The sequence below is a fragment of the Capra hircus genome, chromosome 14 (assembly GCF_001704415.2).
Source record: "Capra hircus breed San Clemente chromosome 14, ASM170441v1, whole genome shotgun sequence".
Taxonomy (NCBI): domain Eukaryota; kingdom Metazoa; phylum Chordata; class Mammalia; order Artiodactyla; family Bovidae; genus Capra; species Capra hircus.
Window position 1 is genome coordinate 20,549,656 of NC_030821.1, and position 72,089 is coordinate 20,621,744.

Here is a 72,089-nt window from a genome sequence, read left to right on the forward strand (position 1 = left end):
TCTTCCCCACCCAGGGATGGAACCCGTGCCCCTTATGACTCCTGCACTGGTAGGCAGGTTCTTTACCACTAGTCACCTCAGTAACCTCAGATAATTGAGGGGCCAGCTGATGCGATGTGAGTGAACCTGGGGTGCTATGTGAAAGGGTAAAATCTGGTTGGGTTAGACCTTTGGGTATGGTCACACCTGCTTCTCCAAGCTGCCACCTTCAAACCAACGGAGGTCACCACTTGTGTGGGTGCCTTGGTTTCTTCCTGGATTCACTTTTAGGGCTACACTGGTCCCAGTGGACCCTGCCTGGGGATTCTGGAAGAGAGCCAAATTCCCCCCAAACTCCCCCACCCCCCTAAAGTACTACTATGACCAAAAGGTCACAACAGTGATGTCCCCAGAAGGGCATGGGAACCGAGACATTCATCAGTTAACAGTTGCCGGTTGTGCTGTTATCACGTACGCAGACCGTATGTGGCCTCTGGGCTGGGCCTCTCTCTGAGCTCCAGACTGAAGACCCAGCCTCCTACTGTTATCCCCACCCCAGAGTCGCCTCAAATGCCACATGTCCAAGACCACACTCACAATCCTCCCCTCAAAACCTGGTCCTCTTCTCTGGGGACCCACGTGTCAGTGACCAAGCCCATCATGCCGTCACACAAGCTGGAGGCGTAGTGCGTCTTCCATCCCCTCGTCCTTATCCAGCTCTGTGCCCATCTACCTCTGAAACAGCCCTCCACTGCACCACCCCCATCTGGTCCCAATGCCAGAGTCTCATCAAGCTGCCACTGTCAATTCTTGCCCTCCCTCAGGTCCCTTCTCCAGAATGAAGCCAGACAAATCCCTTTGAAACACAAAGTCAGTTACTTTATGCACACCCCCAGGAGCAGCTCCAGGATTCATGGCTGCTTCACTTAGGATTTCTGCCAAATCATTTGATGTCTCTAAAACACACCCCACCCCTAGCTATAAAAACAGTAATGCCACCTCCCTATTTCTTAGGATAAAAATAGAAATCCATAAAAAGGCCGGCAGAGCCCTGCTTGGGCTGGCCCTGTCCTGCACCATGCTTGTGCTCTGAGGCTCTGCCCTCCAGGGAAACTGGCCTTCTTCCTTAGCCTGTGAATTGCCATCTCCTGGACTTTTGTACTTGCTGTTCCCCTTGTCTGGAACATTCTCCCTCCATCTCTTTACCTATGTAAAGAGGTAGGTTCACTCTTCGTTCACATCTCACTGCAACTATCATTTCCCCAGGAAATCTGACCAAGCCATGCTCCCCATCATATGCTCTTTAGCATCAATGCTGCTCCCTCAAAGCTGAGGCTCTTTTGTGTAGCCTTATGTTGATTCCGTCAGGACACAGTCCTGTTTGGTTTGCCCATCACGGTGTTCCCAGTACCTAGCCCAGTGCCTGGCATAAAGTAAGTGCCTCAGTGAATTCGTGTGTTCCATGAATCCACTTCCCTGTCTGCTCACCCATCGTGGGACAAGCCCAGGAGGAAGAACCGGAAGCACAAAAAGGAAGGGGGTGTTTGTGAGTTCCTTCTCCTACCCTTCAAAGAGCTTCTGGTATGTGCCACACTCTGGGAATATGAAAAAGATACACCCATGTCTTTAAGCGCTATTGGAAGATGGCAGACTGAGAAACCAGCTAACTGACTGCCTTCAAGATCTTAACTTTAAGTCCTAACAACTGACCCATGGATCTAGAGAAGCCATAGCCACACAGGGAAGGTTCACCAAAGTAAAGTAGATTCCTTCTTTGAACCTGAACCAATCAACAGTCCCTTATCTCCTAACCCACCAGCCAGCCCGAATCATTCCCTGTTTTTCCAGCTGACCTCAACCACTTGGTCCTACAAAAACCTACCCTGACCTCAAAGACCGAGAGGCTCCAATGGCTTGCCTGGTGTGTGGGTTTCTTGTATGCATCAGACTAAGTTAACTTGGCTTTGTGTGACATAGGCATGTCATTGGTGGGCCTGACACCCCAACTTGAAGGAAAAAGCCGCATTCTAAATGTTAAGAACCACATTTCTTGAGCATCCAGATGTTCCAGCCTTTGGTTGTATTGTCTCAGCCCAAGAACAAGGGTTCCCGCTTGGTCTAAGAGTTGTCATGGTAACTTGTTAGTGGGCGCAGCTCCAGCAGTTGTCATGGTAACTGCAAACCTGTACTTTGTTTGGGATTTGCGGTGGCAAAAGCTCATGCTAATGAGGGTGGGTGGATGGAGGAGGGGAGGGAAAGTGAGGAAGAATCCTCTCTTCCTCCTGGCTCCCACCCCTCCAACCTCAAAACCCACTGTGACAGTACAAAGGACAGAGAGGCGGAGGTTTGTGTGACTTCAGAAACATGATAGAACAGACGAATTTAATAACCACGTGAAATCGGCTAAGAAAACGGAAAAACTGCTTGCTACAACGTCGAGGCGCTGCGAGCAATAATGATCCACGAGCGCCATCTAGTGGGAAGAGCAGCCATTGCCGCCCAACCCCTGAGCCCTCCTTGAGTGGCAGCTGAGTAAGAAGCCTGCTCGGTTCCCACCAACACGGAAGGCCAGCCACCTGCATCTGGGCCCTTGCTAGAAAAAAAAAACATTTTGGGCTTAATGGGCCCTGGCGTTGTGCTCTACACTGTGGAAAGAAAGCCTCACTCATATCCTATGGATGCTTTGAATTTTGTTAAACAGTTCTAAAATTTGAATTTAAAGTGTTTCCCTTTTAACGCTGGCTGCTAGGAACCTAGGAGAAGGCAATGGCACCCCACTCCAGTACTCTTGCCTGGAAAATCCCGTAGACAGAGGAGCCTGGTGGGCTGCCGTCTATGGGGTCGCACAGAGTCGGGCATGACTGAAGCGACTTGGCAGCAGCAGCAGCAGCAGCAGCAGCTAGGAACCTAAGAGACAAAGTGGGGTCAAACCTTAGCAGGACCAAAAGCGGTGATCACTTCTGGATTAACCTTACCTCTGCTTTATCTAAAGTTGTTTATTTATTTAAAGTGGTTTCACAGGTTTTGCCATATGATAGCTTGTTTTTTTGGCTGCGCAGGGTCTTCATTGCTGTGCATGGGCTTTATCTAGTTGCAGCAAGAGGGAGCTACTCTCTAGCTGTAGTGCACAGGCTTCTGGTTGCAGAGACAGGCTCTAGAGCGTGGGCTCAGTAATTGTGGCACATAGACCCAGTTGCCCCCTGGCCTGTGGAATCTTCCCCGATCAGGGATTGAACATGTGTCCCCTGCATTGACAGGTGGATTCTTAACCACTGGACGGCCAGGGAAGTCCCTCTAGTTTCTATTTTATATGAAGGATATTTCAAATAATTTTTGGAAGAAGGTAGAGTCATCAGTAATTCCAGGCAGTCTCCATTACCAAAACATCTTATCCAGGAGTCATCAGGAGTGAGAGGTTTCTGAGCCCCAGGGATATCAACAAGCAGGAACCCAGGAGACACAATGGCAAACACATGCTTAAACTTTGCCACATGCTGAGCACTTTTCTAAGTACTTTAAAGGTAAAAGTTCAGTTCAGTCCAGTCGCTCAGTCGTGTCTGACTCTTTGTGACACCATGGACAGCAGCAGCACTCCAGGCCTCCCTGTCCATCACCAACTTCCAGAGTTTACTCAAACTCATGTCCATTGAGTCGGTGATGCCCTCCAACCATCTCATCCTCTGTCATCCCCTTCTCCTCCTGCCCTCAATCTTCCCAGCATCAGGGTCTTTTCAAATGAGTCAGCTCTTCATATCAGGTGGCCAAAGTATTGGAGTTTCAGCTTCAGCATCAGTCCTTCCAATGAATATTCAAGACTGATTTCCTTTAGGAAGGACTGGTTGGATCTCCCTGCAGTCCAAGGGACTCTCAGAGTCTTCTCCAACACCACAGTTCAAAAGCATCAATTCTTCGGCGCTCAGCTTTCTTTATAGTCCAACTCTCACATCCATACATGACCACTGGAAAAACCATAGCCTTGGCTAGACAGACCTTTGTTGGCAAAGTAATGTCTCTGGTTTTTAATATGCTGTCTAAGTTGGTCATAACTTTTCTTCCAAGGAGCAAGTGTCTTTTACCTTAAAGGTAAAAGCTCACTGAATCTTATAATCTGTTTTTTATAGGTGAAGACATGAAGCTCAGAGTTTGAGTGCAGTTTGTTTTACATCAAAGTATGGAAGAGGTAACTGAGAATCAGAGAGGTTAAATAACTCGTCCAGGGTCACACAGCTGGTAAGTGGTAGAAACGGAGTTAGGACACCTCAAGTCCGTGTTCTTAACCACTAGGCTTGACTGCAGCCTCATGAACTCTGAGTCTGGCAGTAGGCAAGACCAGCAAGCAGAAACAAAGCTCTGTTTCATGGTCACAGGCTGGAGGAGGAAGCAGCAGAGAGTTGGGGAGCTGTGCAGCGCTGAGCCACCTGCGGTTGCTTGGTGTGTAGTTGTGTGAATATTACACAGTTGTGGGCTCCTGCCCAGCCCCGCATGCTGGATGAGGGATATGGGGTGCCCTGGAGGGTCAGACCACTTACTGCAGCAGGCCTGAAGATCACGTGGGGGCTGGCCTTGCTCTCAGAATTCAGACCTGAGTTGAAAGGCTCTAGGACACCTCCTGGATCTTAAGTCCCCATTGAAAGACACTTTCAATCCGGGCTAGGGCTTGGGGGTATTTTGTTTACTGCCACCCCGATGCTGGAATAGTTCCTGGCCTCGAAAGATCAAAAATTTGTTGGAGAATGAACAAGCAAATGAACGAATGAATGATAAAGTTATACTCACCCCTGGGCACGGCATGAAGGAGCCACGCTGAGAAGCGCTGTGGGATCTCACGGGATGTGTAGCAAGATAGCACTGTCTGTTTGAAGGCTGACCAGGGCCTAGAAAGCACAGGTCCCAGACGGGACTGTGGAGATGACTGACTGTAAAGCAGATGAGTGATTGAATCAGACCAGTTTCAGAAGCTCACCCTGCAGCCATAAGGATGGTGGCTCAAGGAGGAGACGCTGGTAGCAGATCAACTAGTAGAAACCACGTAATAGTTCAGGTCAAAGAGAGGAGGCAAGGCTCCAGATCTCGGTCTCAGGCTGCCTCTGGGCCCTGCCGCAACCTTGAGGCAGTTTGGCGCTGCGGATTTTCTGGGTCATGTTGTGTGGGGCATGGGTTTGATCCCTGGTCAGGGAACTAAGATCCCACATGCCACTTGATGGGGCCATTAAAAAAAAGGAGGTGGAGGAGGCTCATTTGGGTTGAAGAAGCTACTTCTTGGACATGCTCTCACACCTCCAGGTGTCCTCTGAGCCAGGCCTGACCTCAGACTCACGTCCCCGAGAGAACCATCTGGAGGGTGGCAAAGTCTTCATATCCCTTTGAATCTACCCTTTCTAGGCATTGCAAGTGCCCCCGAAGTCTCACTGGAGGGGTGAACTGACCTCAAGACAGTCTCCCCGGATGTTCCCCTCCAGAGTCGTGGTGCCCTGCCCCTGCAGGACCTGAGGCCTGTTCTCTGTACTGTTAGAGATAAAAAGTTCAAGATGATTGGAAGTGGCAGAAGTAAAATGCTGGACAGTGTGTCCAAGATGGTCAAACTTTTCGCACAAGGAGAAGAGGGGTGGGAATTAGAAATGAACGCAGGTATCTAGAAGGCAGTGCCGCAGGAAAGTAAAAGCAGTGGTTTCTGCTGGAGAGTTTTCAGGTGGTTTTTTTGGTCAGAATTTTTTTTTTTTTTTTTTTTAGTTTATAAGAATTTTTAAATAATAGGAAAAAACAAACCCCACCAAATCCCTTAACCTTGTAGGGAAAAGGGAAGATAAAGAAAGCGGGAAAGTTTGAAAATGTGCTAAGTGAGGAAAGGGAAGGGGCAGAAGGAAGCAGCAGCTACTGTAGGGGAATGAGGTGGGCGGGACGGAGGGGGGCTGCCCACAGGGCAGTCAAGCCAGGGGTCAAGGGTCAAGCTAGTGCCTGGTTCTAAATAGCTACAATACATATCAGTTGTTATAGGTTGTGTTCCTCTAAATTCACATGGTGAAGGCCTAATCCCCAGGACCAAGGGATGTGAAACTCTCTGGAAATAGGATCATTACAGACATGATGAAATTTCATCTGAAGTCATTAGGGAATACCCTAATCCAGTATGCCTTGTGTCCCCATAAAAAAGGGAAGTGTGGAGACAGACTCATACATACAGGGAGAAGGCCATGTCCACATGAAGACAGCGGTCTACACGCCAAGGAGAGAGGCTTAGAAGAGGCCCTTTCTTTCCTCACAGCCGTCAGAAGGAACTACCTTGATCTGGGTCTTCCAGAACTGTGAGACAATAAATTTCTGTTGCTTAAGCCCCCCTAGTTTGTGGTACTTTGTTACAGCAGCCCTAGTAAACGGATACACTTTTTTTTTGGCTGCGCCACACAGCAATGTGGCATCTCAGTCCCCTGACCAGGGATCGAACCCAGCCCCCTGCAATGGAAGCCTGGAGTCTTAACCACGGGCCCACGAGGGAAGTCCCTAATACACAACTTAGCAGAATTTGTGGTTCTGATCATCTTAAATAAATACTGAACATGATATAGTTGTTTTATTCTAATGACCGAGTACAGTAGAAACTCTGCCAAGAAGCTCTGAGGGCCGGTGTACCCATCCCCGCTACCAGCCTGCTGAAGGCTCAGGGCTGCATTCCTCACTGGGAACTGGCTCACAACATTGTTCACCTCTGAGGGGAACTGCTTGCCCAAGGTTCCTCTCTTCCCAAGGTGCAGCTTGTAGCCAATGACTGCCTAATCCTGGGATACCAGGTCCCAGCCCCCAGTTCTCCATTTGGTCCAGTTCTGAAGGGCCATCCCAGCTCCTGAGCCCCACATAAGATCAGCTAAGGCCTCCGCTGGAACTACAGCAGTTTGCCCTCTTTGCCCACTCCTGCTTCCCATGTCCTAGGAGCACGTCCAATCAACCTGCACACAGCTGTTTCCATCTGTGTCCAGGGAACCCAACCTAAGATAATGACACAGGTTTGCCCAGTCTTAGGTTCAAATCCCTGCTCTGATACATCCTCGTTGTAAAACTGGGGGGCAAATTCCTTAACCTGTCTGGGTCTCCATTTCTGCAAATGTGAAATGAAGAAATTGGAGGAAAATGCTTCTAGGACCCTTTGAACCCCTTATTTGTGTGTCACATAGAAGTATCATGAGGCTGCAGAGATGCTGGCCCTTGAATAAATGGCTTAGGTAGGCTTTTAATTCCACTGTGTCCTGTGTTTTTGCTTAATTGCCATCAAACCGCTGTCATTCAAGTGGGCTTGCAATAGTGAAGACGCTAGCATGATCCTTTATTATTGATACAGTCTTCAAACCTATTCCCAACAGCGTGCAGGAAGTCAGTTTTGAAACTGCTTGTTCCAGGGTGACTGGTTCACTGGGGATCAACGTTAAGGTAACATGAACTTTGTGGTTTTTAATATACAAATATGCAAAATACACACTCCTCACATATGGACCAGTTACCTCAGTTCACCAAGGGTGCAACAAGCTACACCCACCCATCACCTGGTGGTTCAGTTCAGTTCAGTGTAGTTGCTCAGTTGTGCCCAACTCTTTGTGACCCCACGCCACAACTCTTTGGACTACAGCACACCAGGCTTCCCTGTCCATCACCAACTTCGGAGTCTGCTCAAACTCATGTCATCGAGTCAGTGATGCCATCCATCTCATCCTGTCTCATCCTCTCCTCCTGCCTTCAATCTTTCCCAGCATCAGGGTCTTTTCCAATGAGTCAGTTCTCATCAAGTGGCCAAAGTGTTGGAGCTTCAGCTTCAGCATCAGTCTTCCAATGAACATCCAGGACTGATTTCCTTTGGGATTGACTGGTTTGATCTCCTTGCAGTCCAAGGGACTCTCAAGAGTCTTCTCCAACACCACAAAGTACCAATTCTTCGGGGCTCAGTCTTCTTTATGGTCCAACTCTCACATCCATACATGACCACTGCAAAAACCATAGCTTTGACTACTATGGACCTTTGTTGACAAAGTAATGTCTCTTTTTAATGTGCTATCTAGGTTGATCATAGCTTTTCTTTCAAGAACCAAGCATCTTTTAATTTCATGGCTGCAGTCACCATCTGCAATAATTTTGGAGCCCAAGAAAATAAAGTCTGTCATGGTTTCCATCGTTTCCCCATCTATTTGCCATGAAGTGATGGGAGCGGATGCCATGATCTTAGTGTTTTGAATGTTGAGTTTTAAGCTAACTTTTTCACTCTCCTCTTTCATCAAGAGGCTCTCCAGTTTCTCTTTGCTTCTGGTGGTACAACCTTCCAATTTCAGATTATCTCTCCCACCACTTCCCAGATAGTGCTAGTGGTAAAGAACCCTCCTGCCAATGCAGGAGACATGAGCCGCTGGTTCAATCCCTGGGTCAGGAAGACCCCCTGGAGAAGGGAATGGCAACCCACTCCAGTATTCTTGTCTGGAGAATTCCATCGACAGAGGCTACAATCCATGGGATTGCAAGGAGTTGGACACGACCGAGCAACTAACACATCCCCACCCCTTCATAATCCACAAGCTGCAACCCTTCCATGTCCATAAAACATGCGTGTTTTTCAAGGTAGTGATACAGTGGTTGTAGTATCTGTGTATTTAACATGTGTACAACTGTACAGCCATTTAAAAGTGGTTACCATGAATACTGTACTGCTTCACTGACAGTGTGAGCACTCCCAACCTCATATTACCCATCTTTACTCTGATCTCACAGTGTAAAGGTTTTTAGGCAAGCGCATGCCAAGTTCTAGCAAAACTGACTGTACCTAAAGGGGGGGGGGGGGGGCGGGGACGGTAGCATTGTGCCACTTGGGCAGTATTTTCTACAATGTGAACTTTTCGTATGTTCTCAAATGAAGTTTTACACCCCCTCCCTCGATACCAACCTAAAATACTCTAAACCCAGTTCCAGCTGGGAGAACATGAAGGAAATGTTAGCTAAACCAATTTTTAGGAAACATTTAAATATGATGCTTTTCTTTGGGGCAACACTAAAGTTCTCCTCCCTCTCCCAGCAAGCTCTTTACGTGTATTCTTGTAGAATCAGAGGAGGAAGCCAAACTTCAAAAACGCCCTTGCTTTCTTTATTCCTGTTGAGAACAGTAAGAGAGACCATTAAGAGGGTAAATGTAAGTCATAGAAGTAACTAGAGCTGAGGGGCATTGCTGAGCAGTCATACAAGGTAATTGCCTAAGTGCATTAAGAGTGGTTGGGCAATAAAAGCTGAACGTGTGACTATACGTTGCACAAATTATAAGTTAAAAGCACCTCAGTAAGCTTAAAAGAATTTTAAATAAATGCAGAAATTAGTATGAAACTTTAAGCCACCCCCCAAATTTAGCTCCATGAGCAGATGGATAATCTCCCCAAATTTAAAAGGTCTCCTAATTTGGCTATGTCTATGCATGTAGAATATATTGAGACATGTTTACAATGGTGACATCAAACATGTTTATTCCTGAACTAAGGCAAAAACAAGGATGGAGACATGAGAAGATGAAGTTGGAAAGTACACAGATTAATGATTCAGAACTGCAGGAACTGGAATCCCAAACCAGGGGCAGGGTGGGAGGTGGCAGGGGGTTGAGACACCCCCCCCCCCAAAAAAAACCCTCAAATTCCAAAACACTGCAGAGAAACTAGCAGCAGATCCATCTGGAGGTAGGAGCAAAATGATGGTCTGCAAGTCTAAGCATTCAATTTCCGGATCCCTTTCTCTGCGCTGCACAGCTGGGCAAGAAGAGCCCACTCATTCATCAGGACTGGAGACTCCTTGTCTCAAGAGGGCAAACAGGCCTCTGGAATAACAGACATGGAGCACTGCTAAGGGCAGGGGTAGCCCCCTAACTGTACACTCAATACGGAAACCCAACCCTTTCGACCCCACTTGTCTTCTCGAATGCTGGCAGATGGCCCATTACTCCTCCAGCAGGGGATATGAAAAGTAGTCACTGAAAATGGGCAAAGACTTCAGGGTGACCTAAGAGGTTTCCCAACAGCTTCACTAGGACACAGCACATTGAGTTGACAAGCCACACACGTGCTCAGAGCTTCCTATTAGCTTTTTAGTCCCCACTCAGAAGAGTTACTACACATCTGAAGAATGCCTCTAATGATGAAAACATACAGTCCAATCCAAAAACAGAGACAAAAAGACTACCTAGGACTGGGTTAGAGGGGAACTTATGAAAAACTTTCTTGGAGGCCATTAGCTTGTAAAAATTTCAGAGGTTAAAAATTAGACTTGGAATATGGAGCCGAGAAAATCTCACAGAAAATAATTTAAGAAACAAGAAAATAGATGAGAGGAAATCAGTGAAATCCAGAGAATTAAAAATTTTCTGAATTTCAGCTCAATTTTGTGTCCCCCTTCCTCGGCATACTGTTGCTGAAGACTAAGTGGGACAGGGTTGCAGGCACAGGCGCGGGAAGAAGTCTGGCACCATCATTTAGGAAAAGCTTTACTAGACTCGGGGACTAAACGTAATCAAAGCCAAATCCTGCTAGTTCAGAGGATCTTCTCTTGCACTCTCATGCAACTCCTTTTCTATTGCCAGTGCATTATCCCTTCATCTGTTAGTCAACTGTGGATTAACTTTCTGATTTCTCATAATTGACCCAGGGCTAAATTTCTCACTAAGCCATCACTTGCACAAGGTTTTGACAGGCATGAGCAGTAGTATGGTAGAACTGGGATTTGAAAGATCATTAAAATGGAACTGCTTTTGAAACTGAAGCCATACAGCTCAAGGAATTAAGCAGTCAGATGGTGCTTACCTGCTCCAAGCATCATACAAAAGCTGGGAGCTTATTCCTTTAAGTAGGTAGAGATTAGCCTCCAGCAAAAGCTAGACTACAACTAGTTCTGGTTTGTTAACCGTAAACCAGGTTTGTTCCCACAAAAGCCTGCAAGAGCCAACACTGTACACCATACTTCTATTCCTACTTCAGGATGGGTGAGGCAGGGATTAAAGTAAAGTATTTGCAGGATTTATTCACAACTTGAATATATAAAATTACTAAGAAACTTTTTCTTTCACTCTTCCAAACCAATTAAGCAAGCATTCTTCACTATATTACTGATCAAGTTACCTACCTGTTAATTACCACGAGGAAATTGAGAGTAACTCCCCAGAAAGGGACAAAAAGAGAACTGGTGTGACTTTTTAAATCTAAATTTGCATTCACTGATATCAGTGCCCATCTTACTCAGAAGGAATCCCTAGCTTAATTTATACAGAACTATTTAAGTCTAAAAACTGTTAGGAAGCTGGTGAATTAATGTGTCTAAAAAAAGTGACCCTAGAAACATCTTTGTGACCATATATATATACATTGATTTTATCAAAGTCTTCAGTATTCCATATGTAATACCCAGAATCATTTTACCAGATTCAATTTGTTATTATGTAATAAAGTAAGTAAGATTTTGAAAGAATGCTTGCAAGTCAATGTACACAAAGCTGGTAAGTAAAATTTCAACTCTTTCGCAACAAAAGCCAAAGCAAAACTAAAACGTAAGGAGGAATTAAAAACATTTTATCTGTGTATTCAGAATCACACACAAGTTACCTTTACAGTTCAATTTACTATATAGAAATCATTTGGGTTTTATATTTTCAGTTAAATTCTGAACTTACAATATTGATTTTTTTAAAAAAAGACTGTTACATTAATTCAGTACTTTTTTTAGCATACCAAATTGAAATACATTAAGATCAAACTTTAGATTTATGGCAAACAGTCTTCAAATACAACACAAACATTTTTTAAAGTTACCGTATCGTTCACATGTGGTACTTTGCAACTCTGAGCTGTTATACACAGAATAGCTCTCCTTGAAATACGGCAAAACTGACATGCCACGAAGCTCAAAGTTGTATAGTCAAGCCAAGGGCTCAAAGTTGTACCATCTCTTAAAAGATTTGGCATTTCTGAACCAAAAAGCACAACATGTAAAGAAGGTTAGGAGCAATTCCTCCTCCTCATTACAGTTAAAAAAAGTTGCATGGTAGCTTGGAATTTTGCATAAAACCCCACATTATACCTTGGAAAATTCCAAGGGTAATTAGATGACAGTGGACTGGAGTCCTTTTTCAATTAATAGAACCCATAAAATTCAAATGGGAATTAATCAAATCAAAAATATTAAGCACCTACTGGTTTAAGAGATTGAAATTTATTAGATTCATGATCAATTTCTTTTCACCTTGAAATCAAGGTGTAAAAACCAGCTATTAAGTGCATCCCAAACTTCTCCTATGTAGCACACGCAGAATTTTCTGTCCATTGGCACCAAAGTGAAGTCACATTTCCTCTTGGGAGACAGAAATTCCACATTTGAACATAGAATAAGTTAGGAAAAAATGACCCCTGTTGTTTACTTTATTACTATTGTGATTCTGAGATCTAGGATTACTAATATACTAGCCATGAACAACGCAAATTCCTGGCAACAACTGTCAGGTTAGTGACTCTAACTCACTTCCCCAATCACCATAAAATTTTAGTATGAAAAGCATGAAAACTAATTACACTAAGCTGCTGAACAAATGGGAAATAACAGGAAACTACGTGAACAACAAAACAAACCCTAATTTGAAATCACTGCAATCGAGAAACTGAAAATAGGTGTGCTTCACCCCATCCCCTCACAGCTCTGAATTTAAATAATATTCCGTGCAAAGGAGCGTCAGGTTTCTGGATATAGATGTAGCCCTTCTTTAAGATTTAGTGCGCAGCAGAGTATTCTGCATTTCCCTCCCCAAAGTTTATTCCAAGTATTTAATAGAATCTTCCATTTCAGCCAAAAGATTTGCGATTCAAAGATTTACTAAGGTACTCTATGCATTCTATCTATACAGAAACACCTATTAATTATTACAATTGGTTTATGCAGGATTAACATTTTTGGTGTTAAAATTGTTAAACATCATGCTTACTGCACATCAACTCTCCATAATGAATCTGAACATCACAACAATGATTTACCATTTTACTTAAATTACTAATTAAATAACTGAAAAATGTACTAAGCCAAACTAAACTTAAATGGGCTATAAAGGAAAATAACCTTCGAAACAGCCCAGATACACATCTATTTCAAAACTACCTTTGCTAGCTAGCCCCTTTCCCAAAATTTTAGCCTGAAAAAACAGTAAAATCTACACAAAATTTTATTGCAATCATACAAGGTTACATTAGGTCAAATACAACAAATACTATGATGCAATTTTACATTTATTAAACTACAGTTCAAAGCACAAATTTACACATTCTAAATACACTAAACGTATCTAATGAAGTCACACTGGTCTTCCACTGACAGTTGATATATCTGGGTGAAAGACATTAACTTTACAAGACTTTTAAACACGAATCCTTAGTATAAAAACTGTGTACTTGTATGTAAACGGTTTAATGGGGAACCCAATTAATGGGCTTCCATCTCCACTAAGTCATCCATTTTGTTGCATATTTTATTTTAAACGCTTAAGGGGTAGGGCAAACTGGTAGGTTTAAATCTGGATACATTATCTTAATCTCCCAATTACCCCCAGTGAATTATAGAGCTGATTTTGTCTGGTCCCAAATAGTTATTACTAGTAGTTTTTGTTTCCAAGAGAATTAACAGAATAAGATTGTTTAAATTTTTTCCACACTGGAATGTAGACCAGACAAGCTTATTAACCTGCAACTTCAGATCTACAGAAGCGTTAATGCCTGCTTAAGCTTCAGTGGGAAAGTTGTCTTCTTGGCTCAGCTGAATGCAAGAAGGCACAAAGAAGCAGCTCTTCATCGTCGTGTCTGAAGTGATCCCAGCGTCTTGCATCTCATACCTAAGGGAAAAATTAAGACATCTTGAGTTTAAGCACAAAGACCACACAACCACACAACAAACAGACAATGAAAAGAACTATAAAATAACTGGTCTTCCAATTACGCTTAAAAGATCATTCTGTTATTACTTTTAAGTTGTGCATTCATTGTAGAATTAAAACTAGCAAACCCTGTCACCTCAGATATCCAATCTGCTTTAAAAAAACAATCCATCTTACCAATCACTGTAGGACATCATGTAATAAATAGCTGGCCTCTGAAAATCATTGAAAGCAGATGGTTCATGGACAGAATCTGCTCCCATGTTATCGAAGATAAGCCAATCTCCCACATTCAGCTCAGGAAGAAGACAGTTTTCCACAATTTGATCAAGCTCATCACAGGATGGACCCCAAAGGCTGCTTGTAAACAGAGGCTCATCTGCCTTGTATTTCTGTAGGACAAAAAAGTTTTTTTTTTGTTAAGCTTTTAACTCAGGCAGGCAATGAACTTGAAGGTGGATAAGAGCGTTCGTTTTTTCACCATTTCAAATCAAATGTGCCCCTGAAGAAAGGCCTAGAGCCAAGGGCAGTGATACTCCTCCTTAACTCCATCTAAGGAAGCAATTTACAGAACAAAGGACTTAACAGGACTCAGAGAAATACAACCCCCCCCCAAAAGGGGCAACCTTCCCCCATTCTAAAATATTTCTTTGAAATTGGGATGAGGGCTTCCCTAGTGACTCAGTGGCAAGGAATACTGCCTGCCAACGCAGGAGAAATAGGTTCGATCCCTGATCTGGGAAGACCCCATGTGGCACAGAGCAACTAAGTCCATGCACCACAACTACTGAGCCTGTGCTCTAGAGCCTGGGAGCTCCTGGCTGCCACAGCTAGAGAAAAGCCTGTGCAGTAAGAAGACCCAGCACATCCAAAAATAGATACAATTTTTAAACTGGGAGGCATCCTAAAAATAACAGCTCCATTCAGAAACTGCCAAATAAGCAGGTTTTATAATAATTGTAATAAAACTTGCCTTGTGAACCTCTGGAATGGTATTTAAGTCCTCAGACAGTTTACTTGCAAAAGAACCATAAACACCATCATTCATATAATACACGAAGGCTGGTTCATCACTTCCGGTCTTTCCTACTGTAAAAAAAACAAAACACAAAAACAGGAAAGGCAAAGATGAACTTACAGTAAAACAGCTAAAAGGCATATCAAAGTGTGAATTAGTATTTATAGAATTGACTCATAGGTTTCACATTCTTCAAAATATAAAGTGATATATACTGACATAACTTAAAACCGTTAACTTAAAATACTGAACACACTTCACCAAGGAGGATAACCAATGAACACATTTAAAAAAAAAAAAAAAAAAGCTGCTCTACATCATTACTCACCAGGTAAATGCAAATTAAAACTACACTGTGATACCACAACACACACCTACTGAGTGGATAAAATTTAGCAATGACCAAAAAAAGAAATTAGCAAAGGTGGGAGCAATCAGAACTTGCATATATACATTGCCAGCAGAGGAGTAAAACAGCAACACCATTTTGAAATCGTTGTGAACATCTACTCTCTGACCCAGCAATTCTTTTTTTTTTTTTTTTGACCCAGCAATTCTATTCTTACATCATTCACCTAAGAAAAATGTCCACAATACTTGTAGTACTGTATAATAATGTAGTAACAGTAGTTTTATCCTTAATAGCCAGAAACTGGAAACGATCAAATATTCATGGCAGGAGACTGGAGACAAAGTATATGCATTCCAACAGTGGAATATTAATTGGCAATAAATGTAAAACGAAATGCTCTACCAAATATTATACTGAGCTGTCTTAAACAGAAGAATATACATGATCCCACTTACAAGAAGTTCAAGGGCAGTCCAAACTAATCTATGCTGGAAAAATAATCAAAATTGAACAAAACAAATAAATTTTAAGATATGAAAATTATTTTATTTTGATAGGGATGAGATTGTACTGGTTCTTAAAGGGAATCAATCACCTGGGGAAGTTAATCTAACATAAGCCTATCTAAACATCAGCTTCGAGAAGAGTTTGATGGAGTGGAATGTTAGCTATGGCATTTTGAAAAGCTCCCTAGCTCCTCCCTACAGATGGATGAAGAATACCCATAATGTCATAACCCATCAAATGTCCAAAATTATATTTACATGTGATAGTATCTGATGAACTCATCTTCAAACTAATTGGATTTACTAACAGAAAACTATAAACTTTGTAACTTACCTCCAGAGGAAAACTTATCATTTTCAACAACTTTCTTTGCAACGATATTAACTGCAAGTGTAAATGCAGAAGACACAAAGTAGCTTCCAGGTTCAGAAATTATCTTGATGCCAGATCCTTCAGGAAAGTAGACATCCAACAAAGGGCTGATAACATGATTAACCTATGGATTTTAAAACTCATATTATGGTTTCAAAATTGGATTAGATAATTTACAACATTAAGAGATTAACAGCAATTAAATTTTTTAGGAAAATTAACTAGCTGAATTACGACTATGAAGCTTAGAAATAAAGCAGGCTTTCACGTCACTGAAGCTGGTTTTCTAACCATCAGAATGACATTAATTTAAAAAGTTATAATTCCAGTGGCAAATGGCTCCCAGTGATTGAAAAGTCATTGTTTCTATAGTCAATCACTAGTGATGAAGGAGCAAAATTTCCAATCAGTTTCTATACCGGAGGAAGGTGCGAACTGAAGTGTATACGGATAAAACTGTTCAAGCTCTGTAAGTGATGAATGAATTAATCCTTGTCATCAAACACTGAAAACACACTTTCCATGATAAAATTATGCTACAGAGTTTAAACTTTTCCAAGGTCTTCTATTACCTATTCATTTTCTTACAAATTTTACACAATATTACAGCTTTACTTGCTGCTCTAAAAGCTCTAGTCTACAAATCTACCATGTAAGCAGAAAAGAATGAGACATTAGTCCAGTGTGTCCATCCACTGAACAATGTTTACCTCTTCCAATTGAAATTCAGTTCCTGTGAAGCCTCCACCAATGTCTAACACGTTCATCGTGAAGCCAAATTCTCCCTAGAGACGCAAGAGGGGGAAAAAATCTTAAAATGCTGTTCCAAATTGTAATGCATACAGGGACATCACACACACATTATTTACCTCCTCTAAGGGAGGTAAATAATCTGTTCTGACCTTTAGTAAATTTCTTGCTTTCTACTAACAGAGGTGGATTATTTCATTATATTTCCCTGCTATTGTCTGTACTGTCTTTAAACACATAACAAGTAAGTAACTATTGCATCTCTCTGCACCCATGTTTTAAAATGTGCATGTCATAAGTAAGCACAATCAGAATACTTTAGAAGTAGAAAAGCAGCTGAGTATTTGTCTTAAATAACATCTTGGGTTAAAAGGCAAAATAATTTAAGGAAAAAACTTACAGCCATGTCAAACACACATCGCGCATCAGATAGAGCATGTACATATACTTGAGATTCTTTGCAAGCACTTGAAACATGAAATCTGAAAGACAGAGTAATAAATTTGAAGGTACAGCAAATTTTAGAGGCCGTTCCTTTCTAACTCACCATATTCACACAAAAAAGTATTCACATTAACTTTACTCAATATTTAAAGCATTAGAAACATGAACCTCTAATTATCCAAGTTACAATACCAGCCTTTTAGAAAAGGCAGTGTTTGGGTAATAATTGTTTTAATAATAAGTTATCAGTTATATTTCACAGCTATCAGATAGGGACACACTTTTTATACGGTAAAATAACAATAAATTGTTATCACCCAATAAAACTGGGCGACAAAATCTTCAATTTTGAATGCACAATTTTACCTGAAAATATACAAATCTATTGTGGGACTTCCCTGGTGGTCCAATGGTTAAGAATCCACTTGCCAACACAGGGGACACAGGCTTGATCCCTAGTCTGGGAAGATCCCACATGCCACAGAGCAACTAACCCCTTGAGCTGCAACTACTAAAGCCCAAGCATCTCTTGCACTCCACAAGAAAAGCCAGAGTAACCTCTGCTCTCCAGAATTAGAGAAAGCCAGCTTGCAGCAATGAGACCTAGTGTAGCCAAACAAATCTTTTTTTAAAAAAAGTTACCTACTGAGAAATAACTACAAGTGAACATTAATTCAGTTGAGCAATACTGATAATTGTTAGTACTGTTCATTAATAGTGATACTTATCAAAGATTTGGACTTTTAAATTTGAGGGAATTCCCTGGTGGTCCAGTGGTTAGGACTCTGCCCTTCCACTGCAGACCCTGCAGTGGAACCCTGTGTTTAAACTCTGTCAGGAAACTAAGATTTGACAAGCTGTGCTACAAGACCAAAAATTAAATAAAATTAAAGATTTAATTAAAATATGGTCCTTTCTGTATCAATTGTGGCAGTGGTTACAAAAATGTTAAAATTCACAGAATACACCTCCAATCAATTCTCCTGTGTGTTAACAATAAACTGAAATATGAAAACTTTCAAATACTGTCAATATTGTCAGCTAAGGGAGAATTAAGTTTAACAGTGGTGATTCTTTATCCATCTTTATGAATGATTTTAAAATCTGGCGGTCACTGCTCCAAATCTGATTCAGATCATGGTTCAGAAACTATGATCAAACCATTAACTCTCTGGGTCTCAGGTTCCTCATACATAAAAACTGAGAGGAAAAAGTAGTCTACTGATTTTTTGAAGTGCCCCTGAGGGATTAAAAAGGGGAAAATAAAAAGTCTTGGGATGGGAAAAAGAAAAATTGAAATGACATGTCCAACAACCATTTTGGTATTCATCAGAATTCTAGTAAACCCTTCCACTCAATTTAAAAAGAAGTGATCTAAATTACTAACCGAACTGTTATTTACTATTTTCTCCCTTTACTAAGTGAAGGGGAGGAACATACAAGTACAAAATAGTATAAACATTTATTTTCCTAAACTAAGAAAACTATGTATAGTAAACCAGAAATTTAATCTATTAACGTTTATACAAAAGAAAACCTAAACTGGTAAACAGAAAGACTAAGATTATCACCACAAAATGAAGTTTAAAACAACTACTCACTTAACTCCAATAATTTGGACATCAAGTTCCTTAGCACATTCCAAAAGATGCCTACAGTTCTTCAGGGTAGTGCCAAACTTCATGTTACCCTCTTCACCTCCAATACTATCTTCTGTTGCAATATGTAGTAAGACCCTAAGAGAAGGGGAAGATGATTGGGGCAGAGTTGGTTTACATCATCATCAGCACATGTGAAGCCTGAAGATTGTAGGAAGTGTGTTGATAATGTTGTCAGTGCTCCATAATCCAGCGTCGGATGAATCAAGTGAACCTAATGAAAAACAATCCTGTATAGAGAAAAAACTAGCAATTAGGGACTAAAGCATGAAGCTTACAAGGATGGGAATTTGGAAAATGCAGGAAGTTAAGACTCTGTTGTAGCAGCAAGAGTCGGTTGGGCTCTGTAATGAAAGACGACATTACTTTCAAATGAAGTCCATCAGTCCATAAATCCACCTAGAAAGACTAAATTGAATAGCAATGCCATTACTGTCTTTCAGTAAAAACGATCAGGGTTTTAAATGCTTCAATTTCCTTAAAAAGTTCTAGCTAGCTAACTTTCTACCACTTATTCGGAACCATTCTTCCAATTAATCAAATAGATCTAACAAGAAAAAAAATTTTTTTTAATGTATCTTAACAGCAGCCTTTTCAACTACTGATCCAAATCTGTTTGGTGTTTCCTTCCCAACCATGACAACCATGACAAAGTGATCAGCACTGTCAGGCCATCTCTGAGTGACCACAAATCACTTAAAAACAATTATACAAAACTGCTATTTGTAAAAGCAAAGTTATTCTACCTATAGGATACCTTTCAAAGAATACCATTAAAGTCAGTCAGAAAATTATCAATGTAACGAAAATATGGACATGATACACATTTTTGGTAACATATAACACACAGTAACTTATTAAAAAGCAAATTGGGTACTAGTATACTTTTAGCATAGGCTATATAGAATCCTCTTGATATACCAGCTCATGGTAATATTTATTTTGCCTTAAAATTTGTTTTTTGTTTGAAGCATGGCGAACTTACATTTATTTATTTTTTGGCTGCACTGTGTGGTACGTGGGATACTCCCCAGCCAGGGATCAAACCCATGCCCCCTGCACTGGGAGCTCAGTCTTAACCACTGGACCACCAGGGAAGTCCCAAAGTTTTGTTTTTAAACAGTAAAGTTTTTAGTTGGAAAATAAATCTTGGGACCCATGTAGGGTACAAGTAAAAACAAACTTCCTGTTTGAAGAGAAGGAACTTAAGGACTAGGTTCCTAAGACACTGACACAATGGACAACCATCTAAGAAACCGAGGCTAAGGGCAGATTAAACCCTCAGTTAGAAGGAAAAAATCTGAGCAGAACACATTCTGTTCCTAATATGACAAATAACTAGAATGGTTAATATAATTGTGAAAATACAGCCATAGCTTTAATCTGATCATTCTACCAACCAGATTTTCTTCCTTGAATTAAAGATTATACATAATATCCCAAAATATCCTTATCTCATCCTAGTTGCCCATGAAGGATCAGAAATAGCCAATAAAAATACTAGTAGTATTTTCTGTGTAGTAAGTTGCAATAATTACAATATATAACCACTGCTCTATATAAATGCCCCCCTCCCTTTTCCAGACTAAAGACAACCCCAAATCCTAGGTAAAAAAATATTCCCTTGCACCTAACTTTACACTTACTTGGCATTTGGGTGGTTACGTGCAATTTTCTTCAATTCAACTTCATTGTCACATGTCATGATATTAACTCCAACTTTTGCTGCATACTTTATCTGAGACACTTGCTTGCAAGGACTTATGCAAATGATGTTTTCTGGAGATACACCCAATTCTTGCACTAAAGCCATTTCAGTCTAAAAACAGATTTTAAACAGTGTCATCTAAAAGGTAAGCTTTCTATTACTTTTCAATCACTGCCATATACCTTTATTTTCTGGTTAAATTCAAATTATGTAAGGTTAAATTAGGATTACATACATCACAGTTCATATTCTGGTAATGCTTGCTATATTATACTCTGTTAAAAACCTTCTAAAAGGTATACAGGCATCTCATTTTATTGTGGTCTGCAGATAATTCCATTTTTAAAACTGAAGATTTGTGGCAACCCTGTGCTAAACAAGTCTGCAGACACCATTTTTTTCAACAGCATTCTTTTTTGAGGTATGTACATTATATTTTAGACATAATGCTACTGTATAGTTAATAGACCACAACATAGTACAAACATAACTTTTATACAAACTGGGAAATGAAAAAAAATTCATGTGACTCGCTCTACTGCAGTGGTCTGGAACTCAATCCACAGCATCTCTGAGGTATGCCTATCATTACCAACAGAGAAATCTCCCAGTTTAGGATATTATCTTGCTGTCTTCAGAAGTAACTTGATCAAACTAGCTCTAGGCTAAGAATGAGGAACAAATAAAAGTTTCTGATTAAAGATAAAGCTTATAAAGTCTCATCTCACCATAATGTTCCTTTCATTGGTATATTTGAAAGTTAGTAAATTTCCAGTATTAAACGGCAAATTTAAACAACTTAAAAAATGCAATCAGAAGTCAAATTTCCTCACAATTGTTCTACTGCTACTGGTCACCAAATGTTGTTTTCAGTTGCTAAGTCATGTCTCTTTGCAACACACTCCTCTGTCCATGGAATTTCCCTGACAAGAATACTGGAACAGGTTGCCATTTCCTTCTCCAGGGTATCTTTCCAACCTAGGGATTGAACCCGAGTCTCCCGCATTGGCAGGTGGATTTCTTTGCCACCGAGCCAACAGGGAAGTCCCACCAAAACATTAGTCAATTTTAAAATGTGGCAGTTCAATAACAAAGTAATGAAAATGACTTACTTTACTAGAACAAGCAAATCCAGTTCCAAGAGCTGCCAAAATCTCAAGCACAGCTGGAGTGGAGTTGCACTTCACCGTATAGAACGGCTTTATCTGAGCCACTATGTTCTGCCATTGACTGTGCTTCTTCACAATCTTTCCAAGATCTCCCACAAAAAATGCATTTTTCCCTGTCTATTATAGTTATGAAAAAAGAAACAGAAGAACCACAGAAAACAGAGTATTGTTAAGTAGGAAAGAACTCCCCTTTTCCTCCACAAATGAGCCAAGATAAATATTTACATACCACCACATTTAAGGCTGGTTTCTTTTTAAACTTGACTGTTTGCTGTGCTATGCTGACACAGAAATTTTTCTCTTAGATTTAAAAAATTAAAAAAAAAAAAAAAAACAGTGTCAATGAGACTGACTTAATACGTCCGAACTGTTCCAATTTTACTTCTGGTGAGTGGAAGGGAAGGAGATTATTTATAACTTTCCATGCATTCCTTAACTGTTTAAACCTACTTTAACAGTACAGGATCTAATTCCCTAAAAAGGTGAGTAGAATGAGGAATGCTAAACAAAAAGCCGTATCCCCAATGTGAACTGCAGTTAAAGACAGTAAAAGGGAACAAAAGAAATCCATTTTTAAGGAGGTAAGTTAGTAGTATTTGTAGAGGTGACAAAACTAAATTTAAAAACACAGAAGTACATTAAATGCCAGATAAATCCAAGTCCAGTGGTTGGGACTCAGTTTTCACTGCCATGGCCTGGGGTCCAATCCCTAGGTCAGGGAACTCAGATCCCACAAGCCATAGAAAGAAGGAAAGAAAAAGTAAACTGATTTTAATTACGGATCTGGGAAAAGATCATGATTGATTCTGAAGCTGGAGCTACCCTGGCGGTAAGAGAGACGACTACACATATCATCCAGAGAATAAATTACCCTATGTTAGATGGCAGACAAAATAATCTTTATTTAAAACATACAACATTCAGATATTGTTTGAAATGTCATGAAAATATTACTGTTTTCTATAATCCACATTATTTGAAGATATACATTATTAGAATATACTGACCAAAGACAAGCTACCACCTTAATGTTCTGACCCAGGAAATGTTGTAAAATTAACTAAGACTAGTGACATGAGAGAATTAACTGTGGAATGATTTGGCTACAGAATAGACTGAATGGTAGGACAAGTGTCATTCTTCCACAACCCCCAATAAAGAAATCCGATGACAGAAGAGAGCAGCAGGATTTTGCTAGTGTGAGAGAAGACTTAAACGTATCTATAGAGGTCAAGAGAAGCCTTTTGGGTATCCTATTACTGAACATCACTAACCTGAAAACACTTCTTCAAATTTGGGGAATATAGGAAATTAGCTCCAGCAAAAACAAATTATTTCCATAAGGCAATAAAAATTACTGTATCAGTAAGTACAAAACAAAAATGATATTAAGTAGCAGTAATGATGCTTCATATTTCAGAAATTATTATAAACACTGTTTTAAGAAATCCGATATGACACACTTACCAGGGTATGCTCATAAACATAGTTATCAATAACATTTCCAAGGTTTGTTCCTTCATCCAACAGGCCAACGGAGTAGTTTGCATCGTCAATAAATCCTTTCATCTCAGCCGTATTCCACAAAGCCGAAAGTCATAAACCAGGAAAAACAAGAGACGGGCCACCAAGCCTTACGTCTGGGTCCTTAGAATATGCAACAAACTGTCAAAATAGAAGTTATTTCAAAGTCTGTATTATTTTTTCATTAGTTAAACTTAACATATGAGCTGTCAGTTGGAGTGTGCTAATAAGAGGAACCTAATTTAGTGAAGAATCTGCGTAATCACTTACCATTTTCAGAAACACTATATCACCAATATCCTTTCCTTAGTGCCCTTTTAAAGCAAATGTGAATTTATACATAAAAAGACAAGCTTAATATGACAATTTCTTGAGAAGGTAGCTGAACCATATGCAGAATACGTTACAAATCAACATCATCATCTTATTTACATAGAGTTGCAGAGCCAGTCTTTTTTATGCATCTTGTTTTGTGGTTCTCCCATATAACAACTTTACTCATTTTAAGTAAAGAAAGCTAGCGAAATAAATGTCTGCAGCTAAGCAATCAAAATAGTCTGAACTTCAATACACTGCCAGTCACGTACCAGTGTGATACCAGGTAACTGCAGATAAACGTCTTCTAAGTAAAATTCTACAGTAGGTGATGTGTAAACAACAGGAATGGGTGAAAGTGGAGGCTGACTTCAGGAGGACATCTGTAGCTCTGATGGAGACTATCTGGATCCCACACCACAAGCTACAACAGAACTAGTTCAATCAAGTTAACAATTAAGTCTCTTTGAGGTAAGCTTATTTGGTGAAAATGTTTCTGGAACATAAGTCAGAAAACCTAGTCCTGGCTTTGTCATTTAATAGCTGTGCAATACAAGGTCAACTACTTCAAAAAACTGTTGGAAAAAAAAAAAATACAATCACTTGTTTAAGTGCTGACTTGAAAGAGCTAACTGCCAGAAATGCAAGAATGTCCCTGCAATTTGAAACTAGGTATAAGTTAGGGACCTATATATACATCATGAACATTTATTTACTAAGAACTCTGATTTTTAAAAAGGCATCATACTGAATCCAACTCTTCCCCAATCAAATAAAATTTTCCTTTCTCCAAATCATCCACTGTCCTCTGGAGCAGCCCATACCTAAGTTTATCTTCTTTGCTGAATTTACTGGTCCTTATCCCCTGGAGAAGGAAATGGCATCCACTCCAGTACTTTTGCCTGGAGAATTTCATGCACAGAGGAGCCTGGCAGGCTACAGTTCATGGGGTCGCAAAGAGCCAGACACGACTGAGTGACTAACACACACACACATACCAGGTTACTTTAGGCAAAGATTTCTTTTAATATAAAGTCTATAATAAACATAACAAGTTCTCGAGACAGATGCTGTCGTTGCTCCTTGTCTGGGACTGATTTCTGGGTGCCACATTAATTTTAATGGACTGAGACCAGATCCTGGCAACATACACAGCTTTTCCTGTCTTCTTTGATTACCGCCTTTCTCTTACCCTCCCCATGCTCTATGCCAGAGTTCAGCTCAAGTGGAGGCCCTTGTCCTAAAAATGTACTTCATTTCAATGGTTCTCAGAAGTATCAGCTTTTTGGTTGCACCAAAATAATTCGTCAATAAGCCACAGCATTAGTCAATTTCATGAAATACACAAAATAATTTAAAAACAGTAACAGCTGTATTTCCAAGGAGTCAACTACATTCAGCTTACTGAGAAAATCTTAAGATTGTTATACCAGAAATGATTTAAATCTGTGCCCATAAAGTAGACATTTAGGCTTGAGGATACATGCTTATTTTAAGCAAGTAAGACCAATCAGAACATCGATTTTAAGGGGATATTTAACTGCACTAACGCACACACAACGATAAAGGTTACACATTAAAAAAGATCATTTATCCTATTAATAATGAAAAATATTTAATCAAGATCTTTAGCCTAGTGTTTCAGCTCATCAGATTCCTAAGTAGTTTCTACTCTCTACGCAGTATTTACCTGGGAACCTTATCAATTATGGACCATCACAGGCAACTGCTACCAAATGTAAAGTTCTAGTTTTTAAAGTCAGGACAAAAAGAACCTCAATTTCCTTCAGCTAGAGATGGCTGGATGGCATCACCGACTCAATGGACATGAGTTTGAGTAAACTCAGGGAGTTGGTGATGGACAGGGAGGCCTGGCGTGCTGCAGTTCATGGGGTTGCAAAGAGTCAGACACAACTGAGCGACTGAACAGGGTTTACAGGAAGGCTAATTTTCCTCTGATATTATGATCCTAAATAGTCACAAAAACATCAGGTCCATTCATCCTAGTCTTATCTGCTGAATGCCCACATTCTTCACAAATTTTTGTAGATTAAGTAAGGTTATGGTTACGTGAGTGAGAGTTGCCTAGTAGTGTCCAACTCTGTGGCCCCAGGGACTGACTGACTATACAGTCCATGGGATTCCAGGCCAGAACACTGCAGTGGGTACCACTCCCTTCTCCAGGGGATCTTCCCGAACCAGGGTTCTCCTAAGGATTTTTTCAAACTATTTCAAACTATATAATCTACAGATTCAGTCAAATCTCACGCCTGCTAAATTATCTTAATCTAAAGGCAAACATTTTTTAAAGCAGTGTGCCAAAAACTTTGTACAATATTCTCTTAACCCTCAAAAACCACTATGACAGTATTATTCCATTTTATTGAAGCACAGAAAAATCAGGCTAGCTTGGGAGATGCTGATGACAAAATTACAGGCATATCTTGGAGAAACTGCAGGTTTGGTTCCAGACCACTATAATAAAGCGAGCATCCCATTAAAGCGAGTCACATAAATTTTTTGGTTTCCCCAAGTTCCGTTAGTCTATCAAGTGTGCAAAAAAACCAAAACCAACAACAAACCCCACCAAAACCCCAATAAACATATGTAACTAAAAAATAATACTCATGGAAAAATGGCACCAACAGATTGCCAAAAACAAGGTTGCCACAAACCTTTAATCTATAAAAAAAATCCAACCTTTGCCAAGTGTAATAAATCCAACACAACTCTCAGGCTCTTTGATAGAGACAATGACATCCCCAAATCAATTAACTATTTCTCAGACATATGAACTCTCACAGTTGTTAATAAACTCTACACTTCATTCATATATGGTACCAAAACATCTTCTCATGCCTTCTTACAGTCTTCAAACCTTTTTTAAGACTAGTTTCTACATAACAACCTTGTTCCTTCTATATCTCTTGCCTAAATTCTCAGGTAAACCCTAATCTTATCAATAGTTTACATGCAATAATGTACACCCTCATTCTGACTAATGTATATACCAGTATAACCACCACTATCATAAAGATAAATTTCTTCATGTCCTTTTGTCCACCTCAGGCAAACATTTGCTATCACTACAGACTCTTGTAGAAGTGAAATGATTTTAAATATTAATAGTAAAGGTCAAACTAAAACAGCTGACAAATAAATGTACTATCAATATGAATAAAAATATGTTAAAGTACTCCTTGCTCTAAAGGAAAGACTTAAGAGTGCATGCAGATTGGCTGTATTCCCATCACTGAAACAGAACTCTCACTTCTGAAGCAGGGTTAGCTTACCAATCCCCATCTGACTCACAAAAGGACTGTGACAAAAAAATAAAATTTGCTACAGTGGCAGGACTGACAAAAAGGATTTGGGGACTAACACACTTGAAACCACTAAAACAAGGTGTCAACGTAGTATTTTTTACTTCCTTAATTATACTAAGCCTGCAATAAAAGTTGATTAAAACCAATCTAATAGCATCTATCCTTAGAAGATGGTCCATGTGGAGCTCCATCTTGGTTTACCTTCTCAGGTGCTCCCTAGGAAGGTCTTGAGATTCCTGGCGCATGGCAGGTGCTGAGAAACAGAGGGCCCGAGGACAACTGATTCTAACAATGGGAGTTTTGAAACTGAAGGTCTGTGGCGGCAACAGCAAGGAATGCCCTATAGTATGCTGGAAAAAAAGGTCCATCTTTCACATCTTAAAAGGAGCCAAAACCTTGATATATACAAGTGACCCACATGTAAAAGCAAAAGCCAGTTAAAAACTAAAAGACATGTCCAGAAAAAACTGTTTCCTCAAAAGAATCCACCAAACACAAAAACCTTCAGGAAAGCTGGTTTCTAACAAATTTTAAGCCAACAAACCCTGTGCTCAAATGAAACATTCACTTGGAAGCCCAGTATTTCCAACAACTGAAAAGGCTTAAGTAGGTAGATAAGCGTAGGCTGATCTTGCTTGAGTCTTTCCTACGCCCAATCTCACTGAAGCAGTCCTAAAAAGCAGTTCATAATCATACCCTAAGAAGTCTATGCTTGCAATTTTCTTCACATGTAAGCAAAAATAGTTTAAAGTTCACTGCTGCAAAAAGGCTTATGTGCTACATTTCTGCTTTACAAGACACTGAAGTGAAGAAATATTTGACTGAAATATTTTCAAGAGACATATAGTTACTTGGTGATAACATTAAACCAAAAATCTGACACAGCATGTTCTAGGGAGTTAGAATGAAAATAAGTGTGTATGTGTCGGGAGCAGAGTTTATTCTATGCCATATCTGCCAAGTTAATCCACAAAACAGGGAATTTCTAGGAATCTCTGTTAAGAATGCAGACTTAAGGACTTTTCCTGGCGACCCAGTGGTTAGGACTCAGTGCTTCCACTGCAGGATGCCTAGGTTTGATCCTGCAAGCTAGGTGCAAGGTCCAAAAAAAAAAAAAAGCAGTAGACTCAAACCCAACCTTGATCCAACCCAACACACTGTGCCATTTTTAAAAATGGTGTATAAATCAGAAATAGGACTGATTTACTCGTTTCAGCATGTTATAGACCACTATATACTACAGCCTAGTGTTGCTGGACATTGATTTATTTTCACATTAAACTTTACTAAATTTACTCCATTTAAATCTTAGGTTCTCCTTAAAATGCTTTGTAACTTGAGAGCAAATCCATTTTTTATAGACGCTTCCAAATTTATTATCAACAGACCCTAGAACGTGCTCTCTACTCACAAGAGCCTTTAAGCTATTTTCACAAACATCTTAATATATGGTGAAAGAAAGCTCAGCTTATTTTACGCTAATACAATTGCTGCAATCACAATACTACATTTATAAGTAATTTCCTCTTGGACATCATAGCTGGGAAGAAAAAAGGGTTTAACAGTCCTTATTTACACCTTCATACTGGTGTTTTTTGACAATACATTTTTTAGGAAGAGCTGCCAAGCAAAGGCTCCCAAGAACCACACTGTTCCCTAGAGCCTTCATAAGGTCATAAGTCCTCCTGTCATCAAGAGGGAAGCTCCAAGAGGAGTGGCTGCAGCAGCTGGGCACTTGCTTTGTTACACACCTGCTACAAAGGCTTCTACAGTTGATTGTACTTCAGAAGAAACTGATACATCTCTCAAATAATCACAAGATAATTCTGGCAGCAACAGCCCACTTGACACCAAGCTGGATGAATATGAGTCTCGGATTTCTGAAGTGAAGACCTCCCTGGAAGGAGAACAGGGAGAGCTGAAAAGTTGAGAGTACTGTTTCAGAGACATCTAAGCAGGAACCCAATCTTAACACATCACCAGTTTTCTAAAAGGAGTTTTACTCATTAAAAATGAGAATGTAAGATATTTTGAAATTTATACTACTACTATTACCCTGGAGAAACCTAAGGCTATTTCTACCTTTTTGATTATTTTTGCATAGGCATTTGATGACTCAGTACTCAGCTCACAGCTTTAAAACTAGACACAATGCAGGACTTCCCTGGTGGTCCACTGGTTGAGACTCCACGCTTTCACTGCAGGGAGTGTAGGTTCCAACCCTAGTCAGGAAACTAAGACCTCTCTTGCAAAAAAAAAAAAAAGCTGTCAAAAATCACCTTTGCCTTCTACATCTCACACAAAAATGTTACTTACCACACAGCGTACCTTTAGAAATAAATAACTGGTCACAAGAGCAGAAGGATGACACTGGCACTAAAAACATGAGGTCTGGAGCAGGCCTCCAGGAAGCCACATACCAGAACTGGCAGGTAAGACGTGCCAATAAATCTGTGTGATCATACGCCCATATAAAGATTTTCCATGCTGGATCAAAAATAAGTGATGGATTAAAAAAAAAAGTGATGGATAGTAACAGCCTATTTTGAATACTTAGGATATCAAGACAGGGGTTGCTTTCACTGACAGTAAGAGGAAAGCCTAAAATAATGACAATAAATACCCTTTGGTTTCTTTTTCAGGTGATAAGGTTGAAAAAAACTTTAGAGTAAGAACACTAAGATGACTGCTGAAGAATTACTTAAAAAAAAAAAACCACCCATAAGACAAGAACAAAAATGAACAGGAAATAGATAAAGGGGGAGGTGACACACAAATCCTAAAGGAAATTAGCCCAACAGGCTAAGTTTGAAATGCTCAGGTAAAGGCTGCTCAATGCAAAATGCTTCCCATTAAATTCTATAATACATCTTAATGAGAAAGGAATTTCACAGCAATATACTATTGCAAGTGATTGACAAGATTAGGCTCCCTTAACAAAAAAGTGTCTTGACTATTTGATGTGAAGACTAAGTTTTTTTCTAGAGCAAGTGTGTACCTGCATGGAAGTAAACTATGTAAATCCTTATGGTAATTAAAATGTAGTAACACTGCAGATAACTATTGTAATGCAACATGAACACCACCAAATACATAATCATGTTCCGAGCTTTCTAGTTTTCCTGGTGCAGCACAGGGAAATTCCCTTTAAACAAATGCACTGAACTACTGTTTTGAGTACCCAAGGGCAGATCTCACTGCCACCTCACCAAGAGGAAAATTTATTTTTACTATACAAATCACATGTACATTATAATTACTGCACTACACACCAGGTAAAGAGGACTGAATACCTTAGAAGCCCCTGCACACCATTACTGGGTAGTTGTGGTTGAATCCCCTCATCCCCTACAGAATAAACATGTTCAGACTTTTCTAATCATCATTCCCCTGTTATTTAATCTTTTTATTCCCCTATATGCCCATAAAACATTGGCTTTATTGGTTTTGAACCATGAATGGAATCACTGTTGTTTCCCTACCATAACTTCTTTTGCTCAACTTGAAGTTTCAATTCCTTCACACAGACAGACAGGACTGGAGTCTGTTAATTTTCACTGCTGTGCACTATTCTTTATAGATGCACAACAGGACCTATGCACTATATTGTTTATAAACACCATATGTGAAGTAGCTCAGTCGTGTCTGTTTGCGACTCCATGGACTGTAGCCTCCCAGGCCCCTCTGTCCACGGGATTTTCCAGGCAAGAATACTGGAGTGGGTTGCCATTTCCTTCTCCAGGAGATCTTCCCATCCCAGGGATTAAACCCGGGTCTCCCGCATTGTAGGCAGACGCTTTACCGTCTGAGCCACCAGGGAAGCCCTAACCACCATATAATCTCTTGCTATTATTTATGTACCCAAGAGGGACATTACTCAAATTATGGTCCACAGGACTTCTCTGGTGATCCAGTAGTTGAGACTCTGTGCTCCCAATGCAGAGCGCCCAAGTTCAATCCTTGGTCAGGGAACTAGACGCATGCTGCAACTGAAAGATCCGGCCTGCCACAATTAAGACTTGGCACAACAAAATAAATATTAAAAAAAAAGTGATCTGCAAACTAGCTGGTCCACAAATTAACAGCCAAGTAGTGTGCTACCTGACATTCTGCCACAAGAGTCCATCTTACTGACTGGGAGTTTAGGGAGCATCGGTCTAGGTGCTGCAGTCTAGGGTCATATACCTGGGAGTGAAACTGCTAGTCTGTAGAGAAAAACTGTTTTTAAGCCTTTTGTTCATTTTCCTGTTGTGTGTGGTGGTGGGGGGGGGTGGTGGGGGTGGGAGGTGGGGGGGTCTTTTTCTTTTCTTCCCTTTTTCTTACTGACCTATAGGAGCTCTTCCAGAACTTAGGATAGCCAATCTCACTTTGAGTTTTAGTTTGCTATCAGTAGCCATGTTGAACATACTAGGACATCCCATCCTGCTTTTGGTCATGTCAAATATCACATGGCAATCATACTGAACCCTGATGATTAGCTAAGATACACTAATTTAGCAGCTCTTAAACTGGGCACTGAAGGATCTTTGTAATAAAAAACAAGAGATAGGGAATTTCCTGGCAGTCCAGTGTTTAAGACTCTGTTTCTACTGCAGAGGACATGGGTTCGATACTTGGTTAGGGAACGAAGGTATTGCAAGAAAAGTGTAGCCAAAAAATAACCCACAGTCATATATTTAATGCAAGCCTAATATTAATTTCAGTCTGATGAGCACATAAAGACAGGCAGGCAGCTTGACTTTAAGAATGTGCTAGGCAATGGAAGAATTCTTCAACAAGAATGAGACTGAAAAGCCTCTACAGTTGAGGAACAGCTTTTCACTAGACAAATGTAGGAAGAAAGGTGACAGTGTGTAATTCCTATGATTCTTATTAATAGATACTTTAAGATGAATACAACTGCTACTACTCACATTCATGGCAAAATTATCCTAGAGTGATGTTGTCCAATAGGATTTTCTGTGATGATCTGTCACCATCCAAAACAATGAATAGCCATTAGTCATATATAGTTCCCAAGCACTCAAATGCATCGAGCATCTGAACAACTGAATTCATTCACAAGTTTACAAAACTAGACAATAAAGGGAAAAAAGTCAAAACTTCACACCAAGTAAATCCTAGAGAAATGAAATGCATGCTTACATAAGATAATAAAGGTGGGAAAAGTTTAGAACAGAGCATTCCAAAAGAGTTTATCATCTTGGGTACTGCTGCAAGTCACTCAGATACAGGCATTGAAGACCTCGTGGTGGCTGGGTATGGTTTGGGCAGACTAAACATCATCAGCCTAATCCTTCGCAACTCAGCATGCTGTACAAGTATTTTCTATTCATGCTGCAATGTTCTTCACATTATTCACTGGATTAGAAAAAAAGGATGGCCAAATGGCTGTTTCAGTTAGCTTGTGACAAATTGCTTAATTAAGTGTGCACAGATGACCCTGGAATGGAGGTGAAGGACAAAAGGATCTGTGTTTTCTAGTAGGTGAGAGCATTTCACTTGCAACAGCTCCTTATGCTGGTCTGAACAACTGGCCAGCCTAAAAGCAGCCTACAATTTACCTAGATTTTATAGTTTATAAGACACAGTTTATACAATATCTTATTTACTCCTAATCAAAAGAAGTATCTCAAAATGCTTTTTTTTCAGGGTAAAGAATCCCGAACTCAAAAACTCTGAAATTAAGACTAAAGAGAATGTAATGGAATACACAGATTGGTAGTGACTTTAATTTTCTCAGCTCAACTATCTTCTGTAATAAATGCAAGAACCATTTTATTCCCCTTTAAGAATGGTCTACACTGCCTGCTATTCTATTTGGCCCTCCCAGGAAAGCCTAAATTTGCCTAAAGAAATAGTACCATGTCCCCCAAACCCTGTTTTATCCAGTAACAGGCTATTATTCCCATTGGGCTTATACAGAATGCTTTTTTGGGGGCACTACTTTACACAGGCAATAAGGTACCACTGAATACTGCTCTTTGCATGCCAAGGGTATACACTTACGTTAAAAACTAGTCCTTAAACTAGTGTGTTTCAATGATAGCTTTATTCATCACTGTGACTGTTGATGACTATCAATAATCGTTAATAAAAAGTCTGAATCGACTTGTATCACAGAATCTTTAAATTACCCTAACTATTCTCCATAAAGAGCCAAAAACCTGCCCTTCCTACTGACAACAGTAAAACACAAAGGAATAGCTCCATGCAGTAAATTCATAAAGAGCATTTTATGTCCCTAATTAATTTCAATTTAGGTAAGGCAGCCCCTTTTAAAGCATGTAGATATTAACAAACAGGAGAGAGAACATGAATACTTAAAATATTAAGGCTCCATCTAGATAAATCAATTAATCGAATTCCTTTTCCACTCTTATCAATAGGAACAAAACATTAAAAAGAATATACTAATAATTAATCTGACTTCGTCATTAGATCTACTAATAGAAGCTGCTGGTTAGGAGAATTTGGTTTTCTAAAATAGTCTTTAGAATTTTTGCATTGGGCTGATCTATTAATCATAATCGGAGCTCTAGTTAAAATAACTTGAAAAATCTAGCCCACTGAAAAACTACTGCAGCTTAGAGTCTAAGAAATTTAAAAGGCAGTCCAAAGTTTTCCTACAATTTGAGCCCTTCATTAATCGGAGATATCAGTTAAGCATTAAGATATCTTTATAGTGCTCACACATAACACTACACACTACTCAAAAGAAAAAACTTTACTATGTAAGCAATTTATAAAGTTTCTAGATAGAGACTTAATTACTATCTAAAAATTCAGATGACTACCTGATTTGAAAACCTAACTCTAAAAAGTCAATCCTAGAGCTTAGACCACCCGCAAAGAAATCCTATTGGAATATTGGGAGTTATGTGCTGCTTCTGCTAAGTCGCTTCAGTCGTGTCCGACACTGCGACCCCATAGATGGCAGCCCACCAGGCTCCCCCATCGCTGGGATTCTCCAGGCAAGAGCACTGGAGTGGGTTGCCACTTCCTTCTCCAATGCATGAAAGTGAAGTGAAAGTGAAGTCGCTCAGTCGTGTCCGACTCTTCGAGACTCCCGGACTCTAGCCTACCAGGCTCCTCCGTCCATGGGATTTTCCAGGCAAGAGTACTGGAGTGGGGTGCCATGTCCTTCTCCAATTGGGAGTAAAATGCAGTTCAAATAGAGCTTATTTAACTATACATTTTGCAGTGCTATGTGCCAACTGTTTTCCATGAAGGCCAGCATGTTAAGTCTTTTGAATGACTTAAAAGTTTTCAAATAGTATTGTTGCTCCACAGGAAACATCCCAGGATTTCAATGTCTAGTACTGCAAAACTGCTATTGATATCTAAGGACATTTCTGGAATGTAAAATTTCTCTTGCCATCTTTACTAATTCTAGTCAAGAAATCTTTGGGGATAGATAGCTTTCGGACTTCAAAATTTCTCAGATTTTAGAATAGCAATTTAATCTATATACTTATATTATTTAACAGTCTCCATGAGGCTGAGTCAACATGCTTATCAGAATACTTCTGCAGCAAAATTCAGGAATATTAGCACTAAATGGGATAAGTCAAAATAAAAATAGCTTCAAATTCAGCTCAGATTCAGGTCAACTTTTTGTTCCCAAATCAGGTTAGGTCATATCAAGGAAGCTGTAATTTTTTTTTTTTTAACCTTTTGATTTTAGAATTGTATGATTAAGAGATTGTGGCTGTAGCAAAGTACTATGAATTAAAAGTTTCACTTAATATATACTGTACCCGGGCAGAATAAATAAGCCAGTCACTCTGGCTGCCAGAACCTGCAGAATGAATCCTGTTAGCATTTTCTATCTGTGCCTATAACCACAACACCTCCACACACAAAAAAGCAAGAAATTATAGACTTTCTGAATTCTACAGTAGTAACTACCCTACAGACTTTTCCTTAAGCTGAATCATTTATCAATGTATGAGCTCACTGATATTGGTTTCTCAAGTCTAAGAGGAAATACTACTAGAAATATGACATATAATGCAAAGTTAAGTTTTCATTAAGAGAGATTTGAAATAAAAGAAGTCATCCTTTAATACGGTCTTGCTTAAAACAAGAAGCTTGCTATGAAATTTCCACCTTAGAACCTACTTCTGACTATGGTATCAAGTATACCCCACCCAGAAAAGTTTTAAATCTTTAAGCCAACTTAGGAGAAGATATCAGATATGCTGGAAGTAGAATAGATGACTAATAAAATGTAAGAACTAACTACCTTGGCACTGAATTGGTCACAACTATACATGCATACAAGCCACTTAGTTAAAATGCATATTTCTGATTCAGGTCTGGGTGGAATCCAGTGTCTGCAGTTCTATTCTAGGTTATACTCATGTTCCAAAGTTGACACTGCATTAACAAAGCATGATTAAAATACTCAAAAAAAGAGAAATCAACCTATTTAGGGTTAAAGGAACTGTTCTAGTTTGAATTTCTCAGCTGTGATTTAAAAAATAAGTAATTTGCTCAAATTCACATAGCTAGAAGACCAGTATGGGAAACTCCCCAATCTGGATTTTAAGTCAGTAGAACTTTTCAGAAATCATTTTTCTCTGTTTAAGACAAAATGTAAAATTGTCATTTGAGTAATTAACAGTAAATGTGTTGAAAAGGTTTCCTTTAACATACTCTACCCAATTAGATCTCTTTCTTTAAATTTTCTTGTGTTACTCCCTCCAGGTTCTCTAGCCCACTTAAAAACACCCAAATCTCAACACCTAAACCCAAATTTCAACAGCTAAAGAAATGTACAAACAATAAAACAATTTTAATTAATGACCCACACAAATTTAGCAGCACACATTCAAACACTTTACTATGAAACTGCATTCTGCACAGAGGTTTAATTCAAAGTTAAATCCATACACAGAAAATCAAGTAAGCGAAGTCAAAAATTATCCTTAAAAATCTCTTGGGAAGGCAGTATGCTGGGAGCTAGGCATGCATCATCATCTCTCAATAAGACCTTTGAAAACAACCAGTTTTTCCACCAGGTGAGTATTACACATTTTGTGAAAAAGAATATAAACTCTAGAAATCACACTGTATCTGGCAAGAAGCTCATAACCAGAAAACAAGAATTAAGATTCACCTCTTAAATGCAATGCTTTAGGATAGTGCTCTCTTGAGTGGAATGGAGAGTAGAATCTTTTACTATATTTAAAAATAAACTTTCTTTTCTGACTTAAGCCCAAATACTTGAATCTACCAAATTAAATGGTTGAATGGTGTGATGTTACCACCCACATTTAATTAAAAAAATAAAAAACCATCTCTCCAACTTATATTAAAATCTGGACTAATAAGATTTAATTGAAATTTAGCCTGCAGTATATACTTAAATATAGTAATAATGTGCACAACTGAATCAACTATATGGGTAAGTAGGGAAGTTCCTTGATAGCCTAGTGGTTATGATTCCAGGCTTTCTCACTGGCATGGCCTGGGATCAACCCCTTGTCAGGGGAACTGATATGGCGCAAGCTGCAATGTATGGCCCAAAAATAGTTGGGGAGGGAGTAAGTGGTAAATACAATTTAGAGTTCTGAAAAGACTGAACAAGAATCCTTTACAAGGCCCTCCCTCAGCCTCTGCACAGATGTGAAAATACTTACATGGACAAGTTAGGAGATGGAACCCCCCTATCATCAGCTAGGTTCCCAAGGTGGCTCAGCGTTGAAGTCGAACTGTTCTCTATACAGCACTTCTCCTAGGCCCTCTGGGTAGTTGTATACTTGGTCAGAAAGTTCGCCCTAAAGAAGAAAATAAAAATATATAAGTCATACATTAAAAAATGCTAGGTTGTGCTTTAAGAAGGCTAAGTTGACGTAAAGATTAAGTTCAGGAAGAAGTTTCAGTTTGAAGTATTTCATTAAAGCACATTACACAAAATGATGTTTCCAAAGGGCTTCTCATAGTATCAAATGCTGTTTTTATACAGTAAGCATTTCCAAGCTGCAAGAACACAAAACTGAATTTGAGGGCATGGTCACCTTACAAGTGGCTCTACCTCACTCAGTTTCCAGGCTTCACTCAATTTCATTTTTGCTTTTACTTACTCCAAAACCCAAATTTGTAAGTGGCCTAAAATTTTTAAATGTACAAGTGCTCTCACTAACCTAACACATATGCAAGATTTTAAATGTGTATCTAATAATCTGAAACTAACCAGAACCTTTCCTTTACTCTCCAAATTCCAAGATTTTCTTTGCTTAAGTATAAAATCCAACTACATATTAAAAAGAAAAACATTTTTTGTGACTTAGCTAGTACACTATGTATACCTGTGAAGTAACTTTTGAGACTTGCCTTACATATCTGACAAGTAACAGATGTCTACCTCCTTCTCATTCCTAACCTATCTACATCTAAGTCACTCTACTATCACTAGAACAACATATGAATGTAAACATGCTTGGCACTCTACAAAATGATTATTAAGTTTTAGAAATGGTTTTTACCTATTAAGGTTTGACTGAACAGACTTATCACCTCTATCCTAAACAACTAAACCTACACTTCCATTTGTACTTCAGTGATTGCTATTTTAAAGTAATATAACCTGACAGTATTTCTAGAAGATGGGGGTAAGAATGAAACCAGAAAAATGATGAAACATAGGAATCATAAGAATCTGAGATTTCAGCAGCACTCTAGATACATCTTCAGTATATCTCATATCTCAACCAGGATAGAGACACCCTTAGGGGAAGTAAAATGTTCTTCCAATCTACTAGGGGTATCCCGATCACATACTCAATGACACGGATAATTAGAAAAGAATCCATATCAACATGCGACAGTGACTATTAACATCACATTAGATTCCAACTAAATACTCCAAAACAAAGGTTCCAATTCTCCCCAAACCAACGTAATTTCAGTAAATTAAAAGCCATTGCCACTGGAGACAGACAGTGAGTTTATTCTCAACTATTCTTTAGAACAGGATAATTATTCTAGCTGAGCTATCCCCTTCCCCCGACATATCAGTAGCTATTTTGTTGCTCAGTGCAACTTAAGAGCAGTGCTGTGAAATGCTAATGACATTAAACTTTAGAAATTCATGAATGTTCTTCAGTAGTATCTCTAAAACATTTCCACCTAACAGAAAAGATACTAGTAGGAAATGAAGGCTCTGAATTTCGAAAGGCACGTTTTAATAAAAATAAAGGGGGCACAGGGTCATTTACTTACAGGATAAACAATGTTCATTTGTACAGTTAAGATTAACCAACCATAAGAGGAGGTTAAATAAAAATATGAGCGGGGGTGTGGAGAAGACACAGGGAATGCTTTATTTTTCTCATTTAGAGTGGTGTTTTTATCAGTTGGATCATGTACAACACTGCAATCAAATCTCTTAGCTGATTGAAGAGGACGTCCCTTGCTATACTATCTTGGCAAATAGCACAGAGAGAACTAGAGTTAACTGAGTCAGCAGCTGACCAATAAAAAGCACTAAAAACCTCCCATCACTTTGACAGTAACTACCCAGAAACTTAGTAAACCCAAAGTGATCAGTATGTCTCACCTTACACTGCCTTTATCAATGACTTTGGTATTCTTTCCAAAACTCCAAAACCCCAGCCTAATCATGAGAAAAATTATCAAACAAATTCAAATGGGGGACATTTTATTGGATATTTGGCTGGTACTTCTCTAGACTGTCAAAGACATGGCAACTAAAAGGAAATGTGGCACCTTAGATTGGCCTCTAGACAGAAAGGAAATTAAAAACTGGTGAAATCCAAAGAAAATCTGGAGTTTAGGTGGTAGGCATCTGGTCTCATCACTTCATGGCAAATAGATGGGGAAACAGTGGAAACAGCAGCTGACTTTATTTTGGGGGGCTCCAAAATCACTGCAGATGGTGACTGCAGCCATGAAATCAAAAGACGCTTACTCCTTGGAAGGAAAGTTATGATCAATCTAGACTGCATATTAAAAAGCAGAGGCATTACTTTGCCAACAAAGGTCCGTCTAGTCAAGGCTATGGTTTTTCCAGTGGTCATGTATGGATGTGAGAGTTGGACTGTAAAGAAAGCTGAGCACAGAAGAATCGATGCTTTTGAACTGTGGTGTTGAAGAAGACTCTTGAGAGTCGCTTGCACTGCAGGAGATCCAACCATTCCATCCTAAAGGAAATCAGTCCTGAGTGTTCACTGGAAGGACTGATGCTGAAGCTGAAACTCCAATACTTTGGCCACATGATGTGAAGAGCTGACTCATTTGAAAAGACCCTGATGCTGGGAAAGATTGATAGTGGGAGGAGAAGGGGACGACAGAGGATGAGATGGTTGGATGGCATCACCGACTCAATGGACATGAGTTGGGTAAACTCCGGGAGTTGGTGATGGACAGAGAGGCCTGGCATGCTACAGTCCATGGGGTCACAAAGCGTCGGACAGGACTGGCCTACTGAACTGAACTGAATGTATCAAAGTCAGTTTCTTAATTTTGACAAATGTACCACCTCTTATAAGGTAAACTAGGTGAAAAGTATGAATAGCTCTGTATTATCTTTGTAACTTTTCTGCAAATCTGTAATTATTCCAAAATAAAGTTGTTTAAAGAAAAAAAGAAATCAAGCAAGGTATTCTTATAATGGACCACTATTCGGCAGTTAAAAGGAATAATTTACTGGTGAGCGCACTATGGATGAATATCAAAAACATTCTGAGTTAAAGAAACCTTTCACACAATACATAGTTTCATTTATATGGAAGTTCTAGAATAGACTTCCATAATAACTAATCTATGGTTAATAAAAAGAGCAGTGAATGCCTTTGTGGGTAGTGAGGGATGGAGCTTGAAGGGGCAAAAGAGAAGTTTCTGGGTTTGATGGCACTTTTCTCATCTTTGATAAAGGTTTGTATTACACAACTGTATTTTTGTCAAAACTCGTCAAATGGTGTATTCAAGACGTGTGGTTTTTGCTGTTATGTAAAATTTACCCGATTTTAAAGAAATACTTAAACAGTGTCAGATTAATGATATGTGCATACTGAAGTTAAAGGGGTAAAGTGTTCTCGTGTCTTCAACTTACTTTGAAATACACAGAATAAAGATTGATGAATGAATACAGCAATTACAAGTAAAGCAAAATGTTAATCGTTTACTGAATCCAGGTGAGGGTACAATTCTTTCACTCCTTCTATATGTTTGAAAATGTTTAAGTTAAACCTGAGTGGCAAGAGGGACGGCACTGATTACTTGATCACGGTACCTTCCATTATCACCTATGACCATCAGGAGCCTGTATCTTTCCCACTAACTCTTCAGGGCTTATTTGCCTTCATAACCAGCATCTGCATCCTATATTTGTAAAAGAAATCAAAGGGTTGGCAGGGCTCTGCCCTATAGTCATTCGCCGTATTTCTGCCAGGCTCATCTATAACAACCTTTCCTCATCACCTATCGACTCTCTCCCTAGAGCCTTCAGGTTCCTATCCAAGCAGGAGGCTGAAGGGTGGAAACACGACAGGACACAAAATATCTTAATGTTTCCACGATGCAACCACAAAATCCCGTTAAAGCTGCTGAAATATCCTGGGGCCGTTAACAAGTGCGCCCGACCTTTTCAGGTTGCCGAACCAGTAGCTTAGCCTAAGACACACACGTTTAGGATATACACTTGGTAAGGCTGTTAAAACACCACCGTTGGTGGAAATTGTTAGCCGCTCATCGTGACCGACTCTTTGTGACCCCAAGGACTGTAGCCCGCCAGGCTCCTCTGTCCATAGGGATTCTCCAGGCAAGAATACTGGAGTGAGTTGCCATTTCCTTCTCCAGGGGAATCTTCCCGACCCAGGGATCGAACCTGGGTTCCCTGCATTGCAAGGCAGATTCTTTACCCGTCTGAGCAACCAGGGAAGTACTGAAACACCACCGTTAATTGCCAAAATAGTACTTGATAAGCCATCGAAGCCCACTGCGCTCTCTCTTTCTCTCTCGGCCCAGGAATCGTGGCGCGGACGGGAAAACGAAGCCATGGTGACTAATCCTTGGGCTCCAGGAGGCGGCCCGGGGTGAGTGAAGGCGACTCGGCCCAATCGCCAGCGCCGCAGGGGGCGGGGCGGCAGCCCCGAGGCTTCCAGAAGGGGCCAAAGGCCTCTTGCTCGCTACCTGACACCGGGGTTTCCCCGCCGCCGGGCCCCTTGGCGGCGTCAACTTTCCTCCGGGAGAGAGGGGAGGGCCGCGCTCTCCGCACCCTCAGGCACCCGTCCTCCCCCGGCAGCTGTCACAGGAGGCCGGCGCCGGGCCCGCCCCGCTCCATTCATAACCTAAGGCCGCGACGGTTGCAGCCGGCCGCGCCGCCAGCCCGGGATCCCGAGACGAAAGCGCGGCGCCGCGCCGCTCAGGGCCAGGCGGCTGCACCAGGGCCCCTCGGGGCTGCAGCCCGGCCCCCTCCCCGGAAACAGCAATGCACCACGGGAGCGGGGTGGGGGCCGCCTGCCGCCGGGAGGCGACGCCGAGCCCGGCGGCGGCGAGACCCCCGAGCGCGCCCCCCAGTCCACACACACGCACACGCCCCCTCGACCCAACCGCAGCCGCTCGGGGCTCGGCTCGGCGGCCACCCGAGGCGCGCCAGCCGCCCCAGCCAGCCGCGCCGCCACCGAGCCACCGGCCGCCGCCGCCGCCACACACGCCGCCAGCCGCCATGTTCGAGGTGGCCGGCCGCGGGGACGCTGCGGAGGAACGCCGGCCGGTCGGCGGGGCCCAGCCTGAGGCGGCCGACAGCTTCCCCAGGCCGACCCACCCCCCCCGGCGCCCCGCGCCCCGGCACCGGCCCAGCCCGCCCTCCTAGGGTCACTACTCACGTGAGATAACGGCCCAAAGAGTCGGGTAAAGCGTCTTCTCTTTTTCGGCGGAATTTTTAAAGAGGGATGTGGTTACCTTGAGCAGAAATACCCAAGGCGGCCTGGGCCATAGGCTGCGGGGACGACGTGGGGGGGAAAGCGCGGCACCGACACCAGCTGTGCAGCAGCGGCGGCGGCGGCCGAGGGAGAGAAATGGAACAACGGCGCGGGCAGAGGAAGAAGAAAGGCGAGAGGGCTGGGTGCAGAGAGGATTCGGCCTCGTCACACCGCAGAGCCGGAGAGCGAGAAAGGATGAGAAGAGGCAGAGAAGGCGGAGGGGGGGGGGGAAAAAAAAGGAAAAAAGGAAACACACAGCAACCCAACGAAGAGCCAGCGAGTGTGGGAAGGCGGCGCCGGCAACGCCAGGCTTTATACTGAGAGGCGGGGCTTGGTGACGTCACAGCCAGCCGCGCGAGCCGGACGGCGCGGGGCCGCGGCGCTGAGAGGAGGGAAGCGGGCGGAAGAGAGAGGGGGCCGGCGCGGGGCGAGCCGAAGCGGGTGGGGCGGGGCGACCCCGCGGTGCAGGTGCCTGTCTCCCCCGCCCCCCGCCCCTCGCCCCCGGCTACTTCCCGCCCTCCGCCGGTTCCCCGGCGGGTGGAGGGCCCGCTGCGCGGACGTGGGCGGGCGGGGGAGAAGGGAGGTGACCTGGACAGAGCGCGGCGTCGCCCGCGCCCCCGCCGCCCGGGCGCCTGCGCTCACGCCCGAGGCGGGCCGGGGCGCTTTGGGAGCTGGGCCCGGCGGCCGCGGCGCCAAGCTCGGTCCGGGCCCGAAGCTGGCGCGACGCCTGCACTGCCTGGAACCTGCTCTGCCTGGAAGAGGGTGAAAGAGGGGGGCCACCCCTGGAGCTTCCCGCCCCGCTACCTCCTCGAGAGCTCTCCGCTTTTTGCGGCCTCTGTAGGCTACGCCTGGGGACTACCCTCCCGGGGTGAAGCTCCAGCCCCCGCGGGATGCGGCGCTCCTTTTTTTGGGAAGCGAGTTCCTAAGGGCCAGAACGGCTCGGCCCAGTGTTCGGGTGGTTGCAGGGACTCGTGACCGCGTGGGCATGTCCCCAGTGTTCGCACGTTGCAGTGTGGTGCAGTAGGGTTTTTTGTTTTTTTTTTTTTTTAAGGAGTGTGGCTTTTATGGCTTTCTTTTTAGAATGGTTGAGGCCAGCCGACCCGGTCCTTATTCATGAAGGACCTGTATTGGAGAGGGCATTACCGACGTTACAAGGGCACAGTACTTCAATTCCCTCCGTCTCATTGCGCGGTCATTTTAATTTTACCGCTGCTGCTAAATCAATTCAGTCGTGTCCGACTCTGTCACCCCATAGACGGCAGCCCACCAGGCTCCCCCGTCCCTAGGATTCTCCAGGCAAGAACACTGGACTGGGTTGCCATACAGAGCAAACTTATTTTTACTGGGGAGCCTAGGACTACCTACATGGCTTTTAGTTTATTCTCATGTTTTTAAAATGTCGTCGCGCTCCCCATCAGAAACCCTGAGTCCTCCCGTGCTAATGCCTTGCAACTCAGCTGCAACGGCACAAATGAAATATATATTGACACACACTCCAAAATCTTTGCGATAAAGACAGACTTTTTTCCCCTGGCATTTCCCGACCATCTGTTTACTTTGTAGCACTGTGGTTGCTACAAATCAGATATGAAAGGAAGAGAGCTTTCCTGGGTAGGAAGGTAGCAATGCTGAACATAGGCTCTGAGGTGAAAGTACTAGGTAAAAACTAGGGGCTGTGGACTCTGTTCCCGATTTCATATTTCCATATTTCACTGTGCTGTCTCTTGGTTTTCTCTTTCATTCCTTAAAAATTCTTTTCGTTTCAGAACATTTACAAGCACAGCACTTTACTAGACCCCCTGCTGGAGGGAGGAAGGCTAGAAATGAATACACTTGAAATCTTGATAACAGTCTAGCAGGGGGAAATAACACTACATCAAATAACTAAGTAATTGTTGTAAACAGATAAAATGCTGTGTGGAATCTAGTGAAAGGGGGAAGTAACCGCAGCTCAGTGAGAGAAAGGCTACTGGGGAAAGGTGGAGAGAGATTTTGAGAGCAGACACTCCAGACATGGGAAATAAGTGACTTTTGAGAGCAGATATTCCAGGCAAGGGAACTACTTAAGAAAAGGCACAGAAATGGGCCAGTTCAAAGAACTGTGAACTAGCTTTCTGGCTCCAGCATAGGTACGGTTGCAAATGAGATTGAAAAGGAGGGTGACGTGAAACGTAGGGATCATAGCTTGGACCTCATTTTGGAACCATTTAATTGGGGACATGATATACTCAAAGTTTTTTTTTTTTTTTTAAGATTTCTCTAGCATCAATGGGATTGAAAATAGAAAGTTTAGAAGAGAGGAAACCATGAAGGCGGCTGTTACATAGTTAAGAGAAGCAGGAAATGTGGGATAGAGAGGAAGGCATGGATGAAGGCGTAGAGAGTAGGGATAAGTTTGAATGTTAAGGGAGAGGAAGTGAAGTGAAGTCACTCAGTCGTGTCTGACTCTTTGCAACCCGACGGACTGTAGCCTGTCAGATTTCTCCATTCATGGGATTTCCCAGGCAAGAATACTGGAGTGGGTTGCCATTTCCTTCTCCAGGGGATTTTCAGTGGGTTGCCATTTTCTTCTCCGGGGGATCTTCCCGACCCAGGGATCGAACCTGCGTCTCCAGCACTGCAGGCAGACTCTTTACCATCTAAGCTATCAGGGAATGGAAGGGAGAGGAGAAGTTAGCAGATTATTTGGGGATATGAAACTAATCAACAGGGAGAATTCTGGAATCACAAACAGAGAAATAGAAAGTCCCAGTTTTGGGGGAAGACTATGAGCCTTCCTTGAGCATAGTCCAAGCTGTCGATAGGATATTCATGTAAAAATGGTCCAAAGGCCTCTGAAAATACAGAGATCTGGAGCCCTTTTGGCTGTAAATTTGGGACCCTCTCCTATAGACATGGTAATTAAGGAAATGTTAAGGTCTAAAGGAACAGGGATCTAAGCACAGGACTTAGAGAAATGATAGAGAGGAGAGAAAGAGGACCAGCCCAAGGAGTAGGAGAAGAATCACAATAGTGCGAGGTCAAGCCATTCATGGAGGGTGTTCAAGATGGAATGAATGATCAGAATGACATATTCCTGAAAGGGATTCTTCTGATTTGGGAAAATGGCATGTCATCGGTAAACTCCAAATTCATGTTAAGAAGTTTGGATTCTTAGCCAAAAATGTTTCAGTCATAAGAGTGAATTGAATTTTAGAAAAGGGGAGAGTGTAAGGGTGAGAAGAAAAGGGACTATATATTTGTGGCAGGGAGAACACTTGGAAAGCTATTATAAGCATCACTCCAAATCTTTGTTGTGACTAGACAAAGAACCGAGGAACATACACTCATGTGACATAAGGATCCAGTAAGAGAATGATAAGGGCCTGAGAAGAAATTATGTGTGACCTTTAACAATAATTTCAGTGGAGTGAGAGGCACAGACACATGGCAGAGATTCGAGTCAAGAGAAGCTGAGATGAAGTCAGCGAATGTCCACTCTTTCAACTGGACTAGACCCTACTCCATCATTGTTTATATAGTGAAGCAACTCAACAATTTATTATTCAAACTATGGACTCTCATAAGTAGTATTGGTGTATTCAAATCTAAATCATACTAGCTTTTATTGCATACAACAGAGCCTTAAAAACTGTACTGCAATGAACTAGACAGCATAGTAGGTAACTTTAACAGAATGATAGCTGCCTAATGAGAACAGCATGTTTAATTGTGTTTCGGGTTTGAGGTTTGGGGTTTTTTGCCAAGTCGGGTTACTCATACACAAATCACAGGTAGTGCCAGAGAAAGTATTATTATTAAATAGAGAGCCTTAAGATAAAATAATACCATTCACACTTAGATCATCCTGGTTTATTGATTCAAACTTGTTTGCTTTTGTGCCAATAGGTGTAAAAGACTGAATGAATTAGATCGTTGATAAAGACAAGTCACTCAAAAAACAATGGGTAACCCTAAAATTATCAGCCTATAATAGAAATATCTTATAGTCACATATATAAATGTGACAGTCCAATGGTAATTGAGCATGAAAATCATAATTTAACGGGAATGTTTGAAAAGAGCTTAATAAGAATTTTTATTGTGATACCATGCAGGGCCCTGTGGAGCACCTGGGCACAGAGGCTTTCTGTGTCCCTCATTTCTTTGATTATGGAAAACCGCCTTCATTTAGCCTCCATGACCTTGCCTTAGTGTGCAGGGGGCAGATTCAAGCTGTTATTAATTAAGGAAGGGAGGGGAATGCAAGACCAGGGAGAAATAATCAAGAGTAGCCTTGGGGCAAGGTCGTGTTTTCCCATCAATGGATAAGAGTGAGTGAGTGAAAGTCACTGTCCCGTCCTACTCTTCGAAACCCCATGGACTATAGAGTCCATGGAATTCTCCAGGCCAGAATACTGGAGTGGGTAGCCTTTCCCTCCTCCAGGGGATCTCCCAGGGATCAACCCAGGTCTCTCACATTGCAGGTGGATTCTTTACCAGCTGAGCCACAAGGGGAACCCACTAATGGATATACACAGCAATATCTTCAAGCTATTTTGTAGATACTGAAACCCCTTCCAGGAGGGAGAAGTTACCGATCAGTGATGATATGCTGCCCCAAAGCATGTAAACCCCAGACCTGTTGAACTTGAAGGTGGATGATGCCGACTCCTAGTTAGCTCACTGCCAACCCATCAGAAGAATGTCCACAAGCTGATCATGCTCTCTTTCAATAATTACTGTAAAACTTGTCACTATTTTCCCCAAGTTGGGACACCTAGTTTGGAGGGCATGAGCCCACTGTGTCCCTATATGCCTGGCAAAGCAATTACGCTAACTTTTCTGCTTCACCCAAAACTCTGTCTCTGAGGTTTGATTCGGCACCAGTGTACAGAGAAGCTGAGCTTTTGTCACCAACTACTAAGATACATTCTTAGAGTATACTTTATTTTATAGAAAACCAAAATATATAGGTTTTGAATAGCTAAAACATTCACACTTTTTCAGTTGTCCACCACATCTTTTTGTACACTGATAATCTTCCATAAAAGCAACTTGCTTATCAAGAATCCGGAGAAGGCAATGGCACCCCACTCCAGTACTCTTGCCTGGAAAATCCCATGGATGGAGGAGCCTGGAAGGCTACAGTCCATGGGGTCGCTGAGGGTTGGACACAACTGAGTGACTTCACTTTCACGTTTCACTTTCATGCATTGGAGAAGGAAATGGCAACCCACTCCAGTGTTCTTGCCTGGAGAATCCCAGGGACAGGGAAGCCTGGTGGGCTGCCGTCTATGGGGTCGCACAGAGTCGGACACGACTGGAGTGACTTAGCAGTATCAAGAATCTGGCACTATGTCTTTTATAGACTGGTAAAAATCCAAAATCACTGCAGATGGTGACTGCAGCCATGAAATTAAAAGATGCTTGCTCCTTGGAAGAAAAGCTATGACCAACCTAGACAGCATATTAAAAAGCAGAGGCATTACTTTGCCAACAAAGGTCCAATAGTCAAAGCTGTGGTTTTTCCAGTAGTCACATATGGATGCGAGAGTTGGACTGTGAAGAAAGCTGAGCACTGAAGAATTGATGCTTTTGAACTGTGGTGTTGGAGAAGACTCTTGAGAGTCCCTTGGACTGCAAGGAGATTCAACCAGTCCATCATAAAGGAGATCAGTCCTGAGTGTTCATTGGAAGGACTGATGCTGAAGCTGAAACTCCAATACTTTGGCTACCTGATGCGAAGAACTGACTCATTGGAAAAGACCCTGATGCTGGGAAAGATTGAAAATGGAGAAGGAGATGACAGAGGATGAGATGGTTGGATGGCATCACCGACTTGATGGACATGAGTTCAAGCAAGCTCCGGGAGTTGGTGATGGACAGGGAAGCCTGGTGAGCTGCAGTCCATGGGGTCTCAAAGAGTTGGACACAACTGAGTGACTGAACTGACTAAACTGAACTGAAAATGAGTAATTAATCATGTACTTGCTTTGTAAATTACTTCGGGAAGACAGTTCAGATTATATACCATTCTCTTCAAATAGAATTGATATATGCTATCCTTTATTTGCTAAGCATCTGTTGTTATAATCTCTTAAGAGTTGTAATTCCTTTACCTAGGTTGATTTTTACCTCAAATGAGGACTCACTTAATTTGGAAGGAGACTTTATTTTCATGTTTTTGTTTTCTCACAAAATTTAGGGATCGGGTCAGTAGGGTTTTGTGGCATCCCAAAACAGGCATCCTGCATTCCAGCGCTGGTATCTTTGATATCACCCATGTCTTTGTCCTTTGACTTTCTCCAGCGGCTCAGAAATAAAGAATTTGCTTTCAGTGCAGGAGCCACAGGGTCCATCCCTGGGTCGGGAGGATCTCCTGGAGGAGGGCATGGCAACCCACCCCAGTATTCTTGCTTGGAGAATCCTGTGGACACAGGAGCCTGGAGGGTTACAGTTCAGAGAGTTGCAAAGAGTTGGACAGTGGTGAGCATGGCAAGCAAAGGATGATAGAGTCCAGACAGAAACCCAGTTTAAGGGAAAAGAATTTCTATTTTCATGTCAGTGGCAATGTGTGTCATTAGATACAGCTCAGTAAGTGATTCTGGGTGGTTTCTAAGATCAGCAAGTCATAAGCTGTACACTAACATCTTCTATTACTTTGAGAAACAACAAACTATTCACCGTTAATTTTTAAGAGGACTGTTTTGAAACCCATATTAAAGGGCAAAGCAGTAATCCAGTTTTACAAATTAAATGTAACACACATGACTAGAATAATCAGTGGGCTGACACATGAGTTTGCTCCCTCATATCTTCCTCTAATCTTTGGGAATTAGGAAATGCTTGGAAAATTCATCTCATTTTCACTTTACTGTCAGGTGTTATCTGATAAGTGTTTTGTTTGTTGGGTAATACATAGCAAGATAGGCTTGTCTCCAAACAGCTGCCTGGCAGATATCCTAAACTTTTTCGGTTCAGGTCATAGAAAATAGGAGCTCTGAAATCTATTTTTGTCCAATGTGAATTATGATATGCTCTATCTTTTTTTAAATAAATAGACTAGTTGCTGCCACATAAGCACCTAAATGATTGTTAATAGTGGTAACTGCAGGCTACGTTGTGTTCCTTTGTCATTTAATTTGAAGTTTTGCAAGTTCTGTGATAAACATCTATAGCTATTTAAATTTGCTCTACCTAATACTAATGAAAATGAAAAAAAAAAAACTCTTGCCATAAAAACAAAAAGATTAGTTGCTTCTTTACTAAAATAGGGAGAAGAAACATAAATGGTTTGATTTCACAAAAATAATATTTTTGTGTCATTTAACCATCTGTATCAACCTTCATTGTTGGTAGTAGTAACTGGAAAACCTTCCTTCATCTTGGTGTTTCTTAGCTAAGTCATTTAATTTTTTAATCTTTTGGCTGCAGCCAGTGGGTTGCAGGATCTTAGTTGCCCGGTCAGGGTTAGAAGCCATGCTCTTGTGCCCACAGGGTCCTAACCACTGGGTACCAGGGAAGCCCTGCTGAAACCATTTACCACAGACTGGAACTTGAACCCACGTACTGGGATTTGAACCCACATGGCTGGGACTTGAACCCAGCCAAAATCCACAGTACCTGGTTTCAGGACCTACTGAAGCTCAGGTTCTTGATGTCTCATCACAGAAGGAATTTAGTGAGAGATGAAGTGATAGGTAAGAAGTGAAGTTAAGTCGCTCAGTCGTATCTGACTCTTTGTGACCCTGTGGACTGTAGCCCGCCAGGCTCCTCTGTCCATGGGATTCTCCAGGCAAGAATACTGGAGTGGGTTACCATTTCCTTCTCCAGGGGATCTTCCCGACCCAGGGATCAAACCCAGGTCTCCCGCATTGGAGGCAGACGTTTTATCCTCTGAGCCACAGATAGGTAAGAAGTGGATTTATTTAGATTCAGAGAGAAGCACACTCCAGACAGTGTGGGCCGTTGCAGAGGGCGGCGAAATGTGGTGTGGTTAGTTTTTATAGGCTGGGTAATTTCATATGCTAATGACTGAGAGGATTATTCTAACTATTTGTGGGAAAGGGTGGAGATTTCCAGGATTTTGGTCACCGCCCATTCCTTGGTCCTGGCACCTCTGGGTGTGTCATTTCACTTGCTGATTGAGGAGTCTTGTCTGCCCCATTAGATTCTAATCAGTTTATGTTGTGTCCTTGGGCTGTGTCATTCTTTCCAAAGTTGTGCCCTGCCCTCTTCCCTCCTGTTACACCACCTCCATTGCTTATAGAAAATGTATTCCTCATTCCTTTGGGAGAACGTCTTCCCTGCCATACCCTGAACTCTGCTGGGCACTACAATCTTTTCAACCCTCTGACTTCCTGGGACGCAGTTACCGGTTTACAGGTTGATAGATTCTCACCCTATCTTGGTTGTAGAGGCAGCTCAATACATATTTGGTACATGTTTGATTCAGACCTTGGTTGGAAGAAGGAGGAGTGGATGAGGGAATCATTTCTTCTTTTGTCATCTCATGACAGTATGAACCAGGAGCTGCTGGCACAGAAGTCCTAGGAGAAAGCAATGTGAGAAAATGAAGCCACCGCTCATCTTGAAAAAGGAATAGTCAACAATCTAGTTGTCCCATTTTTCTTGTTCTTCAGCTATACCAACAGAGAAAATTGTTTTTCTTACCTAAGTTAGTTCCAACTAGTTTTCTCTTACTTGCAACCAAGAATCCTGGCCTACACAAAATAATGAAAAGAAAAGATCTTCATTTAGAGTCCAGAAATCAATTGCTTAAGTACAAGACAGGAGAGACCTGATTGTTGATTATCTAAATACTACCTAAAAAAATAAAAAGAAATACTATCTAGAAAAGATAGTTGACCACAGCTGGCCATGAACCAAAAAAGGCATGTGTTGAATTGCTAAAAACAAACCAAAAACCAAAAACACTTGAATACAATAATTTGGGACATTCAATAAATTAATGCATTGACAAATTACAGGTCAGAAGGAAGGTAACAGCTTGGTTTACTGTTTTGGTCAAAAAATAGTAAATTTGGGAAGGCAAAGTTTTACTGTTGTAAAGCACATTATAATTAGCACATTATACAGGAGAATGAAAACTAGATAGTTTGGAGGATAACCATAAAAATGGAGTCTTCCCACGTGTCACTAGTAAAAAACCCACCTGCCAATGCAGGAGACATCAGAGATGCCAGATGAACCCTGCATTGGGAAGATCCCCTGGAGGAGGGCATGGCAACCCACTCCAGTATTCTTGCCTGGAGAACCCCATGGACAGAGGAGCCTGGCGGGCTGCAGTCCATAGGGTTGCAAAGAGTCGGACACAACTGAAGCGACACAGCACAGCACAGCATAGCCATAAAGATGAGGAGGTCTAGAAGACAGCATACTAATAGGAGTGATAGAAATGATAGACATAATTTGGGGGGAACTCCAGAGAGACCCCAAGTCTCTTGTGCCAAGTGAGGATACAAGAAGTCTGCCCCCTGAAACAGAGCCATCAGCCAACCAGGTTGGCACCCTGATCTGAGCCTTCCAACCTTCAGCACTGTGAAAAATAAAGTTCTATTGCTTGTCCATTTTATGATATTCTGTTATTAACAGTCCCCAGTGGAATTAACCTAACATTTTCTATAAATCTGTTCTGAGCCAGGCATTGTATAGGCATTAACTTTAATAGTCACAGGGATTTCTTTGGAAGGAATGATGCTAATGCTGAAACTCCAGTACTTTGGCCACCTCATGCGAAGAGTTGACTCATTGGAAAAGACTCTGATGCTGGGAGGGATTGGGGGCAGGAGGAGAAGGGGATGACAGAGGATGAGATGGCTGGATGGCATCACTGACTTGATGGACGTGAGTCTGGGTGAACTCTGGGAGTTGGTGATGGACAGGGAGGCCTGGCGTACTGCGATTCATGGGGTTGCAAAGAGTTGGACATGACTGAGCGACTAAACTGAACTGATAGTTTAAAAAAATGGGAAAATCAGAGGGAAATTGGAAAAACATAAAAGCAAACAGCTATGATTTTTTTAATACACTGGGTGCCAGGCACTACTCTAAAGTCCCTTATATTATCATTTAATTCTTCAATAAGTTTGTCAGGTAGGTCTTACTATGCCCATTTTACAAATTAAAAACTGGAAGTACAGGGACTTCCCTGGTGGTCCAGTGGTTAAGCATACACCTTGCGATGCAGGGAATGCAGGTTCCATCCCTGGTCAGGGAACTAGGATCCCACATTCCAAGGGGCAACCAAGCCCCCAGGCTGCAACTAGAGAGAACAATGGGCCGCAACAAAAGTCCCACGTGCTGCAACTGAGACCCGACACAGACTAAATAAATAACTAAATATTAAAAAAATAACAAACGCTGGAAGCATAGTGAGGTTCTGTAACTTGCTCAAGGTGATGCAGCTAAAAAAGAAAAGGTCCAGCTTCATAGCCAAAGATGTCTAATGCCCTAGACCCAGCTTCAGGCTGCTCAACTACATTGCCTCTTTGACTCATCTATAAATATGTCACCTCTACACATGGACAAGAGAAACCACAGAGTCAGTCCAGACAGCAGAACTAGGTCCAGTGGGTCCCCTTGGCTATGTTCTACCTCATTCCTAGCCTTGAGTTTCCAAGAGGTTTGGTTTGTTTCTATGGTCCCATTCTTTGCGACCCCAGGGACTATACAGTCCATGGAATCGCCTTTAGATTCTTGTCTTATGTTACTGTAATTATTTTCTGAACTTTGCCAACAGGGTATTAAGTTTCTTAATGGCAAGCATTTTATTCTTTTTTCTTTAATCTGATGGAACACTCAGCACAGTGCCTTGAACATAGACCTCTGATTACTTTATAACAACGTAGTAACTGGCAGTGCTCTGGGTTGTCTCATGGAGCAAAAGGCTGTCTGGACTGGCTCAGAGATACAGATGGGATTCTTCCCTGGGAGGATATTGGAGAAAAGGGACCTCTTAGACATTTTCTTTACTTAATCACAAAGTAAGGGAGGTGGGATGGGGGTTCATGTTTGGGAACGCATGTACACCCGTGGTGGATTCATGTCAATGTATGGCAAAACGAATACAGTATTGTAAAGTAAAATAAAGTAAAAATAAAAATTAAAAAAAAAAAAAGTAAAAGTGGACATATTCATTACTACTCATTAAATATTATTTTTTAAAAACTGGAAAATTTAGCATTACTTTAAATATGATGGTTACATATTAACATATAAAGAATTTCTATTTCTTCATAATGCTTTATTTACTCACACTAAAATTAGGGTGTATTTTATCTGTGATTAGCCATTATGATTCCTTCTCTTTTCCAAGAAAATCAGTAGTCTGCAATAAAGGAGGAAGAAAAGAAAATGCCTGTCTAATTTGAGAGAACTGAATAGTGGGTTTTTTGTTTGTTTTATTTTGTTTAATTTTAAATGGTAGTCATAAAGTAGAGATAAGCTGTCCAAGAAAAACTGGGGTGTGTTTTTTCACTTGTGTGCCTAATTACCAAGAAAAGAGTGTTTGCTTTTCAAAGAAAGTGAAAGAATGGAAAATGTGGGTTACTATAATAGTATAACATCAAGAATGCTTAAAAAAAAAAAAGTCAGTCATTGTTCTTTGTGCATGAAAACAATGGTGCTTAACAGCACCATTGATTCCTAAATCAAATTTCCAGCTGCCAACCCTTGAGTGGAAGATTGTTTAACACAGAGGGTCTGTGTTGTGGCATGCCTCTTACTTCCCAGGCACTGTACCCACTGGCAGCAGAGTTATATGACTATCAAACACTGGGATCCAATATTTGGTGGCTAATACCACAGTAAAATGATGAACCAAGCCTTTTAGTTGTTAGAGAACAATGGTCATAAAAAGCAAAATCAATATTCTTCAAATATGATGAGCTGGAATTACTTAGGGCCTCTGATCACTGCTTGTTCTGCCCTCTGGTTGCTTAGGTCTGGGGAGTCAGATTGGATTGGACCAAAGCTTGGGTGATCAGACAGCCCCAAACAGTACTCCACACTTGCAGGGAAGAACCAGGACTACGTATTCTACAGTGACAGCTCTAGTCACGAGGAGAGAAGCCCTTGGAAAAGCTCCTTGGTGTTCTGTTATTTTTGCCGCTTTGGGAAACTGCCAAACCAGCTTACTTGACATTCAGTCACACATACGGAATGTATAGGTGAAGAAAGCAAGAAGGTACTAGAATGTGTCAACCTTGAGGGCCTCCAAAGCTCACAGAATTAGTAAAGTCAGCAACGAAAAACAAAACTAGAATTTCAGTTTTATTGTAATAGAGTAATAGCTTTGAAAATGGGAGGATAGTGCTTTTCCTGAGAGCATATTAATTGTAACCTTAAGAAAATTTCCGAACTATGGCAGGCAAGTTTTTCAGTTGATCAGTGTTGCTTCAGCAACAGTCCTTCCAATGAATATTGAGGGTTGATTTCCTTTAGGATTGGCTGGTTTGATCTCCTTGCTGTCCAAGGAACTCTCAAGAGTCTTCTCTAGGACCATACTTCAAAACCATCAATTCTTTGGCGTTCAGCCTTCTTTTTTAGTCCAGCTATCACCAGATGAACTCCTGCTTATCCTTTAAGAATTAGTGCAAGCATAATTTCTCCTGTGGAAATTTCTGTGACTTTTCCTTTTAGGCAAAATTGCCTTCTTTGTGCACCACCTGTGCCTGTGCCTACCTCAGCGGATTCAATATTTATTGAATGGCCAACTTAGGTGAACCAGCTACAATAGTAAAAAACAGTCTAAGAATATAACTGTTTTGGATATTACGGCAGGCAGTCACTAAAATGGCCTCCAAAACCCTGCCTCCTAGTATTCACACCCTTATATTACCCTTCCCCCTTATCTTGTTTCTGTGAATAGAATTTGGCAAAAGTGATGAGATGTTAGCTCTGAGATTCGGTTGTAAGAGACTGGGGCCATCTCTCATTCACTTACTTTCAGAGACAAGTTAGTTGCCATGTTGTAAGTGACTTTATGGAGAAGCGTACATAGAAAGATAACGTTGTCCCAGCCACCAGCTAGGGACCAGAGGCCACGTAAGTGATCTTGGAAGAAAATTCCCCAGCTCTCCCAACCGCCTTCTGGCAAGCCTTGATATGACTGCAGTCTGAGACCCAGAGGTCAATAAATTGTCAAGTTCCTATAGCTAACAAATAGCAAAGCCAAAATTCCTGTCTCTCTTCTACCTCCTGATTCAATTCTCTGCTGTCTTCCCTATGTCTTTAGTCTCCTCTTCTCTTCCCACTTTCTGTCCTCTGCCTTGGATCGTTTATTCATTCCTACAGAATTATTTGACAGGTCTATGCCTATGACTCCAACATTGTTGTCACTAGTTTTGATCTGTCATTAAAAATGCAGCTAAGAATGGTCAGCTGTCTCTAGGACACCCTTTCTAGGATGTCCTCTGTTATCTCAAACCCAAGATTTCCTTATCTGAAAAGCATGAAACTTAGTTGTTCCACGTGGCCAACTGCAAAGTCTCCCGTAGCTGTGAGATTGAAATGAATCTAGGTCCCAACTACATTCATCACCGTCCATTCCATCCCACTAAACTGATCCTCCCCTCATGTCTCCCCTGCCATGCTTGAAAACTTTCAATTCCTTCTTTATTTCTCCCATATATAAAATAAGTTCTGTTCATCTGTATTTTGAAAGCATCATGTTTTTCTCTTCCCTAGTCCAGTTCTATACCACATATTTAGATCACTGCAAAATCTGTGGCAGATCTGATTTTTCCTGTCCCAATCCACTTAGTGTAGATATTTCTTATACTGAGTGAGTGAGTGCTCAGTCGTGTCTGACTCTTTGTGACCCCATGGACTGTAGCCCACCAGGATCCTCTGTTCATGGGATATTCCAGGCAAGAATACTAGAGTGGGTGGCCGTTTCTTATGCCAGGGGATCTTTCCGGCCCAAGGATCAATCCCACGTCTCTTGCACCCCCTTCATTGGCAGGTGGATTCTTTACCACTGTGCCATCTGGGAAGTCCATTTGATGTACTAATCTTCCTTAGATGCTGTTTTCCTTGTAAAAACTCATAATGAAACTTTGTTTCTTACCAATCATGTCTTGACTCCTCAGCTGGCTCATAAAGCTCTTCAGAATCTAGCCCCACCCTGGAGAGCCAGTGTCTCATCCCCCACGCAAACCAGCAACTTCAGTCTGTCTGGTTTTCGCACAGGCCCTTAAGAGTTACCCACGCTGGTGTCTGCCTCTGAGACTTTGTCCTGTTGTTTTCTTGTCTACCCAAATTCTACTGTCCCAGCTGAAGTCCAATATCCTGTTTGGATCCCAGGAGACCTGTTTCACTGTTACTAAACTTAACATTACAGGTCTTGCTGGGCCTTAAAGGCCTATTCCTCATTGAACTATGCTATTCCCATACCACATGAATGCCAAAATGTTAATGCCTCCCATCACCCATCTTATCCTATACAGGCTGCCTGGTGCCTTCCCACACTCACTCCCCAGCTTATCCTTTCCTTCTCACACTTTTCTGTTTTGTCTGGAACCTCCACTTTATGCTGAACAAATCCTTCCACATCCCCAGTCTGCCTCCCATTCCTGCCTTGACTGAACCCTTATAAGAACTTATAAGAACATAGCCTCCCTTGCCTTAGTCTTGAATGGAGAGGTGTTTACCCAGCCTCACATACTTCTGGGTTGGGAGGTGGATTTCCTGGCTCTCCAATATTACTGCCAGACTAAAGAAGAGATGAAGCCAGCTGGCCCACCCATACCCCTACCCATGTATCACGTAACACCTTCCTGCCACTCCCACAATGATTTTTTTTTTAAGGGACTTAGGTCATTGTCCTCTTTTCCTGAACTGTAGTTCCTGTATCATAGCTTTTCAAAAAGCTTTCAGTATTCTTTCTCTTTAAAAAGATACCATTGACATAATAATAAAATTCCCCTATAATCCCAGCTGTCCCCACCCGACTCCTGTGATGACCACCATCCCTAGCTGGGCGTGTATCCTTCTGAAGTTGCAGTCTGTTTTTTTTTCCAGCTGTGCTGGGTCTTTGTTGCTGCATGGGCTTCCTCTAGTTGTGATGAATGGGGGCTACTCTTTAGCTTCTTGTTGCGATGGCATCTCTTGCTGTGGGGCACAGGCTCCAGGGAGCAAGGGCTTCAGTAGTTGTGGCACATGGGTTCAGTAGTTGCGGGCTCTAGAGCACAGGCGGAGAAGGCAATGGCACCCCACTCCAGTACTCTTGCCTGGAAAATCCCATGGACGGAGGAGCCTGGTGGGCTGCAGACCAAGGGGTCGCGAGGGTTCGGACACGACTGAGCGACTTCACTTTCACTTTTCACTTTCATGCATTGGAGAAGGAAATGGCGACCCACTCCAGTGTTCTTGCCTAGAGAATCCCAGGGACGGGGAAGCCTGGTGGGCTGCCGTCTATGGGGTCGCACAGAGTCGGACACGACTGAAGTGACTTAGCAGCAGCAGCAGAGCGCAGGCTCAATAGCTGTGGTGCATGGGCTTAGGTTGCTCTGCAGCATGTGGAATCTTCCCAGATCAGGGATGGCACCCATGTCTCTTTCATTGGCAGCTGGGTGCTTTACCACTGAGCCACCAGAAAAGCTCCTGAAGTTGCTGTCTTGAATTACCTTGTGAAGTCAGTGTCTTTGTAGATAAGCTTTGGATCACCTTAGCCATTTTTATTGCTCAACCCCAGGGACCCTCACCAGCTCTAAACTATACAGTATTGGGGCCTTTAATCCCAACATTCCTCCCTCTGATCACAACCTCCTTTACGTTCCAGCTGCCTCATGCCACACACATACCTGCTCTTCACATATAATTGCCCAATCTTTTTTTTTTAAATTGAGCTCAAATTCACATAGGATACAATTAACCATTCTAAAGTATAAATTCCGTGACATTTAGTACATTCAAAATGCTGTGTAAATACTACCCAAAGCAATCTGCAGGTTCAAATGTAATTGCTATCAGTCTCAATGACTTTTTTTGTATGTGTGACAGAAATAGAAAAATCCATCCTAAAATTCATATGGAATCTCAAAAGAATAGCCAAAAAAAAAAAAAAAACCTTGAAAAAGAACAAAATTGAAGGACTCACACATCTGGATTTCAAAACTTAACTACAAAGTTGCAGTAATCAAAACAATGTCGTTCTGGCATAGGACAGACATACAGACCAGTGGAAGAGAATAGAGAGCCCAGAAACAAAGATGCCAAGACCATTCAATGAGAAAGGATAGTCTCTTTAACAAATGGTGCTAAGAAAACTGTATATCTACATGCAAAAGAATGCTGTTGGACCTTGCTTTATCCCATAGACAAAAATTAGCTCAAGGGCTCTCCACTAGGATGCCGAGGGGAAAGAAGGCTGAGGGGCAAAAGATAGACCAGGTCCCTGCTGTCATGAAGAATCAGGAGGCTGAGAAAGTGGACTGGACATCCAGCCCCAAAGGGACCTCACCTGCTACATTCTGCTGCAGTGACATGTAGTATCTTAAATAAGCGGCTGAGAGTGCCTCCCGTGATTAACCAATTCAGCCAGGTCTTGGACCGCCAGACAGCTACTTAAGCTGGTCCACAAGTGCAGACCAGAGATGAAGTAAGAGAGGAAGCAGAAGTTGCTGGCCTGAGCTGCTGGCCTGAGCTGAGACAAAAGCTGCAGGCCAAGGGGACGTCCCCACTAAGAGCCACCTGTCTTTTGAGCAGGCGTTGATACTGTCCCCACCTTGGAGGAGAGCAAGAAGGCTCAGCTGGTGGTGGTTGCCCATGACGTGGATCCCAGTGAACTGGTGGGTTTCCTGCCTGCCCTGTGTTGTAAGATGGGGGTTCCCTACTGTATCATCAAGGGGAAGGACAGGCTGGGTGTGGTATATGGTCCACAAGAAGACCTGCACAGTTGCCTTCACACAAGTCAACTTGGAAGACAAGGGCATTCTGGCTAAGCTGGTGGAAGCCATCAGGACCAATTATAATGACAGAAATGAGATCTGCCGTCACTGGGGAGGCAACTTCCTTGGTCCAAAGTCAGTGGACATTGTGTTATTTTGTCACTAAGTCATATCCAACTCTTGTGCAACCCCAGGGACTGTAGCCCACCAGGCTTCTCTATCCATGGAATTCTCCAGGCAAAGATACTGGAGTGGGTTGCCATTTCTCTCTCCAGGGGATCTTCCCAACCCAGGGATTGAACCCGCCTCTCCTGTATTGCAGGAGGATTCTTTACTGCTGAGCCACCAGGGAAGCCCATTGCAAGGTGGAAAAGGCTATATAGAAGATATAAAAATTCTCATTCAGTCAAAACAAACAAACAAAAATTAATCAAATGGATCAAAGACCTGAATGTAAAATTTAAAACTAAAAAAAGAAAAACTTAAAGAAAAATTAGGAAAAATCTTCATGGCAATGGATTTGGCAGTGGTTTCTTGCATATGACAATGAAGAAACAGGCAAAAAAAAAAAAAACGGACAAATTGGACTTATTGAAAATTAAAAACTTTTGTGCATACTATCAACAGAATAAAAATTAACTCACAAAATGGTAGGAAATGTACACAGATTATATATATAATAAAGGATTCCTATCCAGAATTTACAGATAATATTTTAAAAGAAAAATGTTGTCATACTGTTTTTGTGAGCTAAAAGATGATTAAAATATAAATGTTTAACTCTCCTGTTTTGTACTTTTCTGTATGTGTGTGTGTGTGTATATTATAAAATATATAGAGGGAATTCCCTGGTGGTTCAGTGGTTGGAACAAGTTCCTGGTTCAATCCCTGGTTGGAGAACTAAGATCCAGCAAGCATCATGGCACAATCAAAAAATCAACCAGTTAATTAAATTAGAGAAAGGCATTAGTTCAGTTCAGTTCAGTTCAGTCGCTCAGTCGTGTCCAACTCTTTGCGACCCCATATATACACACAGAGAGACTGTAAATTTCATGAGATTTGGTTAGTCCTAAGCTGAAACTCCAGTACTTTGGCCACCTCATGCGAAGAGTTGACTCATTGGAAAAGACTCTGATGCTGGGAGGGATTGGGGGCAGGAGGAGAAGGGGATGACAGAGGATGAGATGGCTGAATGGCATCACTGACTCAATGGACATGATTTGGGTAAACTCCAGGAGTTGGTGATGGACACGGAGGCCTGGTGTGCTGTGATTCATGGGGTCGCAAAGAGTCGGACATGACTGAGCGACTGAACTGAACTGAACTGAAACATTTTTTCCCATGGGTTTGATGTATAGTCTTGTCCCACAGGAAATTTTCAATATATTAATTATTTTTAACTGAATGAAGGAGAGAAAAAAATACTCTATTTAATTCTTCCATTACCAGTAGTGTTGTTTTTCTAAAAGTCAGAGGCGATCCTGTCATTCCTTGCTCAGAATTCTCACATGACTTCCATCCCAGTGCCTCCAGAGTTGAGTGTGGACTGGTTACCTGGTGGGCAACCTCCCCTCATCTACTGTCTGCCATCCTCTCCACCTCGCCCTCAGCACTGCATGAAGATGGAGAGAAGGTCTTTGGCCTTGGAACCCTTGGTAAAATAGTGGCAATAGACGCCACCTCAAGGACTGCTGAAAGGACTAAATGTGGCGACATCTGAAAATGTCTGGCATATGCTTGAGAACAGTTAGCTCATGCTGGCTTCTTTTTTCTCCCTCCTGCACCCTGCTCTCCAGCCACATGAAACCTGTTGCCCTCTCAGAACACACACATAGTTTCACTCCTCCAATTATCCTTTCCCACTGCTTCACGTGTGTGCTCTTGACCTCCGCCACCTCACTCTGTAAAAATGTAATGAGCACCTCAAGACATATTTTAAACAGTACTTACTCAAGGAAAGTTTTCTGCCTCCCCTGTGCTTGTTCTTGCTCAGTCGTGTCCGACTCTTTGTGACCCCATGGAGTGAAGCTCACCAGGCTCCTATGTCCATGGGATTTCCCAGGCAGAATACCGGAGTGGGTTGCCATTTCCTCCTCCTGGGGATCTTCCTGGGCCCAGGATTGAATCCCTATCTCTTGCCTCTCCTGCATTGGCGGTAGATTCCTTACCACTGGGAAGATTCTTTACCTGGGAAGCCCCTGGGCAGGGGGCAGGCTGGGTGGGGGGGCTTATAAAACTGCCGTGGGGAGGGGAGCAGTTATAAAACTGTCAGGGAGGAGGAAAAGCTTAACGCTACCCTTCTAGGTTCTTCTGGCTGGTCTAAGAATGAGATTGATGTAAGACAGGAGAACAAGAGAAAATAACATCTTAACTTGTACATACGGAAACCCCACATCCATGAAAGGTAGAGACAGAAACACAGAATGAGGCATAAAGGAGCTGAGGAATGGGATAGGAACTTCCAAGGAGAGGAGGGAGATTCCATATTCCAGGGAGATTCCAAGAAGAAGAGTCGATGGCTGGGAATTAGCTGTCTACTCTGCCATACAGATAGGGCCACTTAGATAAAATGCATCTCGGTAAGAACTCTTTTTCTGGGAAAAAACCTCCAATTTTAATTCTTCTAGGTAGTTAAGGGAGGGGCAGTAGTTTCTCTTGAGCCTACAAGGTCTCCATTGCCTTTAGTGCAAAATAATCCTCGTGCCAAAGTAGCACACCTTAAAGAAAGGCTGTTATTAACCCCTACAATCCTTTTTTATGCTTCCATGAAATTTTGTAAGTTTCTTAAAAGTGTTTAAAGAGGCTTTCATAGACTGTCTTGTGTTACAGTTATTTGTGGCCATGTCTTATGGACATATACATCTATCTTCGGAGCCGAAAATGATATTAAGATGAATTGTTTTGTTGTTTTTTTGACTGCGCCCTGTGGCTTGCGGAATGTTAGTTCTCTGCCCAGGGATTGAACCCAGGCCCTCAGCAGTGAAAGTGTGGGTTCCTAACCACTAGACTGCCAGGGAATTCCCTTGAAATGATTTTTTTTTTTTGACCAGGAAATTTGGGTCATATATTTCATAACCAAGATATATCATAATATCATCCCAAGTACAGTCTACCTATAAACAGTTCCTCTCTTTATGTGATAACATCCAGCCAGGCAATTTAGCACCCTTGCCACCCACAGCTCTCTGGATGATAGAGCTGCATCAGATAACGTAAGATAATGTGACTTCTAGGGAGGTGGAGGTGGGGAAATGCACAGCTGATTGGACCTGGCATGGCACACATCTGAACCAGCAGGAACAAACCCAGTCATTTGCTCAGAAATGACTTGTGTGGCCCAGGTTCTCTCTCAGAAGAGCCAGGCTAGTCCCTTTCTCCCTGAAGAACTTCAGTGTGTATATTTAGTTGAGTCTGGGTCCTGGAGCTTAGTGGCCATGGTGGAAGTCCAGGGTGAACAGCAAAATGGGGTGAAGGCAAAATGGAGCAAGGGGAAAGCTGGTGCAGAAGCAGAGGCAAAGAAACACAGGGAAGAGCTACCTTGTGTCTCAAGGCTCCTCAGTTCTCTGGCCAAGTTGAGTGAACCAGAGCAACAGCTTGCTTTCTGTCCTTGGAGCCCGTGAGATCTCTATGTACTCTTAGTGAAGTGGTGAAGTGAAGGTGTTAGTCATTCAGTCGTGTCTGACTCTTTGTGACCCTGTGGACCGTAGCCTGCCAGAGTCCTCTGTCCATGGGATTCTCCAGGCAAGAACACTGGAGTGGGTAGCCATTCCCTTCTCCAGGGGATCTTCCTGACCTAGGGATTGAACCCAGGTCGCCTGGATCTCCAGGCGATTCCTTACCATCTGAGCCACCAGGAAAGCCTGTATACTCTTAGTAAGTACCCCTTTTAACCTCAGTTGGACAGATGCTTCTTACAGTCACCCACATCCTGGCTACAAAAAGGAAGTTGTTTTGCTGAACTAATGCCAGCCTGTAATGTGTCCAGTCACCTGAATTTATATCTATCTTTGACCCTCTCTTTTAGCTAATTAGGACTTTGGGGAAATTTTTTGCTCGCTCTGTGTCTCAGTTTCTTTAATAGGTAAAATGTAATAATTTCATATCGTGTTTTGCCACTTACCAAAAACTTTCCATATATTCCCTCATGTGAATTTTTTTTAAGTTCTTAGAATACAGACAAGGAATTTTTATTCGTGTTTTACAGACTTTCCCAAGATCTCTATCTACTCAGGTCACTGTCAACTTTACCTCAGATAATACAGATATTTTTTAAAAGGATAATAAATTGAAGATTGAGTGAATAAATACATTCTAAATCTCTTCTGTAAGAATACTTGATGAAAAAAAACTCCCAAGTCATTAGAGGCAACAGTGACTTCATATTCTACTTTTATGAGTCCCGTTTCAAAGTATACTGATACTGAGCTCAGTAGTTGGACTGCTAGATTGGAGGGTTATGGCTGTGATGAAGTGCTCTATTTCTAAAAACGTGTAATATTCCTACCTGTGGCACGTGCTTCATGAAGGATTCGTTACCATCTGGAAATTTAATTTCGAGGCTATAGGCTTCAGACCTTCCCTGGACCCATGAACAATACCTGGTACTTTCCCACTTTAAAAATATGCTATTACGGGTCACAAAGAACTTTCGTTACTAGGATGATGCCACATGGTCCTGTTCCCCAGAACTTCCTCACGAGATCCCCGAGGCCACCGATACAGCCTAACCAGCTCCCACCACAGACAAGCTTCTTGCTCTCTGTACTCACCGCCAGGGCTGGCTGTCAGGCTGGTTCTGCTCAGAGCTCTCTCAACTCCCCGTGTGGCTTAGGGGAAGCCAACCAAGATGCTCCCCAGAGCTGCCTGCACCGTTCCACTCAGAGCCCTGCTGAGTCATCACCCTCTCCTTCCAGCTGCCGCCACCAGACCACATGGCTTCTTTCTCAGTTCAGCTCCAAAGAGAAGAGCACGTTATGCAAACTAGGTGCGAGCACAAAGAATGCAACCCCCTCCCTCCCTCACACCAAAAAGCACACCGAGGGCTCCTTATGTAATACAGGGATTAACCAACACAGCGTGTTCTAATTGCACCCACCTGAAAAAGAGAGGGAAAGAGAAACCAGTTTGGAGTTGGTTCACAGCTGAAAGGGCTGACCCTCGGTGGGATCTGTTCAGTATGGTTCCAAAGAAACACCAAGTGTGTGGATTGGAAGAGATCCTAACTTTCTGCTCTTTTTCTATAATGGTAACTCCCTTTAAAGTGATGTGTAACAATGTTAGTAACACTGACATATACCATGTTAATTCCTTTATGAACATTCTGTATATATTAGCCTTTAACATAGTGTCTGTCACAAATGTGTTCAATGAATGACAGCTATAGAAGCAGTAGTAGTATATTATGTTGTTCTATTGTATATATATTATATTATTATTGCAGTACCCGTAGTAGTGTCTTATCCATCCCCAAAGCTTTGTTGCGCCTGCACATCCATCAGTCATTCCTTCAGGAAACATCTACTGAGCACGTACTACTTACCAAGCCGTGTGTTAGGCCCTGAGCACACCCAGAAGAATAGGCCCAGGCTCTTTCTGGCTTGGGTTCCAATCTTCCTTAAGCGTTATCTTTCTGGGTGGTGTTAGGCATGCTCCTTAAGCTTTCTGAGATTAGATTTATTCAACTGTTAAATGAGTACAATAATTTCCATGTCATAGGATTCTTGATGGGATTAGAGGCACATGCAAAAGGCTTAGCCCAGCATATTACTCATAGAAAGAGCAGCTCTTAATATAATCTTAGCATCACTTAATATGGAATTTTTATATATCACACTTAAGCATACTAGGAGAGAACTCCTCTTCAGGCTCACACAGAGATCAGTAGTAGAACCTGGGATTCAAACCTGCAGGCCACGTAACAGGCCCATGCGATTCCAAGTTTGAAATCAGGATTTTCTTTGAGACACCCTGGTGTCTCTAGATTCCACACGTCTCCCGGACAGATGAAGCACTGATATACATGGAAAGGAGATTTTTAAAAATAGAGCTCTGAGTGGAACGGTGCAGGCAGCTCTGGGGAGCATCGTGGTTGGCTTCCCCTAAGCCACACGGGGGGCTGAGAGAGCTCTGAGCAGAACCAGCCTGACAGCCAGCCCTGGCGGTGAGTACAGAGAGCAAGAAGCTTGTCTGTGGTGGTGTCTTAACTCACACATAAATTCAAATTTTTTAGAACTCTTCAGACACCTGGCATGACATGAAGTTAAATACAAGAGAATCCCTGTTCCGTGATGTTTCTAATGAAAACGTAAGAACTGTGAAGCTGCAGAGCCAAACAAACCTCAAAAACCCTCCAGAAAAGAAATTTTTCCCTGTTGATCACCATCCAGAGCTAACATTTTTGGAAACTTTGAACAGCATCAATTTGCAAGGATGCAGCCCTTGCTCCTACCCCCTCCCCCACCCCTCCACACTGAACTGTATCTTATCCTCTGAGGTCCTTAAAAAGTGATAGTGATAGTCACTCAGTTGTGTCCGACTCTATGTGACCTTGTGGACTGTAGCCTGCCAGGCTTCTCCATCCATGGGATTCTAAAGACAAGAATACTGGAGTGGGTAGCCATTCCCTTCTCCAGGGGATCTTCCTGACCCAGGGATTGAACCCAGGTCTCCTGCATTGCAGGCAGATTCTTAATGGTCTGAGCCATCAGGGAAACCTTAAAGTCTGAGATCATTCAAGTCTTCAAATCTGAATGATTTGCAGTCCCAATGAAAAAACTAAAATCAAAACTGATTTGGGGAAAAACAGCAACTTGCTGACCTCTTGGTACTCATTCTTCAGAGCATTTACGTATGCTTATTTTCCTAATGTCTCCTGGTTATATGTTTTTCTTGTTTTGGTTTCATATATGAAATGTTCCATCTGTGTATTCATTTTCTGGATTTATTCCCTAGAATTTTAAGTAAAAGATAGTTTAGAGCCACGTTTGTCAAGCTTTTTCCTCTTCAATTCATAATAAGAAATATGTTTTATATTTTAACCCAAATACATATGTATTTACAAATAGCTAAAAGTTTCATGAACTAATATCCACACTATGAGGTATGCACTATGATGTTTTCTGTGTAAAAAATCTTGTGTGTAAAAAATTGAATTAGAGGTCCAAGAGGAATGGGGAAGGGATGAACAGATGGAGCACAGGACAGTTTTAGGGCAGTGAGGCTATGCTGTATGATATGGTAATGATGGACACAGGACATTGGTGCACTTGTCCAAACCCATAGGATAACACAGTGAACCCTAACGTAAGCAACGGACTTTAGTTAATAATGGTGTATCAGTCTCTGTCACTTAACAAATGTCACTTCTGTGAAATTTTTGTTAACCTAAAACTGCTCTAAAAGATGAAATTTTAAATTTCTATTAAAAACATCTTAAAAATTTAAAAAAAAAAGTTGGTTGTAACATAAAATTAATTTTACTACTTGTTAGTGGCTTATTCTCCACAATTTGTGACCTATAGGAAGTGCCCTGGCCTTCTAACCAGCTCTGTTGCACCATGGATCCCGGCCTTAGACAAGACACATGATATTGTGTCTTAACTTACCCATCTGAAAAATTAGGGTCTTGATCATAAAAATGTCAAGATCCTTTCTAGCCCCTAAATGTAAGTATAAATTCTAAGAATCTTAGAATGAAAAAAAAAAATCATTAAGCATGAATTGTAAATTATGTATGACTTAGCAACTATACATTATTTATGCCCACCTTATTTTTATAGGCATCTCATGGGAACTCTTATTTTGTCTCTTTAAATAAATAAATGAAAAGTAATGGTTCCCTAACAAACTGCTACTGCTGCTAAGTCACTTCAGTCGTGTCTGACTCTGTGCGACCCCATAGATGGCAGCCCACCAGGCTCCCCCATCCCTGGGATTCTCCAGGCAAGAAGACTGGAGTGGGTTGCCATTTCCTTCTCCAATGCATGAAAGTGAAAAGTGAAAGTGAAGTCGCTCAGTCATGTCCGACTCTTAGTGACCCCATGGACTGCAGCCTCCCAGGCTCCTCCGTCCATGGGATTTTCCAGGCAAGAATACTGGGGTGGGGTGCCATTGCCTTCTCTGCCCTAACAAACTATATAATTACAATTTCCTCTAGGCTCCTGATTCAAGATCCTTATGGAAGAAGCAAATGAAGAGCATTTAGAAAAGATGCAATAGTACTTCTGGTGTGGGTGTCTGTCTGCTGTACTGCCAGGGCCTGGCTGGCGCTTACCTGATCACAGTTCTCACTGACCCCTTTCAGTGTTTGCTGGGAGCTGATGAGAGCCAGGCCCTGTGCTGGGGTGAGGAAAGTGCTTTCCCACCTCTTATAGCTTGGGTCAGGAAATGGAAATTCAACTGTTTGCAACCCTGTGGACTGTAGCCTACCAGGCTCCTCCATCCATGGGATTTTCCAGGCAAGAGTACTGGAGTGGGTTGCCATTGCCTTCTCCAGGAGGTCTTCTCAACCCAGGGATTGAACCCAGGTCTCCCTCATTGTAGGCAGACGCTTTACCATCTGAGCCACCAGGGAAGTCAAAATGGAAATCAGGCTACCTCATTTCCAGATCTTTCTTGCTTTCCCTACCCCAGAACCACTATGGCAAAGGCAGCAATCTGGGGAAAATGCATGAAAGCTCTGGCTCAGGCTGACCTGGAGTGAATCTCAGTGCTCAGTGCTTCTTGACAGCTCTTGAACCTTAGGGAAGTTATCCAATCACTCTTTCAGCTTTTAGCTTGATTGCATGGCAAATATAGCATCCTAGTTCACTGGTCCCCAGCCTTTTTGGCACCAGGGATCAGTTTGGTGGAAGGTAATATTTTCATGGATGGAGGCGAGGGTGGTTTCAAGATGATTCAAGCACATTACATTTATTGTGCACTTCAATTTTATTATTACATTATGATATGTAAGAAGCTTGCCCACCACTCACCTCCTGCTGTGCAGCCTGACTCCTAATAGGCCACAGACTAGACTTGTCCATGGCCCTGGGTTGGGGACCGAGATCTAGGTTATTTAATGCATGTCTATAATTTATAGACCATGTGTGAACCAGTCTACATAAATATTGCTAAACCTCACAACCACCTTGAAAGGCTGGGTTTTCCTTGGTGTCCCTTGAGCCTCTCCATGAAGCAGCAACATGAGCTCGGATTCTAGGTCTATTTCCCCTGAGATCAAGGAAGCCCAGTCTGACAGTGAGGTGTGGGGATGGTGGAGGGGGAGGAGTGGTTGCTTTAACAACCATCACAGAAGTCCCTGGGGAGTAGTTACCAGGGTGAGGGTACCAGCCCAGGGAATACCCAGGAAAGACCAGCCTCCAGAAGGGAGGGGGCCACCCCTACTGGTGTCTGGAGTCCAGCGATCCCACAGACTGGAGGTGGTGAGCCAAGCCCGTGTCGGGCCTCACTGATGCATGGCTGGGCTGAAGAAAGAACTCATTGAATTGTTCATGGAAAAGAGTGGTGCCTGAGAGGCCAGAGCCGGAGAATGAGGCCGCCTCAAGCACAGGGCTTGGCAGGACACCAGGCTGAAAGGTACAGCAATGGCCTCTCAGAATCTGTTCTCCGAGCAGGCTTTTGCGTCACAAGCTGGCTGGTGGCTGCAGGGAAAGATGTCCACGCGCAGGTTTTGTTTGCGAGTTTGAGGTTCAGTGCTGCTGGACAAGTCAGAGGGTGTCTGAACTTCGGCTCTACCTCCATGTGAGAGGGGAGACCTGGACCAGCTTGAGCTGCCTGGAGCTGGAGGAGTCAGGCTATGTTAGGGCTTTGTCAGCAGGCCCCGGCTCCTTGCTTCCTCAAATCTACCCGCACAGTCCGGAGCCAGAGGCCTTGGTGGCTGATAACTTGGGCCTAATTCTGGCTTGCCAGCTAGGCCAACAAGGTGACAATGATAAAAACATTATTTACTGTGTGCAAACACTGCCCTAAAGCATTTTAGGGCATGTCTATCTCCCTCTTCAAAGCAACTCCAGGTGCTAATATTATTAAACCCCCATCTACATGAGGAGATCAAACCAGTCAATCCTAAAGGAAGTCAATCCTGAATATTCACTGGAAGGACTGACGCTGAAGCTGAAGGTCCAATACTTTGGCCACCTGATGTGAAGAATGGACTCATTGGAAAAGCCCCTGATGCTGGCAAAGATTGAAGGCAGGAGAAGGGGACGACAGAGGACGAGAGGGTTGGATGGCATCACTGACTCAATGGACATGAGTTTAAGCAAGCTCCAAGAGAGAGTGAAAGACAGGAAAGCCTGGCGTGCTGCAGTCCATGGGGTCACAAAGAGTCGGACGTGACTGAGCAACTGAACAACAGATGAGGAGACTGAGGCAGGGGATAGTTAGGTAGTTTGCCTAAGGTCCACACTGCCAAGTACTGATGGAGTCAGGATTTGAACCTGGCTGAGCGACTGTAGAACTTCACCTTGGGCCATTATCTTACCCTGTCTCTGATTCATGAATTGTAAAATGGGCTAAACAGGGTGTGGTGATAGTCAATTTGGGATAATCCGTTAGTAGCGTGGGCACAGTGCCTGCAGGGAAAACAATGTGAGCTGCTGTTGGTGTGATTCATCACGGCCCTCTGCAGTCTTGTTACTCTTTCTGTTTCTTCTAAGATAATGGTTATTTATTTATGGCTGTGCTGGGTCTTCATTGCTGTGCTCTGGCTGCTGCTGCTAAGTCGTTTCAGTCGTGTCTGACTCTGTGCGACCCCATAGACGGCAGCCCACCAGGCTCCACCGTCCCTGGGATTCTCCAGGCAAGAACACTGGAATGGGTTGCCATTTCCTTCTCCAATGCATGAAAGTAAAAAGGGAAAGTGAAGTCGCTCAGTCATGTCCGACTCTTAGCGACCCCATGGACTGCAGCCTACCAGGCTCCTCCATCCATGGGATTTTCCAGGCAAGAATACTGGAGTGGGGTGCCATTGCCTTCTCTAATTGTGGCAAGAGGGGGCTATTCTCTAGTTGCAGTGCACAGGCTTCTTATTATGGTGGCTTCTCTTGTTGTGGAGCAGGGTTTCTAGAGCTTGTGGCTTCAGTAGTTGTGGCCCACAAGCTGCATTGCTCCTCAGCATATGCGGTCTTCCCAAGCCAAGGATCGGACTGGTGTCTCCTGCATTGCAAGGTGGATTCTTAACCACTGGACCACCAGGGAAGCCCCTCAGATAATTTTTTTTCAAATAATTTTTTGATTGAGATTCATGAGCCTTTCAGTTTCTTGGGTTGGGACACGTTGTCTATTTGGCATGTGTGGAGGGGCCAGGCAGCAAAGTTCAAAAACCCTGTGGGATAAGAGGGGATTCTGTCCCCACCTGAACAATATTCCAAAAATCCTTTAAGGATTGAAGTTCAAGTTTGGTCCTCTGAGCAGAAATTTTGAAGAAGTTCTTCTATGCCCTTATTGTTGTTCAATTGCTAAGTCATGTCTGACTCTTTGGGACACCATGGACTGAAGCACACCAGGCTTCCCTGCCCTTCACTATCTCCCTGAGTTTGCTCAAGCTCCTGTCCATTGAGTTGGTGATGCCATCCAGTCATCTCATCCTCTCTGTCATCCCTTTCTCCTCCTGCCCTCAATCTTTCCCAGCATCAGGGTCTTTTCCAATGAGTCGCCTTTGTTTGCATTTGTTTAAACGTTAAAAAAAAAAAAGTTTTCATAGCAATAACACAAACTTCCTGGTTTGATTATGTCGTGGCTCCTAATACAGAAAAAGAAGAGAGAAATTAGAGCCACCTGCATCCAGGGGTCCCATAGGCAAGAGAAGGAAAGCTTTCTCCTTCTTGTGTGGGAGCAGATACATGGAGGCAGGGGAGGGGTTTCACACCATTCTGGTGCCTCTCCTCCAAAGCTGAAGTTGAGATGCACTGAGTGACCCAGGAGAAGCCCCAGGGAAATTCTAGATCTTGCTTCCCTGCAGGCCAAGGGGATTCTGGAGTCTCCCCTCAGGGTAGGGAGCCCTCAGATGCAGCCCAGCCCCTCTATGAGGAGAAGTTTCTACTTTGCAGTTCACCTCTTAAAGAAGGTACATGTTGATGAAAAATTAATCAGTCAATCTAAGAAAGGAATGGAAAATTCTATTTGAGCCAAATTTGAGGATTACAAGTTGAGAAGAGTATCTCAGAAAGCTCCAAGAACTGTTGCACTAGTTGAAAGCCAAGACACATAAGTTTTCTGAGACAGAGAAATGATGATACATCAAATGTTTTATTACTGACGGTTTACTACCCCTTATAAGATCAAGAAAGAATGTTATCTCTAAGGAGTTGTTGATGCTCGGAGGATGTTGCTCTTTATGGCTAAGCAGGTATTGCTGCTAATTGGTGGGGGTGGGGGTGGGGCTGGAAGGGTGTCTGGTTGATGCCTAATGCAGATACACAATGTGCAGAGGTGTTTTGTTTTTTGCCATGCCACATGGCTTGTAGGACCTTAATTCCCCAACCAGAGACTGAACCTGTGTTCCCTGCAGTGGAAGCATGGGGTCCTTACCACTGGACTGCTAAGGAATTCCCCCAGAGGAGAATTTGTAGGTTTAGATTTTTTTTGTCTTGCCATGAAATATGAATTTCATTTCACACGCCTAAGGATTTGTGGATGGGGAGACTCTGGATTCTTTTTACTGTCCCTTTTCCAGGTCTCTTGGGCTCAGCTGCGTGTTGCCTGGTAATTAGGGAGCTGCCAGCCCAGGGCCCTTGTATACTGTACTCAGGCCTACCCACAGTGTTGTAACTGCTTGTGTCCTGATGTCAGCACTCTAGTCACTCCAGACCTCTGTAGAAGGGACAGAGCAGAGAGGCCTGGGTCAAGTGGGCTGCTTCTGAGGTCACCCCAAGAGACCTGCAGAGAGCTGGCGGGCTTGAGCACTAAAGCCATGAAAAGACTCACAAGCCAGTGGCTCACTACGTCTCTTGCTGTTCCCAGACAGAGGCATCAACTGTTAGAATAACTGTTTAGTTTCTCGGTTGTGTCCGACTCTGTGACCCCATGGGCTGTAGGGGGTTTCTCTGTGCAAGAAATTCTCCAGATAAGAATACTGGAGTGGGTTTCCATTTCCTTCTCCAGGGGATCTTCCCGACCCAAGGGTTGATTCTTTACCACTGAGCCACCAGGGAATGCTGTGTGAGATTTTAAGCTGGGGCAGGGTTTGTCTGTGCAGCCATCTTCGCTTCC

At 42.2% G+C, this 72,089-nt stretch overlaps 1 protein-coding gene and 1 pseudogene across 3 annotated transcripts; one reads left to right on the top strand and one right to left on the bottom strand.

The window, feature by feature from the left end:
* AZIN1 (antizyme inhibitor 1) lies at nucleotides 11,526-42,259 on the bottom strand. 3 transcript variants are annotated; one of them, NM_001291697.1, is given in 13 exon segments: nucleotides 11,526-13,846; nucleotides 14,066-14,280; nucleotides 14,862-14,977; nucleotides 16,099-16,261; nucleotides 16,848-16,922; nucleotides 17,288-17,369; nucleotides 18,933-19,067; nucleotides 20,636-20,808; nucleotides 21,810-21,983; nucleotides 23,334-23,531; nucleotides 28,783-28,928; nucleotides 36,679-36,816; nucleotides 41,887-42,259. In NM_001291697.1, coding segments are annotated over 10 exon segments (1,347 nt in total). In that variant the 5' UTR covers nucleotides 23,436-23,531; nucleotides 28,783-28,928; nucleotides 36,679-36,816; nucleotides 41,887-42,259; the 3' UTR covers nucleotides 11,526-13,734.
* Nucleotides 58,339-59,043, top strand: LOC102188957 (annotated as a pseudogene).